This window comes from Manacus vitellinus, unplaced genomic scaffold, assembly GCF_001715985.3.
Source record: "Manacus vitellinus isolate BGI_N305 unplaced genomic scaffold, ASM171598v3 scaffold_5_pilon, whole genome shotgun sequence".
NCBI lineage: Eukaryota > Metazoa > Chordata > Aves > Passeriformes > Pipridae > Manacus > Manacus vitellinus.
This window is the reverse complement of record NW_021940682.1, coordinates 32,533,506-32,591,444: the sequence shown is the minus strand read 5'-3', so window position 1 is coordinate 32,591,444 and position 57,939 is coordinate 32,533,506. Positions and strand designations below refer to the sequence as shown.

The following is a 57,939-nucleotide window of genomic DNA, read 5'->3' as shown; positions in this document are numbered from 1 at the left end:
AAGGGGCCACTCCGGCAGTCACTCTCATACCACCTGAGCTGCGACCAAAGCCCCTTCACGGCTACACACATCGCAATCGCACAGTCAGACCAGGTTTCCTTATTGGCTCAACCCCAGGTTTCCCATAGCAGAGGCTCAGACGTTCAGATTCTTAAAATTATTTAATCATGGTGCAATAACTAAATAACAAAATAACAGCTCGAGCTGGTGCCTCCTCGAACAAAAGAACCCTTGGGCTGTCATACCCTTACAATCTAAGCGCAACAAAGTCTGAGTGTCCTCGGCTCCCACCGTGGTTCTGAGTGTCCGGTCCCCTGCCTGAGCCATAGGTCCTTGTGCCCTTTGTTATGCAAAGAGCTGTCAGTTCACTGCCTCTTGCCTCGGGCTCCCAGCCAGAGCTCAGTCTGCAGCTGGCACTGCAGCTGCACACCAGCTACCTGCACTGAATGTATTCCTCAATAGAGGATTATTTGTAATGGGCAGTGGTAGTGCATCACAGCATGTTACTTTTAGGTTATGTCTTAACCAGAGGTTCCCTTGAGCCAAAGGAATTAGTGCAGGGTCCAGCAGTAGGCCTCCTGCAGCAGACCAGGTGGGCTGCAGCAGTGATTTTGTCACCCTTAAAAACTTGCTATGGGCAAACAGGAAATTATTTTATGTGTAAAGATGAGAATTTATTGTTAATGTAATTGAAATCTTAACAGCTAATTAAGGCATCTGTATTACCACAGATCTGATTATTATGGGAAAAGAGAGAAAAAGTAAATGAAGAATTCTTTTACAGAGGAAAAGTTTCAATAAAGCCTATACACTTAAAATTCCTATACACACACCCCCTGGCTATTACCCCTTTCTTTGGAGTTGTACTCAGCCCTCCACACACATTGGTGGCTTCACTCTAGGAAGAGGGGAGGGATATGGCAAGTTTCCACAGTCCAAGTCTGGAGTAGAGAGAAATATGGTGCTGATGTCAATGGCTTCTTCTTCCCCACTCTAGGATCTGCTTTGAATTGTTTTCGTGTTCTACATGTTGCTCTTTCTTCATGGGTCTGCAAGTCCATACTAAATCTGATTTTGTTACACATGTGTTTTACATGTGTTAGTCACTTTTTCTTGTTCTTCTTCTTGCCTTAGTTATCCCTAAATTCAATTTTGCTCAACTCCAGGTCTGTATTTCTTTATCTGACCATTGGTGAGTTGCTTATGGTTGTGGGGTCTTCAGTGCCAGGTGTATTGGTTATTGCCCAGTCTTGTACTCCTTAGCACCTCATCCTGTGTACCCACTTCCCCGACTTTGAACACCATCAGGGATGAGGTATGCACACCACCACTGGGCAACCTGTTCCAGTGCCTCATCAGCCTTAACGTAAAAAAATGTCTTCCATATGTCCGACCTAAGTTTACCCTCTTTTATTTACCCCTTGTGCTATCACTACAGACCCTAATAAAAAATCTTTCTCTGTCTTTCTTATAAGCTTTATAAATTGAAAGGCCACAACAAGGCCACCCCAGAGCCCTGTCTTCTCCAGGCTGAAAAATGCCAGCTCCCTCAGCCTTTCCTCATAGGAGAGGTACTCCAGCTCCTCAGATCATTTTCGTGGCCCTTCTCTGGACTTGGTCTAATAAGTCTATGCTTTTTTATGCTGGGGGATCCAGAGCTGGACACAGTGCTTCAGGTGGGATTTCATGACAGCAGAGTAGGAGGGAAGAATCACCTCCCTTGTCTCACTAGCCGTACTTCTTATGCAGCCTAGGGTATGATTGGCTTTCTCAGCTTTGAGACCAAATTCCCAGCTCATGCCCAATTTTTTATCCACCGGTATGTCCAAGCCCCTTTTTGCATGGCTAGTCTCATTTAATTCTTCTTCTATTCTGTACTGATACCTCATCAGGTGCAAGACCTTGCAGTTGGGCCAGGTTAAACTTCTTCAGGTTCACATGAGCCCCCTCCTCAAGCCTCTCAATGTGCCTTTGGATGGCATCCCTTCCCTCTAGCCTGTCAACTCTGCCACTCCTCTTGGTGTCATCTGCAGACTTGCTGAGAGTGTGCTCAAAGCCCCTGTCCATGTCATTGATAAAGAAATTGAATAGTAACCGTCCCAGTATACACTCCTGAGGAACACCACTTGTCATTGGTCTCATTTGGACATTGAGCCATTGACTGCAAATCTTTGGATGCAACCATCCAGACAACTCCTTACGCACCAAATAGTTCATCTGTCTAACCAAATGTCTCCAGTTTAGCAGCAAGAATATTATGTGGGACCATGTCAAGGGCTATACAGAAGTCCATGTATGTGACATTAGTAGCTCTTTCCTTGTTTACTGACACAGTCACTCCACCATAGAAGACCTTCAGATTAGCCAAGCATGATTTGCCCCTGGTGAAGCCATCTTGGCTGTGTTTAATCGCCTCCCTGTCACCCATATGCCTTGATATCTCATCCAGGTCTATCTGTTCCATGCTCTTACTTAGCACAGAGGTGAGGCTGACTGATATTTCCCAAGGTTACCATTTTTACCCTTTCAAACAAAATGGGTGTATGTTTCCCTTTTTTCAGTGACCAGGGACTTCACTTGACTGCCACGACTTTTCAAACGCGATGAAAAGCAGCTTAGCTACTACATCTGGCAGTTCACTCAGGATCCTGGGTTGCATCTTTTCCAGTTACTCGGATGGTCTCAAATCTGATCTTCTTTTATAGCGGGTGGGTCTTTATTGTCCCCATTCATGCCTTGAGATTCAGGGTCTCGAGACATGTTGAAGAACAATTGCCATTGAAAACTGAGGCAAAACAAAATTGTAGCATATGTGACCCCTGTGATCAGAAAAAATTGCTGTTTCAGATAAAGCAAGTGAATATGAAACTTCAGGCATGTTAAGACAAGTTCAGGTAAAGCAAGGCCTGAGGTTTTGTAAACTCAGTGCAAATTCTGTGGCCTGTTTCTAGGAGTGGCAATATTGTATATACAAGGCTGCAGGGTCACACTGAAACAGGGGTCTGTGTAACTGAATCAGTCCAAAAGTGTTTCTCCATGTAATCATGAATGTACTGAGAGCCTTTTTGGTGTTGCTACCTTGCCTGAGAAGATTCAGTTCTTACACATCTCACATATCCGCTTGGAAGGCCCACTGAATTCAGTAGGAAAAATAGCCATGAGTTTCGGCCTATTAATTTTTGCACAGTTTTTGATTCTTGGTGTACTAATGCCATCAGAGTCAGAAGAGAATATTCAGGCAATGAATGGGCCTCCTGCACGCAAGATGCCTCCATGTCCCTACAGATAAAAGGTTGTACAAGAAGTTAGAAAGCAGTGCTGTCCACCGGGCACATCATGCCCCTATTAAAAGCAAAACAGGAGAATTCAGGCAGAGTCATTTAAAAATAACAACAATAAAGGTGGTGACAACAACAGGAACTATCAGTATATTTTCGGTTTGCAGTAAACTACTGTCTTTCTGCAAAGATGACTTCTGCATCTGCTAACCTGTGGGCAGCTTTGGTCCAAAGCCTTTGAATTTATGGTGAGTAATTTTATTATGATGATGAGGCAGGAACTAGTTTTCAGTGAAACAGATGATGAGTAAGCTGAAACAAGGTAGTTTTCAAGGAAACACCTCAGTCAAACATGACCCAGTGCAGCCCCAGAGGTATAAATGACTTTGCTGGGCTTCTCAACAAAGAGAAATGTATAACCACAGGAAGCGAGCACCCCATTTCATGTTAAGAGTTTCCTTCTGCTCCTGAGCAACTCTACAAAGAAGGGATGCACAAGGGAAACCAGGGGGTTTTCAGACTTTTCAGTAGGTTTTCTTTTACAGTAAAGAAGAAATAAGAAATCCCAACCCAGAAGAATGGTCATGGAAGGCACAGCCCCTGCCTTTGTGTCCTCAGCTTGGTTCAGCTTCTTGCTTATTCCTCTGCTATTGTTTTAACAGAAGTGAAAGCATTTGACAATACACAGACCAGCAACATGAGAAAGTTGTAGAAGGAAAATATTTTTAACCCCCACATTTTTGCACTGTTATTGTTTTTTTTAAGGAAAATATGGTCGTTGTCCATTTTAAGCTTGCCTGTGCTTGGCTCTCTGCACACCCAAGCTCTGCACCTGCAGAACACTGATCAATGGCATTGAAGCAGTTCCTTCAAAGCTTTTTCACATATTTCTAGATGAATTTCCGTCTGCACTTATCTTTAGCAGTTCAGTTTAAAAGCAGCTTTTAATCTGTTCCTCTTCCCTAAGATACCCTCTATAAAATCATATGAGAAAAATCTCCCCCAAAGCCTTGTGAAATTTTGCAGAAGCAAATAACACCTGGCAGCAGGAAGAGATCTCTTCACTTGTTTTCCTTCTGGAGGAGCCAGAGAGCTTAAAATGAAAGTGATGCAGCAGGTGGGATACTTTTCCAGTTTCCTCTTCCTCTCCTAAAGAGGGAGCTAGAAAACTGGATGGGGGTTTTTAGTTTTTTGTTTGTTTGTTCGTTTCATTGGTTGGTTTTTTATATTGAGGTTTAGGGTTTTTTCAACTAATCTCATAATTAGCTGCAAACCATTAATTCAATTAATTTTCTAATATTTTTTTAACAGGAACCACTTGCATCCAGTGGTTCCTTTAATCAAATTTTAGGTTGTCAGAAAAAAAATGTGAGTGGCAAAGTGCTAACAGAAAAAACCTAATTAATAGATGTTTGCTTTGTCTCTGGTTTTGACTTAAATGTGGCATATGTGGTTTACTGTAGCTATTTTTAATGTATTTTATATCTTAAAAATAGTAAATAGAAACAAGGGAAGTTTTCCTAAATGCCATACCACTATTCCCACAATGACATTGAAGGTCAGATGCTGTATTTCTGCAGTAATGTCACTGCTTCCCCACACCTCAATAACTCTGAGTCTCTGAGGTGTCAGCTTATATATTATTATATACACATATACATACATATATATAAACATTATATACATTATAATTATATCATTATTAACACTATATACAGTTTGGATCATGTAATTCTGAGAAAGGTATATTGAAATTGACCGATCCAATGGCTTTCTATGATGGACTGACTACAGCTGTGGACAAGGGAAGGGCTACAAATGCTGTATATCTGGACTTCTGTAAAGCCTTTGACACGGTCCCCCACAACATCCTTCTCTCTAAATCGGAGAGAAGTGGACTCAATGTGTGGACTGTTAGATGGATATGAAAGTGGTTAGACAGTCACATCCAGTGGTCAACAGCTCAGAGTCCCAATGCACATCAGTGACAAGTGGTGTCCCTCGGGGGACCAGTGTTATTTAGTATCTTCATTAATGACATAGAGGAAGGGATCAAGCGCACCCACAGCAAGTTTGCAAGTGACACCAAGCTGAGTGGTGCTGTTGACACACCTGGAGGATGGAATGCCATCCAGAGGGACCTGGACAAGCTTGAGAAGTGGGCCCATGGGAATCTCAAGAGGTTTTACAAGGTCAAGTGCAAGGTGTTGCACCTGGGTCAGGGTAACTTCTGGTTGCCTACAGGCTGGGGGATGAACAGATCGAGAGCAGCCCTGCTGAGAGAGACTTGGGGGTGTTGGTGGATGAGAGGCTGGATATAAGCCAGCAACATGCACTTGCAGCCCAGAAAGCCAGTCATGTCCTGGGCTGCATCAAAAGCAGTGTGGCCAACAGGTTGAGTGAGGGAATTCTGCCCCTCTGCTCTTGTGAGATCCCACTTGGAGCACTACATCCAGCTCTGGGGTCCCCAACATCGACTTGTTGGAGTGAGTCCAGGTGATGGCCACCAAGCTGATTAGAGGAATGGAGCACCTCTTCTACATGAAAAGGATGAGAGAATTGGGTTTGGTCAACCTGGAAAAGAGAAGGTTTTTGGGTGACATAATTGTGGCCTTCCAGGACCTGAAGGGAGCCTACAAGAAAGATGCAGAAAAACTTTTTATAAGGTCATTCAGTGACAGGACAAGAGGGCTTCAAACTGAAAAAGAGTAGGTTTTGATTAGATTAGGAAAAAATTCTTTACTGTGAGGGTGGTGAGACACTGGAATGGGTTGCCCAGACAAGTTATGGATGCCCCATGCCTGGAAGTATACAAGACCTGCTTGGATGGAGCTCTCACCTGGTCTAGTGAAATGCGTCCCTGTCCACAGCAGGGGAATTGGAACTAGATGATCTCTAAGGTCCCTCTCAACCCAGGCCATTCTATGATTCTATGAAATTGGAATATGATCAGAGAACAACAATCTACATACATTGCTTATTGTATGTGAAAAATATTATTTAAGGTAAGGAAAGTCCTAGATGAATAGATGAATAGGAATTGTCTTTAAATGTACCTACATTAAAAATTACTCCTAAAAATTAGAGCAGCCTCAAGGTGAAGAGGAAAGACAAGAACAACATTACTTCAAAAATCAAATAGCATTTTGTATGAAGAAGATATGTGTGGTTTCTACCACAAAAAAGGCTATAGATAAAATCACATCAGAGATCCCTTCTAATTCCTGTTTCTCAAAAGAAAGTGACAGCACTGGGACAAACAAAAGGATCATTTCCAAGAGATTTGACTCTGATGTGTACAGGTATCTTTTTAATTGTAGGCAGAAGACTGGTGGTAGCAGTACATGCCAGAGTTGAACCCACCTTGGCCTTCTAGGATGAACTTAATAGACTTTCAGTTCTTCCCTTAATTTGAAATTGAGCTTCTTAAAAAATAATATGAAGCCTATTCGTTTACTAGTATTATACATCTGTATCCTGAGCAATTAATTTTCTTCTGCTATTCTGGTGGAGATCTTGGTTTTCATTAATATAGACATCTAACTGAGGGTAAAAGCTGAAGAAGGCTAATAAAAATATTATCAATATTTATTGTGACGGTGGTAACATCAGCAAACCTGCTCACTTGCTCTGTGTTTTCCTCTATGATTTTTGCCAATTATCTAATATTTTTTTCTTTTCATATCTTCTTCTAAAGACAAAAGTAATAGTCCCTACCATCTCCTGTAAAATGCTGTGAAACCTGGCAAATCAAACTGCAGTGTTTGGATGAGAAGTTTCTATATCCTAGAGTATATCTGTTAAAGGAAATCCCATATGTAAGGTGCTGAAGATTTAGCATCTGGTAAAGAATGGTCAAAAGTCTCTGGAATTTTATTGTGGTTCACCTTGAAAGAAATGAATTGGCAGTAGAATCAACCACACTTTTAGGTTTCTTGAATAAGGCAGTCGTACACTTCCTCTTTCAGGGATGAACTATGAACCTACTAGACTCTCTATGAGAATCTTCACACCTTCTTCTGAAAAAAAGATAGGCTTCAGATGCTTACCTTTCCTGTTGAAATCACCTGATTTATGCAAGTGTTGATCAAGCCTATAGTCATTCACGATGACTTTTAGACAATTTCCTATTAGTCTGTTGTGGTTTTGCATGCTGCAAAATCAGCTGGGGAGTTTTAAAAAAGGTTTGAAAGGAGGTTATGGGAGTTGAGTGCCCTGTCACAAGTGGAATTTGTATACTTTACATATATGTCTGGAATTACGGTGTTATGGAGAATTATTGAAAAAGTATTATGAAACACTGGCAATAATCTGAGAAATATACTTGAAGTCTTGATTTGTCTGGCAGGGTTTGCTCTCTGTAAACCTATGGTTTGTGCTGTTAAGATTTTATTTACATTTGATTCACTACAGAGTATATTTCTCTCATGAAAGTGAAATCCTAACAAGAAAACAACACATTGCTCAAAACCATATTGCTTTACCTGACTGGAGAGGAGCAATTTGTAAATCTGGGTATGAAGTTTATTACACCCTATGTCTGTAACACAAGTAACACATCTTTTAAATTTAAAAATAAGAAGTCAATTTCTTTTCCATTTTACTGTCTTAAAGTCACTGTTGCATCTCCATTCTGGCCATGATTCAAACTTCACTAAAGTAAAGGATTGCTATCCACTGAAATCAGGAAATATTGGATCGGTCTCTAGTACATTTAACAGAGATATAAAACTTTTTTATAATGTTTAGCAAACCTAAGTAGCTGCCATATATGCCTTTTTGTGGTTAATGAGCACATACTCTTGCTGCCACAAAGGTTGCTGGAGGCAAAGTCTTGGGGTTTTTACTCTCTTTGACAAATGAGTTCCTGTATTGTATCTTGAAACTCTACCTGAAGATACGGGATGAGGTTTTCCTGCCACAGTTAACTTGCCCATAGCAGCCAAAGAACACAGGAAGTTTCCTCCTGTGGTTGAGAAATTATCCCTCATTTGCAACTGAACTGCTTTGCTCCAATGAAGCATAAATATTATATGTATAGTACATATGTATAGTAAACGGTGAGAAAAAAACTCAGTTGCTGGTTCCACTATTTGACCATTTGAAAAGGCAAAGTAATTGCATTCCAATTCTTTCTGTGTATATGAGCTGTCTCAAATGGCTTTATTTTTTTACATTTGTGGGCTTTTATATATTTACATTTAGATATATTCAGGTATTCAGTAGACAGCAATGCTAAAGTCACTTGCAAAGTAGAAGAAAATCATAAATGATCGAGGAAGATGCCCAAAGACATGGTCATTTTAGAAAATTTCGCTCTTAGCATTTCTTGTCCCCTTTGGCTGTCAAAACCTGTTCTCGTGATCAGGTGGTAGCTGTAGTTTTTGCCAAGGTCAAGCCTGCTGTTGCTCCTCAGCTCATTAAGGCCTTCTTTTCCATGAAGTCAGTGGAAAAATCCTTCAAAAACTTAGTAAGCAAGTGAACTGGATGCCACCCAGACAGATATGGAGATAGGATTGTCAAGAAATCCTGTTTTCCAGAAGGTAGGATGAATTATTGGCACCTTATGGGTAAACAAAGCAGACTAACTTTTATTTGAGAGTTTAGATTCTTGTAGTCTGCAATGGGGCTGCATGAGGCAGCTGCTGGCACCTTGTGGTTGCCTTTGGCTGAAGACTTGATGGTCATTCTTCCGAAAATCCCTCATCTCTATGTTTGCTGGTGGCATCCAGTTGGATCAGGTGTTCTGGCTGACCAAGAATCTGAGATGAAACCTTTCATGCTCCCTCCCTCTACCATTAGTTGGAAAGTCATTTGAGGGGATTTATATCCTGCATGACAGTGCCTGAATTCCCTGGTCTTCTCCTGATGCACTTAGGCACGCTAATTCCTGCCTCTTCAAAAATGGATGTGGAAAGGGGCAGGGACAGGCTGGTTCTCAAATGCAGCTGCTTGGGTCAGTTTTGCAACATCTAGTATCAATTTCATTTGGGAGTAACTTAAGCTAAGTTTTTTTCTATAACATCCTTAACTGGGTTCGGGTGGTTTGTTTGTTTTTTACTTTTCAAACTGAATTAATAATGTTTGCCTTCATAAATATTCTCATCACAAAAATCCCAAAATATTGTTTACTGAGCTCCTGAAGGCAAACACTGCAGAAGTAAGCAAACTAGCAATTTTTAAGGACAAGTAATAGGCGATTTGGTTTTACACCTCATTCCCTCCCAGAGTTTACCGTTAGGAGACTTACATGTTCAGGGTGTTCAGCTTGTACTTTTCACTCCTCTGAAAGCAGCTGGTTACAACCCTGTAGCTCATCTTCACAAACACATGTGACTTTTCTAACTCAGGATCAGGTCTTCAAGGGTCCTGTATAGTTTGTGAGATTTGAAAGCTGGACACACGTGGTCTGCCTATCTCCTCTTTCTGACTCTGTTTATAACAGCAATTTGTATTATTCAAATCACCAAGACCATCATACCAAAACAGTAAGAGAAGTTCTCTACCCCAAAGACTTTCCCTTAGTGTTACTCAGGAAAAACACATGGGGATGGACACAGCCAAATAGGAAAGTGGGCACATATGGACAACATGACCTGGAACACTGACAACTGTGTATCTTTGTATACATATATGTAAGTGGGATGTTGTAATGTTCGTGTCTCCCAAAGGGGCACTTGGAGCTGGGTGAACTCATTTCCCGGTAAAGTAGTCTCACAGGGTTTTTTCATTGTAGCAAGTAGAAGGCCGCTGGAGTAACCTGGCCAATGTACTAATGGGCTTTGTTTCCTGTGGGCTTCCTGCGCCTGTGGGGACACAGCCTGAGCATAGTGTGACACAAGTGAGGGAGGGGTGAGAAGGGAATAATGGATGGGTGAGCCAGAAAAGGGAGAAATGGTCAGGTAGAAGGAGATGGACAGTAGTCACGAAGCAACTACTGAGCAGCCCGTAATAAAATATACACATTACCCTAGGGGTTTGCAACCTTGTGTGACGGGAGAGAGGCCAGAGACCAAAAAACAATAATGAAAGAAATTAATCTGAGGAGCATATGAGAGGACACCAAGCACTTGGCACATATGAAGACAAATAATGTTAGACACAGGAGACGGCGTGAGGGGGAAGAAGTAGCACAAAGAGCATCGGAGTGGTCAAGGGCAGTGTAATTAAGGTTGGAAGAGGGAACCCGTGAAAAAAGAGAGTCATGATGACTCAGCAGTGCTCCTTGTCCTCTTCCACTTGTGGCTGAGGTGGACAGCAGCCAGCCACAGCACTGGCAGAGGAGTGTTTCCACAGCAGAGCAATGGGATTTTCAGCTTCAGTGACCACCTGGAAAGCTTATGCCTGTCCTGAAGAATCAAGAGGACCTCAGTTTAATATCTGCATCCAGTGTTGGCATTATATCCTAAAGTCGGAAAATAGAGTTTTTCTAGCTCTAAGATCTCTGCTTATGGCTTTCGGATGAGGCTCACATGGAAGAGCACTTCTTTGTCCTGCCAGAGGAGAAGGAATGCCCCTGGTTCAGCTTTTTGCTTTGTGTGCTAGTAGTCACACTAGCCCTCAGAGCAGCATGCTATAAGGTAACAAACCGAAAGCTTAATTTTTTTCTGCAGTTTAACTTTTTCCACTATGTCTTTTTCCTTGTGGGAATTTCAGTAGAATGAATGGTGTTCTTTGGAGGTATGGTATACATTTTTTTCTGAGAGTCACAGGCTCAAAAACCTGTGCTAGCATCAGGCAATTTTGTTTCCTGTCATTTATTACCCTGCTAGTACGAACACCTTTTTTTTTTCTGAAGCACATAACTTGTGGTCAGCTGCATCTGGTACTACTAGACAATTACGGTAAATTTACATTTTACCAGTTGAAATTTCCTGTAAGCCTTCTGTGGGCTAGAAATATAAAATGAAACTAAGCAAGCATGTTCTAACAAATGAGAAATATTATTTTATTTTATTTATTTTGTTTGTTTTTTCATAACAGTATCTGGACTGACTGCTGTCATACTACAACTTGTGACAGGCACAGGAAAAGCCTATTGCAAATAATAATTTTAAGACATTGTCCTCTGTCACAATAAACCTTGACACTCTGCAGGGACTTATGGATGGGGATATTTCTAGTGAACAGTCTAGGAGCTTGCAAAAGATCTGTTTTACTCTATGTAACATTCTAAGCTGTGCATAAGAACAAGAACATCGTGGTTTCTTACTTGTTATCTCACATTAACGTGTGCAGCTCCTAGAGGCATGGTCCCCAGGGCCAACATGACTTAAATGAAGTGATGAGTGCCATTAAGTATATGTAGTGTAAGGTACCTATAAGTATTAAGCAGTATATATAGCTGAAACTTATTCTGTAAGGCTTCAACTGTGACTAGAGATTTCTTAGTGAGGCACATACAATGAATAATGCTGGTAATGAAAATTATGGGTTTTCTCCTTTCCAAGGGAAAAAAGGAGGTGATCAGAACTAGCAGCATCCATATTTGTGAAATTCTTTCCTATGTCCCCGTTTTCACCATCCAGAAGAGAGGAGGATTCAGTTTGTTCAACTCTTTGCTCTCCATTGACTACAGACACCAGGAAATGTGCAAAATCTTTTTTTCTCAGATGACACGCTTTCCTCAAGTTGATCTTTCACGATCAGGCACTGTGCTGATCCAGGAGGGAGGCAGAGACTACTGAACCTCGCAGTCACTGGGCTAGCCGAGCACTTTGCCTGCCTGGAAGGCTGAATCCAGATACCGCTGCCTTGACTCTGTGCTCAGGCTGGCTGATGTAAAGGGATTTGAGGATCCACCATTTGTGCCGTGCTTGGACAAACCGTGTGGTGTGTGCTCGTTCAATAATCACGTGTGGGAGCTTTACCTTGGAATTGCATAGGTAGGTGTAGAAACAAGCTGCATGGTGCTGTATAGTTCCACATCTCTGCTGAACAGTTTGCTTTTGCTTGGAGGAAGTTGCTTCTGCAGTGAAAAAGTATTAGGGAACGCTGCACGTTTTCTTGAAAGGGTGGTGTGTTCTGGACTAGGATAGCAGAAATTTGTGTGGTGAAGGCACTGGTGACCTTTCGAACAGGCTTTCAAGAAGCAAGAAAAACTACTTGCATGTATTTGCTCATGTTTTAGATATCTTTCCAACCTGACCTTTTGAAAACAATCTATTTACACATCCCACATACAGCGAGATCAGCAATGTGAGACAGTGAGGGGTGGGAGTAGATATGCAGAGCTGAGTGGCATATAACCATCACACTTGCACCATGCCAGCCATGCTCATACTCTTCCCAGATGTGTGCCAGGGGCTGACCCAGTTCTGGGATGGGGGGGGGGCTTTATGCACCCTCGTTGGAGCTAGTGTAGAGGCTGTGACCATGTGTGCTGGTTTTGGCTGAGGTAGAGTTAATTTTTTTCACAATTACTAGTATGGGCCTATGTTTTGAATTTGTTCAGTGACAAATTACTTCATCATCTCCCAGGAGTTCCCAGCTGCTAGGTATGACATCTCAGTGTCCCATGCCCTGGGTTAGATCAGTCAGCAAAGGGCTCTTTGCCATAAAGGGTAGCATATGGTGTGCAGCTGTGCCAGGATGAGGTGACTGTGAGACATCCCTGCAGCTCTTCTCCCTGGTGCATAGCACTGCAAGCTTTTCCCTTCCATATGACCTGGAGTGCACACCTTTTCATAGCCATTTTCTGCATCCTAGCTGTATGGGAAACCACAGAAGAGCTCGCTATCTTGATTCCTGATGTTATATTTGCATGTTGTGGGGAACAGATTCATAAAGGGGTGTACCCAAAGGCTTGGTGTTAATTGGTGCCATAGTGCTTTCAATTTAGTCACATGGATTTGGCAGTGCAGTTCCCACAGCAACTGCCCTCCTCGTGCACAGGGGAAAAAGCTTCCCAAGAAAGTGGGTTTCTTCACTGCAGTGTCACAGAAACCATATGCAACAAAGAGATTTTTATGGTAGGAGCCTTATATAGCATAGCTGTAGGGCTAAAATCCCAAAGACAAAGTCATCATGCAAATATCCATGCACATATGGGCATATATGGGTAGCCCAGACTCATCCCAGACTCTGCAAGTGGGAGATTTTTGGATGTGATTTCAAAATTCCTGACTGTGCTGTGTTCCAGTAACAGTAATGGAGTAAAGCCAAAGTTGTAACCTGGCTTGGGTGAGGATAGATCTGTCTCCAAGGTCTGCCTCAGCTGCAGACTCTTTGCTTTCCTTATCACAGTGTGTGACTTCTCAGTATATAATTAACTTGAAGACTATTATTTTTACTGGGGAGGAGGGAGGAGGCATTTCTAACAAACTCAGTGATAAACTAGGTTAGAGTACTTTCAGAAGGTCATACTGTACATGACAGTATGTCATGTACATACATGAGGCCAGGGGGTCCTGGCCTCAGCAGGTGAAGTAGAAGCAGAGTGGCAGAGTGGTCTGTAAGCAGGAGTGAGAGCTGATAGCTGTCCATTGGCCCCCAAAAGTCAGTGGAGACCATAGAACACCATATAGGGAAGAGTTCAGTGGTCCCTTTTCCAGCATTCGGTACACAAATGTAAAAAGTACTTAGTGAAGTCTGGAGTGCATATGTGATTTGCATTCCACTTTCTCAAGTCTCAAAGAAATGCACAAATGGTTTCATACCACATCAAAACCTTCCACTAAATACAGTTTAGTACTTGGCATTTAATTGGAAAGTACAGCTCTGTAGTTTGCATGTACAACTACAATTTAGAAGAACTTAGTCCAAGGTCAAGTCCTTGTACCACAGGTTAAATGTGCAATTTCAGACTGACCTTTATGGGGAATTAATACATATGAAATCTGACTTCACCTGTTCTGAATTTCAATTACTTTATTCTTCCTGATTTAGCTTTCATTTTCACTCACCTCAGCTGATGCTTATAATCAATTCTTAGATTCTCTTGATCTGATATTTCTTTAGTCATACTTTTCATGTTGTTTCATGCTATATCAGTTACATTCAGGGGTTAATAAACTTGGCCTCAGTTCATCATGAAAAGAGATAATCCTATCCACATATACAACCACCGGTTTGCTTTTAAAATATCCACCTTTCCAAATTATAGATATATCTTTTTCTTCTTGTATTCCACTGCATTAGTGTTCTCAGTCTTTCCTAACTTCACCCTGGCCAGACTCATAATCAGTATATTGATACATGCAACAGTTAACTGCCATTTTTTGTCTCAGTATCTTGACTTTTGTGATACTTCCCTTGCCCTAACCGAAGCATCATCTGTTTGTTTAGGCTGAGGATCTTCCACTGCACTTCACAACTTGTTGCTGTGCTCTCTCTGAATGACTAACACCAACTTCAGTTCAGTATGGTCAAATGGAGTCATACTTCCTTCTAGATCCAGGCTAGCAACCTTTCCTCAGAACTACAAGTCAGGTATCTCTTTCGAGTCAACTGTCTATGACTCCTCATATCCCAGTTGTCACTGAACCTTGCAAGTTCTACAGAATGCACAAATACACTGCCACTAAACACGACACTATTTCCATTGTAGTGAGTTGACCCTGGCTGGATGCCAGGTACTTGCTAAAGCCACTCTATCACTCCCCTCTGCAACTGAATAGAGGAGAGAAAATATAACAAAGAGTTTATGGGTTGACATAAGGAAGGACCTGGAGAGATCACTCACCAATCACCATCATAGGCAAAACAGACTAGAAGTAGAGATATTAATTAAATTTAACAGAATCAGAGCAGGAGAATGAGAAGTAAAATAAACCTTAAAAACATGTTCCTGTCACCCCTTCCCTCCTTTCCAAGTTCTACCTCCTACCCCAGTGGTGCAGAGAGATGGGAATGGGGGTTACAGTCAGTTCTTTAGAGGTTGTTCCTGCCACTATTCAGGGGGAGGGGTCCTTCCCCTCTGCTCCAGCATGAGGTGCCTCCCACAGGAGACAGTCCTCCGTGAACTTCCCCAGCGTGAGTCCATCCCACAGGCAACACAAAGTTCTTCACAAACTGCTGCAACATGTGTCACTTTTCCACAGGGTGCAGTCCTTTAGGCACAGGCTGCTCCAGCATAAGTCCCTCACAGGAACACAAGTCCTACCAGAAAACCTGGTCCAGTGTGGGGTGGGCTCTCCCTCCACAGGTCAACAGGTCCCTGCTTGGACCCTGCTCCAGCATGGGAATCCCATGGGATCACAGCCTCCTTTGGGCATCCACCTGCTCTGGCGTGGATCTCCTCCATAAGCTGCAGGGGGACCACAGGATTCAGGGGAACCTCAGCTCCAGCCCCTAGAGCACCTCCTCCTCCTTCTCCACTGACCTTGGTGTCTGCAGAGTAGTTCACACATTCTCACTCCACTCTTCTCTAGCTGCAATTTCAGCTTTTCTGGCTGCAATTTCAACTGCCCAATAACTTTTTTTCACCTATTTTTAAATACGTTATCACAGAGACATTACCATCATTCCTGGTTGGCTCAGCCTTGGACAGTGACCGGTCCGTCCTGGAAACTTCCAGCAGCTTCTCACAGAAGCCACCCCTGTTGCCCCTGGCTACCAAAACCTTGCCATGCAAATCCGATACATCCATCAGCTATAAATTAAAAGCCAGATTTTAGCTGTCTCTTCATTTTCATTCTTATTCTGCTCCAGCACCCTTTTTCTGGCCTTCAGCAATGCATCTTACTGTTTATGTTGCTTCGAGATGTTTCAATCTAAGCATTCTCCATGTGCCACATTAACCAGGTTGCCATTCTCATCGCATCCCTCATCAGATTTCCCTTTCTCCTTTGTGCCAAAATCTACCTGTATGCATTGGCGTGGCCTTTTACCCTCCCTCTCATCTTATCATCTTCTGTGTGCAGTAGAGATGTCTTCTATCCTGAGGCCATTTTACTGCTGCTTCACACATTGAACTGTATCATGGTTATACATAATTTTTAAGAAAATATTTTTAAGAAAATATCCAGGTTGTCTTAGAACCCAGCAGTATCCAGTTTCTAGCAGTATGATGGAGAGCAGTTTCCTCACTCAGCTACACATCTGCTGGCTTGGTACAAATTATCTACAAATAGTGTTTTTACTTTTGGGATAAAAGTCTTACAGGACCACATGTCTGCTTCAAATTGGTATCCTAAACTTGGTGCTACCATGTTTCAGTCAAAAGCTAATGAAACAAACGCAGGTACACAAACTGGTGAGACCTACTGGACCTACCAATTTTTATATATTGTCTTGACCTTTTTGATAACAACTCCCTGGATAAAGAGTTCACTTACTTGAGGCAGTTGTGCTGATAATACAAAGTCAGTACTGGCCTGCTTTGAGGCCACAGCTTATTGTATACACAAGACTCAGGAGCAGCCTGTGGTTTCACTAGACACTTTTTGTAGCATAAAACCCTCTCACAGAACTGTAGCCTCTGCTGTGGGGAAATTGGTTAGCCTCATATGGCACACCCTGATCATGTTTCCCAACAGCATAAGGCAGAGGCAAAATACCAAAAGATTTAACAGCTTCTAGCTGAAACGTCCTGTGTCTAAAAGTGGAGAACACAAGGTCAGCCCATTTGCCTCCAGACTCCAAAACCAAATAGACATTTTCTAGCCAACAGAAATAACCGATTTAGTAAATCTGGGGTATTTTCTACAACTTTTGTATTAGCAGGGAAGTGGAGAAATGAAATGCAAATCTCCCAAAGTTCTCATTGTACCTATGAATTTCTCTTGTAAACGATCTTGCAGCCTTGTTCTCTTCACTTTAGGGTAACTACCTTATCTCCCTTGTCTTGAGAGGAATATGAGCGAAATATCAAATATCTAACCTGAATGCATAAGCATCTTGAAACAAAAAGTAAGAAACGAGTTCCCTTTTTATTCTTGTCCTTCCCAAAAATGATCTCAATGAAACATTGTAACACAGGGTTACAGCTGGGAATCTCCAAATTCCATCTTAAACAAAAGTAAATGTTTTACCTTTCTAGGTAAGGTCTGGCACAAAATTTAGCCTTTATAAAATGTAAATTAATAAATTCAAAAATTCTGCAGAAGTAGTGAAATTATTCCTGTAGCCTCTGCAGTTCAGTTTGCCATCTCTTGGGAATCCTGTTTGCTCAGCAAATAGGTTTAATATAGGATGGCATCATTAACACTGCAGGGACAATTGCTGAAGAATATGAACATGAGTCATTTCCACCTGAAGTCATACATACTGTTCCATCTTAATAGCAAATGAGTAAAGCAAAACAGCCTACAAAATACAGAATTAATGAAATTACATACTAAATCCCTTTGTTAGTGTAAGATATCAAACATGGATAAATCAATACATATAGGTCTCCACTTATGGAAAAATGTTATCTCCCCTGGAAAACAGGTGGGGGCAGAAGACGAAGGTTTGAGGAGCTAGATGGAAACATTCAATGAATTCAGCCTGTCCTGAGGTAGCAATGTGGATGCTATATCACTATACACACACACACACACACACACAACCCCCCATCCTTAGTGGCAGCCTCTGAATCTGTGTTGATTTACCCCTTGGCTCTGGAAATGGTTATTCACCTGAGCATTAAAGGCGATCACAGCTGTGAGGTGAACACTCACAAGCACTTTAAATTAAAACCCATTTAACTCCAGCCACATTTGTCTTCTCATTCTTCAGCTAAGAGAACCTGTTTCCATGATGTTTGATTGCCCTGCCTTTCTGTGTTTGCAATACAGATGTGTCTAAGCAATTTTTAATTACCCTTTTAATATATTATTTTATAATCAGATTTTTAAAGAATATGAACATGAATTTTTTCCTGTAAAACATTATCTGTTATTAGGCGACACAGCCTCCATGTCCTTGTAATAATAATCACCCTTGACTTGACATTAGCCACTCCTCTCTACTGTTTTCTTTACTATATTGGAAAAGTAACCATAAAGTGGTTGTTGTTGCCTGTATTTTTAATTACTTTGTTGTCTCTTTGCTTTTATGAGTCAGCCAGACAACTTGTTCAATAGCCCTATGACTAATTCAGTGCCTTTGTTTCTACAAACAGCTGCACCAAAGAGCACCTAAATAAGATTGTTTCAGTGATGCTTTAATGTGTTGCATTTGAAGTCTTTACTCCTTTGCTGCAAACTGTGCTCATTGCTTAGCTTTGACCACAACTGAGTAAGATCACAGTGGGATTCATTCCTCTTCTTATTAGAAGTTTGTTCACCTCAGAATTGTTACAGTCAGCTAGACCATCTCTGCTTGCAAGGGTTCCAGCAAGAGCAGGTATGTAATGCTATATATTAGACACATTCAGGGAATCCATGGTTCCTTTGAGCAATACTAGCTGTGAGCTATGTAGCAGTTACCCTCCATTTCATGAGGTCTATGATTTGGTTTTCTGTTGGTTTAGCCACCCTACAAGCCAAAGGTGGGTGGGGGCTGGAGGTGAAATGCATGCAGTGCTTCTGGCAGGTGCTTTGCCACTCAGCCCAGAGGTGAATTTCTGTCCATACAGCTCAGTAATTCTTAAAATTGTGTGTCTGGTGAAAAGACAATTTGGCTTGCCTCTGGCACTCGGAGACAGGTGTGGTGATACAAAACCAGGCTATCAGATGGTCATACTGCCTGGGACTTTTTCTCCTGAATTTTGTTGCAGACTTTCCTCTCACCACAGCCTTCTCAAGCACAAGAAAGCTAGTATTTCCTGTTCAACAATTGTATTTAATGATTTAACTTGAGTGTGTACTCCAAGTACTAAGTATAAATTAATAAATTAATAAATTCTGCTGCAGAAAATTATCTTTCTTCTTGGGCTAACTCTCAGTCAGACACTTTTAAACTCCAGACCATCTATTCCCTCTCACTCCTTCTTGGAGGTGAAAAACAGTAACAGTGCTCATGCTGGTATGTCAGAATAGCAAAAGCTACTTTGATGCTGAATTTGTTATACATGTGTTTGCATATTCTTGTGGCTGAAGAGGTACAGAAGGTCTCTTCTAGCTCAAACAGAGACAAACTGAGAATAACTACAAGGAAGAAAACAATAACAGTAAAAAGGAACAAAACCCACACACTTTCCTCTGAAGATTAAACAGATTAGCTACAGGTAAGAAAGAACCAGACAAGAACTAGAACTCCCACACTGATATGTTAGACTCAGTATTTCTTATGTGAGTGGATACCACAAAAGATGAAAGAGACAGAGCATTACAATGTCAGTTCAACTGAATAAGCAACCAATATTTGATAGGAGCTCACAGGGTGCTAATAAGTTTCATAAACTCAGGATGCAGGTGAGTGTGACAAAATAGAGTAAAGAACAGAGAAAAGATTAGGAGGGTCACAATAATGTCAAATAATTGTTTTTAGAAACAGCTAAAGCATGTCCTCCTAAGATATGGAGGGGCTGAAGGTGGAGAAAGGGTGGTTTGGACTTTTCTGATAATAGACATGTATGTATTCGTACAAAAAGACATACATTCATCTGATAGAGATTTCCTTTGTACTCAACCATCATTATTTGGATCACATCTCATGGGAAGCAGTAGGCCCTGAAAGAGATCCATAAGAAAGTATGAATTTGGACCCTATTCATTGACTGAGGAGGGCTGGGCTCTGGGAACGGCCAAACAGGGTAAAAAAATCAGAGAACTTTCCTGGGAGTGGGAGAGAGACAGGTGACCAGAAAGAAAAGTGTCTGGTTACAAAGAAAACACAGGAAAGCAATGGAAAATTGAAACAGAAACAAGGCTGAGGAGAAAGGATAAAACCATTCCAAAGCCTTGCTCATTTTCCTATCTGAACCGCTAAGCGAATGTTCGCCTGTAGCTTATTTACTCTGAATATAAAACCAGAGAAGATACAAGGAAACCCAGGTACCAGGAGGAGACCTATCTATATGGGAAAAGGGTCAGGGCAGATGTGTTTCATATTTTTGTCCCACCCAGAGGAAAGTGCTGACTCAGATCGAGATTCTGACTCAGTATTTCCCAAGATCCCTGCCACATCACTGTGTTGCGCTTTCAGAAATGCCCCTCAGAGAAATACATACAAGCACTCTGCAGTGGAAATGATAGATCACACTCACAAATAAGTAAAAAAGAAGTCTATCCAACATTAAAAGCATCTTCTTGAAAATTCTGCTTCTCTGTTGTCAGTCATCTTCTCACAAGTTCAGAAAGTTTATCAGTAAAGCCCCTTTCAAACAGAAAATGGCCAAGCAAAATTGAGAATCTGTGAATTGATGTTGTACATGGTCTAAGAAAATCTAAAAATGTGAAATGAGTGCTATATGGATTTAAAAGTGTACCTAGAACTATTAAAAATTGTGGAAGAAGGACAGACCTTCAGATTAGAGCTATTCCTTAAGTTTAGTCAGAGTCTAGAGACCAGATGTCTCTTCTCATATCCTCCAAAAGTGCCTCCGGTTTGAAATGGAGCTTTTAGTGAGTGGCTTCCATGAGAAGTCAAACACCATTTTTGTAAAAAGTGCAAATGGAATTATATTTGCGGTTGTAACTTCTTTTTTTTAAGGTTTGTTTGTTTGTTTGTTATAATGGCATGTGACATGCTTATTGGGGAGCAACTTCTATCACTGGACAGAAACTACTTAGCTGAAGTGACTTTTACTCTTCATCTAAGACTTTGTTTTTCTCTGTGCAGGTTAAAAGATATCTATTTTGTCCATCTGTGTGTAGCTTATTTTGGAGATAGAGGTACAAATGCATGAGAATTTCTTCTTTTAATTGCTATTCTTTCCCTACAGTGTGTTCATGTAGCATTTGTGCAGTTGGTCTACACGTAATTTTAGAATTCATAAGAACTCTCTGAAAATGAAGAGCTAGCTTACTAAGATCAGTTCAAAGTTTTAAAATGAATAATTTTTTCCATTTATATCCTTGCAACTAGCCACCTGTGATAAACACCATCTGAAAACCACATCATTTTTTGCAGCATTCAATAAGCAAATGATTTTTTCAAAGTCTATGGCAAAAAAACCCCCAGTTTTTAGACAGGCAACATGAAGCTCACCAGCTGGACTTTCATCACTGTGTGTTTGCTTCAGATAAAAAATCTCAACAATTTTTTATTCATTCACAATTTTTATTAAACTGTTCTGTTAATCTACAAAGAGAACAAGCACATGAATGACATAGGGTAGTTGACAGCATTTTATGTATTTTCTACAAATCTCTGAAAAGTACTGTATGTATTTTAAATTAATAGTTTACTGGTATTTGATGTAATTTGAGAATTTTGTCATTTATCCATAAATTATGACCTTTCTATAAATTCACAGCCATTTTATTCCAAATGTTCTGCTGGGCTAAATGTGGGAAAGGACTTCAGTGCATTTATTTGTAATCAAAACCAAAACAGTTTAGCTTTACAGGGAGTAATCAAATCTTTCCGTCATTGAGTGAAAGGTGTTCCCTGAGTATCTGGAGTGACCAAAAGAGAAGCATGGTTCAGGAACCAAAAACCTGTAAGGCTGGACTATCCAAATTAAGTAGAGCCTATGGTGTGTGGAGGGTTTCTGATGATGTGAAGTAACTCACGTTCTTCATATATCCCAAGGTTGCATATCAGGTTCAAATGTGAAGGAATTTTGAGACCATTTAGGGAAGATAAGAATATTCTCAGCAAATAATGTGAACAGTGGTAGTTGTTTTTTATACAAATTCATGAAAGTGCAGGCTTTATTCTAAATTCTCAACCTTTTCTATGCTTTTTCATTTGTTAGAGTCATTTGTCTGGGCACACCACTCAAGATATGAATTATTTTTTTTTAAAGCACTTTATATTGATATCCAGAATCAAGTTTCCCAATTCAATTCACTTTTAAATCAAAAGCAATCTTTCCATTGACTTTTGTAAATTTTTTAATCAATCAACCTTTAACAAAAACCTCAAGCAGCACCAGCTGCACAAGGAATTACATACTGCAATAAAGAACTGCACATGGTTATTGCAACAAATTGGGTAAGACTGAGTTCTTTAGCATTTCTTTAGCCTGGTATCCAAATTTTCAGTGTAGGTATTTCAAACTCAATTTAGCATCATGGTTCATTGAAATAGTGTAGTCATGTAAATACAGTTCAGGTGGCGAGGAAATAAATTTTAGTTGATTGAACAGCATTATTTGCATAATGTTTCTATTCAGTGGTCCTTCTAAAGGTGAAGCTAAAATGGAAAGTCTAAATTTGTTCTTGTAAGAAGATAAATCATTGACATCTACAGTTTTTAAGGATGCAACCAGAAATCTGTGGTGGAGGACACAGGATGATAACGCAGGGAGACACGAAGTGGACTGAGGAGAGTTGTGCATGCCCCAGAGGGAGAGCTGCCAGTGAGCAACATCTGTTGTTTGACCTTCAGGAGCCTATGAGAAAGGTGGGAGGAAGGGGGGGGAGCGGAATTTCCTTACCTCTAGTGACATTAACAGTCTGAGGATAAAATAAAATTGTGAATTGTGGAATGACTTTCCTTCGGTGTTATTGGCTTTGGGTTTACTGTATATGACGATACACTTCTCAAGAATAGAAGTGGTTATGCATATAGATATATTTTATTGAATCTTATTTGATAACATAAATCCAATCTGTGAAGAAGTACTGAGTGTCACTTATTCCTGTTAAACTCACAACCCTGAGTTGACTTAGGGACCAGGTTTATCTGACTGGTGCCTTTCTGTTTTGTAAGGTCAAGGTCATCTCTGACCAGTGATTTAGGGGGAAATCTCGCAAATTACACATTTGCTTGAGAGGTAGCAGTGAGCATGGAGTGATGTAGGAGGTTCCTTTTCGCTGTGTGTGACAGGAAATGGAGCCCTCTTTGGTTTTAGTTTCCATCTGGATAATGTGACCACCATACAGACATAACTGATTTTGCCATGGATCAAGGGATTACTCTGTTTATTTCTGCAGGTAACTTTTTGCCATACATCTTCCTTATTGCTTGTTAGGAAGACTTTGCTTACTGTGGGTGGACACTTTGGTAAGAAAACAGTAAAAGAAGAAGCCGGAAGACAGTTGGCCTTCTTTTGCTATCTTGCATCAGGGCCAACTGCTACATAACACACCCGGAAGTCATATTTGTTGCTGTTGCTGGGCCATCGTGCTGCTCCTCACCTACTTCAGCAGCCTCCTGAATCCCAGGCATTGCAGAAGTTGCTGTTGTCATTCCATGCCCCACACAAGAAAGCAAAGAGGTGAGAGGTTTTGTATTATTTGCTATTTTGGGCTGAAAATCCTACACTTGTCTGCCAGGTTTAGGTTTTCCCACCTCCGGACCTTTGTAGACTTTTTTATTATTCCGGATTCCCATTGACAAAAAATAATCCCATGGTCACTCCTGGACTAGTGGAGGAAGATAATGGCAAGGACAGATTTAAGCTGACAACCTTCACCCTGGAGTCCTGCAGGACTCAAGGGCAAAACAGACAAAACAGAGACTTTGAGGGGTGCACGATACCACCTGCTCTTGAGTTTGCCCCTACACGAGGGATGCACAGAGTGGGCTTATTGGCTCTTAATTTTCTAAAAGGCCTCAGGGGACCCCCAGAAAACTGCAAACCAGTAATGCTGACATCCCTACCACACAATTCCCAGACAGATTGGGCCCATGGATAAATGTGGTGCAAAAGAAAATAATAAATATGGCATTTGTGACAGGATATACCACACTTTTTTGTTACACAAAAGTTTACTGAAGAGTCAATGAATACAGACAAGGGGGACCCAAAACACTACCATGTCTTTGAAGCTTCAAAAGAGTCTCTGATGAGTCTCACTGTAAAGCTACAAAGAAGTTAAGCTATTACATTATCAGGAATTCCTCACATAAATATGCAACTGGTTAAAATATAAGAAAAAAAGAGCAGTTAATAGTTTTTGCAGTTAAGTGGTTTCAGTCATGAAAGGGCTTGCCTGTGGCCTGTGCCATTGGTCAGGCATTGGAATAGGCTACACAGGATGGTGAGATCACCATCCTTAGAACCTTTCCAAAGGCGTGTGGATGTGGCACTTGGGGATATGGTTTAGGGGTGAACACAGTGGTGATGGGTTAACATGTCTTTTCTGTGATTTAAAATGTAGACATCAGCAATTTGAGAAAAAGGGAAAGCTATGAAATAATTAAGGTTGCTGAAGTATTAAGTTAATATTATTCATATTCACAATAAAGTTTGCTGATATTATATATGAGCTATTAATATTCATAACTAAGTTTACTGATGTACTAAGTTATGCAGGATACAGAGAAGAGATCCAGCTGCAAAGAACTATTTAAGGACTTCGAAATATAGAGTGACAAGTTGATAAAATGGCAGATTAAAATCAGTACTGATAATATGGAGGAATAGAGAGTAAGGACAGAATCAATTTGCTGCACAAGTGATGCGTAAAACACAGTGACACGCTCAGACAATTCTCTTTCCTTTTGAATTTTCCCCTTTCTAGTTTTAACTACTAAGTAGGAGATAATATCTTTTCACTCCCTAGTATGTGCATTTATTAACCCTCTCAGATTGCGTAGCTGGAAAATATTGTGCTGACCTTCAGTAAAAAATGTCCAAAGCCTCTGCTGTGTTTTCCCTTGTAAATATTTATGGTAACTGTTAAAATTCTTTTCACACTTAAATTTAGCTTAGCTGCAAGTGCCTTCCTCACTTGGATATAGTGAGGAATGGCACACCAAATGAGATCCAGGACCCTGGTGAAAGTGAGAGAAGAGATGACAAGTTTTCATGTTACAAGTGATTTGCCTAATTTGTATGGTGTACAACTGTATATCATACAGAAAAGGTATGGGATGGGAGGGAAGGGGAGGGCAAGGGACAGGGTAGGGATAGGACGGGGTGGGGTGGGATGGGGAGGGGGGAGGGGATGGGGTTGGGATGGGGATGGGTTTGGAAAGGGACAGGATAGGAGGGGGAGGCAAAGGGAGGATGGGAGGGGAGGGAAGGGGAGGGAAAGCAAGGAGAGGGGAGGGGAGGGGATGGAAAAATGTGGTCTTGTGGAGGTTGATTTTTATGATGTTCTTCTCTAGCACTGTTATCACAGTAATGGGTCAAAGTGAGAAATGTTCAGCAGTTAATCTTAAGCACCCTGTAGAAATAGGTTGCACAGACTTACACTGGGTAGAGAAAAGTCAGGTCAATATAAGAAACTAATTATTTAGATTTCTTTTCATGATTGGTTGACTGGGGCAGCACTGCTGAATCTGCACTGTCTGGTGTCAGGTTTAACACCAAAGGTTTAAAGATACTTAAAAAAAATTTCAGTTGGAAATAAGGATTCTTTGGAGGAAAAGAAGAAAATATCCAACCAATCAACTAAACAAACAAAAAAAACCCCAAACCAAAAAACTACTGAAATGAGAGTGCACAAACACATTTTGTCAGCAGTACCAGCTGCCAGTCCACCTCTGCACTGCTCATTCCTTCCCTACTTCTCTGCTGCCAAGCACTAGCATGAGAGGAAGCTGGGAAACTGTGTGACTGAGTAATAAACTCCCCCCCAAAACAGTTGTTGTTTTGAGCCAGATTTAATGTGATAACATCAGGAATGCATGGGACAGCAGAGCACAGAAAATGGCACAAGCTTGGGTACAAACAGCTGAGGCAGGATGGATTGGGAAATGTTATTTTTATTTCTTCTGGATGTATAGCAATTACCTAACTTGTTTTTCCACGGACCCCTTTGGCAAGGTGTGGAAGAGCTGTAGACTTTTCATTTTATAGCCTAATAAAGTAGTTCCTAACCAGTTCTGGCTTTAAATTTAAAAAATAGAGGATTAATTTACTTAGGAGTAAACCTGTTAGGTTTTTCATTTTTCTCCCTTCCCTTCCCTTCCCTTTTCCTCCCTTCCTTCCTCTTCCTTCCGCTTCCTTCCTTCCCTCCCTCTTCCCTTCCTTCCCTCTCCCTTCCTGCCCTTCCTTCCCTTCCTTCCTTCCTTCCTCCCTTCCCTTGCCCGTCCACCTTCCTTCCCCTTCCTGGCGCCTCCCATTCCCTTGCCCTTCCCTCTTCCTTCCCTTTCCTCCTTCCCTTCCTTCCCTGCCCTGCCCGCCCTGCCCTGCCTGCCCCTGCCCGCCCTGGCCTGCCCAGCCTTCCCAAACCTTCCCTTTCCCTTTCTCTTTCTTGTTTTTCTTTCACTTCTTCTTCATTTTCTGTCTTTTCTTTTTATATTTTTATATTTTTTTTCAACAGAATTTGCTACAGCTGGCTGTGTGTCCCCAGAGGACAGTTAGTCTCTTAATACCTCATGAAAGAGCATGAGCACGGAAGGACACCTTGCTTATGTTAAATGCTTACTGAGGCTTCTCATGGTTAGTCCCGGAACAGGAGAAATCCCACAGAGTTATTTCACTTGCATCTCACATGCATGTCTGTGATGAACATGAACAAGAACAGCTGTTTCCTTCAAAACCAGTTCAAGTCTCCAGGGTTACTGAGTCACTTTGTTACAACTGTCAAATGAGAATATGAATGAAGGTATCTTACAACAAGGGAGACAGCTGGGCCCATGGGAGTAAGAAGGGCTGCAACAATTACAACTAAACTTGTTGGACTTACTCTTACTAAACTTGTGCTTGATAGGGTGCTATTTCTGGAATTTGCTGATTCAAGTTCAGGAGGTAGTTGGAAGTCTCATGTTGGCAGGAATGTCAAGGAAAATCTGCCCCATTCCCAGTCAGCCCAGCCAGTCTGCCCCAGATAATTTGCCTGGTAAATCCCTGACGACCTGAGAATTTGGAAGCCTAAACCCAAGCCTGTGAGAGTGGCCAAAGCCCAAGCAGCCCCAGCTTGTACCACTCTCAAAGAGCCCGGCGTACGGGCTGATCTCAGTCTAGGCTCCACACCTTTGACTTGCAGAGAAATTTGGAAATGTCTTTTATTTTACATCAGAGTAGCAACAAATTTCAAATGATCAATGCCTTCTTATAAGCAAAATGATGTTTCCTTATCCAGATACAAGTAAAACTTGGGAATTTGAGACCCTTCTGCCAGATTTCTTTAAAAACATTATCCATTCCCTAATCTTGGACAGGCAGGAGGAAACAAAATGTGCTTTATATATCTGGGCAGGACCATCTTTTTTGACAATGTAGAGCAAGATTAGCATTTTACTTTTCACAGAGATTATGGTGAACAAACATGCAAGCACACTTTAATTATTTATTTATATATATATGTATTTATTCTTTCATTATTTAAAATCCAAATTTCAAGAAGTTTCTATTGAGAAATCCAAAGTTTTTAATAATACTCCAGTACAAAAACATAGTCCTTAGGATAAAAACTTCCATACTACTGCCTCCAAATAAATAAAATTACATCAGACACATTTAAATTATTCAGTAAAAAAAAAAAACAAACCAGCAATTTTTTTAATCTGAGAGTTGAAGTTAAATCAGTGCAGTACAGTTAGTCACAACCCCTTGTGGTGTTAAGTAGACTGGCGTCCTGGTAACTTCAGTGCATAACAATAGTAAATACCAGCAATTAACCATCAATACTCTCCTTCAGAAACGTGGGTCAGCATTTGCTTATCTTTAAACATGTTTATTTGCTTGATTTATATTTAGACTTGTTTAGCAGTAAGCAGACATGAATATGTTTGTCTGAGTACAGTAACTTCCCCCTCTTGGTGCTTGTATCTGCATGCCAAATAGACGAATGATAAGACTAATCTTGTAACAACCCTCTCTAAAGACAGCACCAGATGGAAAGCTGGGTACCGTATCACGTCATTTCAAGACTTCCATATGGAAACTGGGTAAATATTGTCTCATTCTGTATTTTCAGGTCAACAAACATATAACAAATAGACAGAATTTTAAGACAAAGTTATTTCTTACATAGTAGTAGGGCATATAAATACTTTGATCAGTATTTCTTTATAAATAATTATTTAAAATACTTAAATATTAATAAATAAATGTATAAAAATTCAATAGAAACCTTAAAATAAAAAAGGTGTGTCGCAAAAAGATTTGCACAGTAACTCAGTACAAAAGAACATAAGATGGCATTAGCATTTGCACTGCCTCTGAACCAGCCTTCTTTTTCTTCCTGAAGAACTTGTAGTATCCCCCAGTTTTTGTAAGACACTGAACAGCTCATTCACAGCTTTACGTTGAATTGTCGAGTCATTCACCTGTTAAAAGTGAAAAACAAATGGAACGAAAGTTATATCAAGAGCTATAATCATTTACTGATCACATCCCACAGGCTACCCTGCTACCAGAGTAAAACCGATGGACATCTGCAGTTTTCAGTTACTGTTCTACCTAATTCCTACAGCAAAGAGCCACTTTGTCACAGATTTTTGTTTTTCACTTTCTGTGCTACCTTGCAACGTGCCACAGACCAGCCATATTCTGTGAAACAGAGCTACTCTGTAGTTACAAGCAGCTAACTCCACTGGGGTATTGTCTGCAGACCTCTGCAGAGGTCAGTGGTTTGTGCCATTGGCACTTGCTCAATAAGCTTCCAAAGCCATAGAGCACACCCTAGCTGGGCACAACTTTCCTACCCAATTTCTAAACCACAAAGGCTCTGTCAATGTCAGCTCTGGCGTGCAGACTGAGTGGAGGTGCTGTCAGCACCTTTGTGCCAAACTGCAGCAAGACTCAGAGGTCTACCCCACACCGTAGACGTGCAGCAGCCCCTGCAGCTGGAAACATTAGGTTTCCCAGTGTGAAGTGAGCTAGACAAGCGTTACCATATGGGTTGCTGAAGCGCTATTGGCTTGAATCACACTCAAATCACAACTGGAAAATATAACGTGATGAGCCTTGGAGGCAAAGGAGCCTTCAGGCCTTACCTGAAGCTCTGTCAGGTTCTTGAGATATTCCATCTTCTTTGAGTCATCAGAAAGGCTTGCTTGCAAAGTGTAGAGCTCCTCAGATATGTTCTTGACATGTGCCTTTGACTGGTCAGTGGTTTTAAGGATTTTCAAGTACATGGAAACAATCTGACTCAGGATGATCCTTTTTTCATTTGTCTGTTGAAAAATACAATCAGAAGGAAAGGTCTGTGAGTGCTCATCAGCAGGAAAATGAATGAAAATCAAACACAGCATGCAGGGGTTCTCACTGCCACTTGAAACAAGATGATAAAGAAGACGTAAATCACCCCCTGGGCTTGTCTGTATCTCAGATCATTTCATGGTGCAGTACAAAGCACCTTGACCCTTATGGGAAGCATTTTTATGGGGATTTTTTTCTCATTTCCAAATTACCAAAGGGAACTCTGCTCATGCTCATTCTACCGCAGCTAATTACACTGGTTCTAGGAGCTGCTTTTTACCAAAAGAACCCTGCAAAGTGCCTAAGATGCTTTTTCATATCTGTTTCTGACTCACTTCTGTCCAGTTTGACAATTTCCCCGTAAAGATAGGTCCACCATCACCTACATCTGAACGGCTTGAGTTCTGCAACAAAGAACAAACATATCAGTTATACAAACAGTACTTATCACTAGGCAAATTTCTGTTCTCTAATCAAATAAGCAGTAAAATCCAGATTTTTGTACCACTGGCCTATAGCTAGCACAATGCTTTCACTTCTCTAAGCAGCAAATCCCATTGCATGGCTGTCTAGTATCAGAAACGGCATTAGTCTGCTTTTCAATGTTTCTCCTGCTATAGCTCACCTAAATAGAGATGCTGAACACATCTGTTTTCCCAAATGCTTTTGCTATCAACAGATGAAAATAAAAGCTCGTAAACACAGCAACTGGCTAGAAAATCATCAGGCCTGAACTTGGTATGTCTTCTGGTAAGTCAAAGTCCAGCAGTATGTAGTCATCTGCGGCCTTAAATTCATCCAGTCTTAGTAAAATCTCATATGAAAAAAGAACAAACTAATTTTGCTACAAAACTATAGTTTATAGAACTGGTGAATAGCCCAGTAGCCCACAATCAGGCATGAGTATATGCAAGATTAGTGGGATACTGAGAAGCTCATAGGGACAGCGTTTAACCATCCCATGTTAGCCACACACTGTCAGATTCTAGGAAACAAAGAGCAATACAATTCTTCTACCAAGGAAAGGCAAATTGAATCACTTCCTCTTCTGCATCTATTCTTTTTTTTCTTTTTGTATACAACAGTGACTATTTCCTTCTTTTGTCTGCTTAGTAATTTAAATACAGTGAGTGCAAAGGGAAAACTTGCAGGCTGACAGAAACCTTCTAGCCTGATTGGCTCCCCATGCTGACCACACTGCCAAACTTTGTTTTGTACTTCTGAAAGGTGGCGAGCACCTGCTGTGAACCAGAGTTTTAATGTCAGTGCAAAAACCTCACCACAGCTCAGGATGTCTTCAACAGAGTTATATATATCCTAGTGAGACTCTCTCTGGTCTATGCTAATAACAAATTTAAGATATTATAAATTTTACATCCACTTTCCGACCAATCTGCAAACACTGAAGTATCACGCTAGTCTTCACCACTTCAGAGTGGTTCTTTGACTACTGAATTTCAGCTGTCGTTTGCACAAAATTATGACAAAATCAGAGATGAAAATAGCAGCAGACTGTTGCAGTTGCTTTCGTGCATTTAAGGAAAAAACCCAACAAAAATATATGGAGAATAAAAGCTGTTAATTAGAAATAACTCTGTTATAGATCTGCTATCTCTATGACTAATCCCAGCCGAATTCAACTGTGAACTACTTTAATGCCTCCTAGATGAAGGCTGGTGAATTAACATTACAGTTATCAAGTTACCAAAACTCTACCTGAAAAGAAAGAATATCGTGCCAGATTATATTCCTATGCCAGATTATAGTCACAGATGTGGAATTGGAATGACTGGAAGATGCAAAAGAATAAGAAGTAGGAACCACCTTTGGGCAATACACTACTGCTACTAATAATAAGTAACAAAAGTGCATTTGTTGAAGCAAAAGTTCATCTCCATTTTTTTATATTGCTAACTAAAATAATAAACTCCCCAATAACATTGCTAACATAAAATTTAAAGTCAGTAAATTACGTCTAGTCTGAATTAAAGAAATATTCATACATTCTCCAAACACTGCATTAAGATTTCTTGTTATAAAATATTCCATATAATCAATTATTACCCTCTATTGGGACATACTGAGTATGTCAAGCAGTGCTCAAGTTTAGATGATATGTAAAGCACAAGCAGAAGGAGAAGAGAAATGCAGTGGAAAACTATACTTACAAAATCAGCTTTCAGTTTGTCTATATCATCTTGAAGTTGAAGCAGATTTAATCTATTTTCAACACGTCCAGAATAAATCATGACGATAGACAGAACAAACAAGCTGTAGGTTTGGAAAGTCATTTTCTTGGTGATGGTTCAGTTAAATGGCTCAGATAAGTTCTGGGAGATGTCAGTTCTAAGAGCAGTGTACTTCAACTTCTAATAGGTTAAGCCTTCTATTAGAAGAAAGTAGACGAATGAACTTCATCTGCCTGTCAGTGGTATTTATACCTGGTCTTGAAATTTTTTTATTTCGTCATCACAGGCTGTGTATATTTAGACAAGATAGTGTTAGATAAGAACCCTTCATTTTTGGCTGAACAAGGGAATCCCTCGAAAGCACCTTTGTTAAAGCATGGTCCTGGAAAAAATTTCAGTGGTTCGTCAATGGGTAACATTTACGTGGCAGATTCTGAAGTTTCTTTTACACGTGGTTGGGGAAAGGGGGGAAATTATGGTACTGATAGAGTAGTATGCATTGTGGCTCAAGCATATTCATACATGCTATCTGAAAAAAAAATCGTATGTTGTGGTTAAAGGGTCAGTATAACAGTCAACTCATTTCTGGTGTTCTTTTAAAGTAACCACTGAGATTGCCATGGCATTCTTCAGAGCCACTTAGAGATTTAAACATTCTTCCTACTACTGTCCTTTTGGAAACACTGTTTGCATTCTTTCCATGGTCTAAAATGTATTTCTGCTGCTTTCTCATTCTTCACCTGCAGATTCAAAATAAACTCAGGGGAAATGAAGTTCTAGCATGGATGAAATGATGTGTCATATTAAATTCCTCTATGGTTGTCTACTCTGGGAGAATATTTAGTACTTAAGACATTAATTTCTGCTTGGCAATAGTAAAGTTCCCCACCTTCCCATTCATTTGCACTAATGTGTGTAGGATATGAAAGACACGAAAGAAATAAGCCCAGGTGAAGAAGACAGACAGGATAATGTCCTCGTACATACAGAACCCTGAAACAACTGTATTAATGATAGCTGAGGAAAATGTTTCCATATGTTTAAATGCTGCTTTGATGGATGTAATCAGATAAGAGCTTACTCTGAAGAGTCTTATGAACAAATCAGATAATTTTAGGGTGTAGTATATTAATGCAGGGTAGGCAGGAGCAGAAAAGGGAAAGAAAGAAAGAGTCTACAGGGAAAAAGAAAAAAAAGTAGACCAGGAAGAGGGCACTTGCAGGCTCAGTTCATACAGGTGAAGTGAAAGATATCTGTAGTTTGTAAGAAACAGATGAGAATTAAACTGGCCCCCAACAGATATATTTGAACTCTTCAGCACAGCTCTACATGGCTCTTAGGTATTCCTTGCAAGAAACTCTCCTGTTCCCCAGCAACTCCTCCTATTTCAGCAAATGACCACTAATGCCATTAAATATTTTTCATCTGCAGTTTGAAAGAGGACTTCCATCTGTGGAAGAGATCTAGGCTACTAGAACCATTGCGAACAGGGAATTGCCATTTTGCAGGGACAAGAAGCAAATTTCACCAACAATCGCAGGCCCAAAAGCTGAATGCTACATCTCTCTGGGAACAGCAGCATAGACAGATGGGACATATCTCACAACAGGTACAGTGGTACTGCACAACAATTAGGGCTGTAATATGCTTGGGATAGTAGCACTATGCAACACACATCTTGTTTTAGTTTAAGAAGTTAAAACTGATTAAGCAATAACTTGATTGCTGGAAGTGTTGACATGAAGGTAAGGTGATAATTCAAGGATGCTTCAAAGATCTGTAAATAAATGCAAAGTTAACATGCCCACCCATGGCAGAGGGGTTGAACTAGATGATCTTCAAAAGTCCCTTCCAACCCAAACCATTTTGATTGTATCATTCTATGCTAGAAATCAGAATCATAGAATCATTTAGTTTGGAAAATACCCTTAAATCATTGAGTGCAATTGCTAATCTAGCACTACTAAGTCCATCACTAAACCAAGTTCCCAAGCACCACATCTACATGTCTTTTAAATACCTCCAAGGATGGCTATAAAATGGTGGTCCCACCAAGATTCAAAGTGGACTTACAGGTCAAATTGAACTCACAAACATCAGTCCACTGAACAGACCTACAGGTAATGTTGAAACATCTGGATTGCTATGCAAGGCAAGCAGAGTCAAATGACATATTATGGCACAGCTACATGTAGTTTCATACATACAGGAAAATAAAGCATATTTTACAAGAGGGGGCACATACTGAGGTTCAATGACTGGCCACGAGTCTATAGAGCAATTCTTTGGCAAAGTGTTGGAAGAGATGTTAAGAGGTAGAGGGAAACTGATTCTAGTTACATACGGCACTCTTTATGCTGTCAGAAACACACGGCTAGAAGGGAGACTGGGTCATCAAGCCCAATTTTTGCCTAATTTGGCAAAAAGGGCTTAATTTGAGCAGTGCTTTTCTGTTGAATTACTGGAGAGTGTGTAAAGAAGAGCTGCAAGCAGTGAGTTTGGGAAGAGATTCATTACTCAAACACCTCGATGTTCTTAACATGTTGAGGACAAAAGACAACACAACTGAACACAATGAATTGCTGTAATTACCCAGCCAGGCAGAAGATTCCAGGAACTGATATATTAAGTCAGTAATACTGCCCTCTACAGAGAACTATTCGCCCAGAGCGACTGTGCTGGATTAGACTGCCTGGCTAAATCTGTCAGACATGCATCTCATCCAGAGCAGGCTGTATCTCTCCAGTGACCCCTCTTTCATCTGACACTGCTACTAAACTTCTAAGAATAACAGGGGGGTGAAGTATCAGAAAGAAATTATTTTTCCAACTCAGCTTTTGTAGATGCTGAGTTTTGGGGGGTTATATGGCTAATTTGATCACTAAATCTCCTCACATTTCAGGAGGTCACTGCCACGCATCCAATTTTGCAGGTAAGAAAATAGAAGGACAGAGCAATGGTATCATTCATGATCATTCAGCATCTAGAAAAGGCAAATCTAGGAACAAAATAGGGTGTCCCAGTCCCATTCTGGTCCTTTGCCTACTCTGCAGTGCTACAAGTATTATATCATAAACTGAGGCAAGAAATTAAGCAAAGAACAAAGAAACCCATGACATCAAGCTCTGTCACACTATCTTCTGAGTGCAGGTTTGACTTCTAGGTACACTCCTGCCTGTAGAGGCTACATTCAGGCCTTTTCCTTATCTCCACATTCAAATTATCACATAAAGTATTGAATGTTCTGTGATAAATCATCAGCTGGACAGAAATGTATTTTAATAGATAAATTTAGGATCCCTTTTCCAAATCCCTTACATTTGAATAAATGGTGTCATGTTAATGTTGACATATTTGTCCCATAGGGTTCTCTCCTGTTGACACACAATAGCACATCTCTGCAAATCGTTTTGAAATTAGGCAACAGCCTAGAGCAGACGGTCAGAACATGAGAGTCCTTGAGTCCTACGGATCCTATGTATCTTCCAACCCTGTTTTGCTACCTATTCCACCCAGAAGTGATAAACCAGGTCACCATTGCCCAGTGTATGTTTTGTTGCCCAAGAACTGTGAAGTGTCAGATTGAAGAGAAGGCCCAGGTTTAGATGGGTCCTCTGCTCTACCTTTCCTGAGAATAAGTGGGGTTACAAACAACACAGGGGAGGATCCTGAAAATATCTGCCCTTTATGACACAAAGCCAAGGGCATAAGAGTTTCCGATATTTTATTTGTGCTCCTTAGCAGATATCTACTGAGTGCATGCTGGAGAGGATTGAACACCCAGCACTAACACAAGCTCTTTGTCTGAGCACTACTCCTAATCCAGCTGAAAGAGATGTCTGAATAGTATTGAAAAGTCCCGTGTTGCATAGAATTGACGTGGTCCTCATGTATGACTTCATGGTCACAGCTGGACCATCATCTCTTCCAAACACAGCATGAAATGAAACTAAGGCATTTTTTCATTTTTCTGCCTGGAAGTCATCTGACTCTTCATGCAAAGCAGAGGTTTCACACCCTTCTGTTCATGCAACACCTTAAACCAAATACCCAATGATGGCCTTGCAAAGTCATGTCAAATTTCACCATGACCACTGATTACAGTTTTTTCCCTTTCATTTTTTGTTTTATGCATACTCCTCAGGGTGCTGACAGAGTGGTTAGTAAGCAACTGCCCATGCTAGTTCAGCAGAACCCCACCAGACTTTATTTCTCTAAAATTTAGTGACTTCCTCTATTACCACTGCCCAAAGGAAGCAGCTCATGGTTGGAAAACCCTCTCTGAGTTGTTCTGACTTTATATCACACTTCACCTCTTAGTCTCCCTTTCTCATAAAGCAACAAACTCCTTTGGTTCCTCCTTCACAGTGCTGGGGAGGAGGGGTGAAGGGCAGGTGTTGGCACACTTGAGGGTGTTAAGCGATGAAAACCTTGCCTACACCTTGTACCACTGCTATGTAATTACTAAGCGTTGTCATTCATGTTACTACTTTCTGCAAAGCCTTGATAATCAGGCTTCATGACTAGGGGGGACTAAGAGGACTTACAAGAAAGCCAGCAAGGGACTTTTTGCAAGAGCATGTAGTCATAGGACAAGGGGAAATGCCTTCAAAGTGACAGAGGGAAGGTTTATACTAGGTATTAGGATGAAATTCTTTACTGTGAGGGTGGTGAGATGTTGTAACATGTGGCCCAGAGAAGTTGTGGATTCCCCATCCCTGGAAATCTTCAAGACCAGGTTAGATGGGTCTCTGAACAATGTGGTCTAGTGTAAGGTTCTCTGCCCATGGCAGAAGGGTTGGAACTAGGTGATCTTTAAAATCCCTTCCAACCCAAATAATTTTATTATTCTATGACTTTGCAACTGATCCTTGCAAACACATTGTAATACTGTCATTTTCCCATTTTTCCTACAGCAAAAAGAAAAAAACAAATGAACAAAAAAACTCCCCCCACAAAAACACAACCCCCCCCCAAAACAATAAAAACAAACCCCCCCACACACCACTACCAACAACAAAACTAAAACTAAAACTAAAAAAAAAGCAACCCACCACTCTCCTACAAATAATTATATGCTTCATCAGTACTACACATCATGAAGAATGTAGTTATCTATTCCTTGTGACCACTGAATCTCTGTGATTTAAAGCATGTTTCCAATGATCAGTAGGGATAATGTTGGCAGAAAACATCTACTGTGTCTTGTAAGAATAAGCTTCCAGGGCAAAGGGAAGTTCTGAAATGCTCAAAATTACCTGTTTTGACAATTTTCTAAACAAAACGCTGTATTTTGCCCATTCCAAGGACTTTTTGGAGATTATATTGTTTTAGAGTATTGAAAAAACAGTTTGTACCACCTGAAATGTGACACGAGGAAGACCCTTTGGTCTCCATTACATACTCCCGTCTGCATGCAACTGGCAATGTGAAAGTGCTTATTAATGATCCCTCTTTCCAGTAACAAAATTGCTCACACACATTAGCTGTTGAGTCTTACAATGAAAGGGAAGAGGAAATAACACTCAGTGATGTTAGACAGATGTCAAGATAGGTAATGAGCTGATGGGTGCAAAGTGATTGGAGTGAAAGTTCAAAATTATTAAAATCATGGTACCTTGACTGACACAAGCCATCTGTTTTGTAGTTCCCTTAAGTTTTTTAATTTGGTAAACTCATGCAGGATGGAAAAAAGTATACAGATTGGGAAAACCTTTCCCCATCAAACATTAATTATTGATTTCTGAATTATCAAGAGGAACTAACTACCTCCCTCATGGTCTGGGTACTCATCCATGCTGTAAGTAGGACTTTAAGCTTTGGCTTTGCTCGAGAACAAGAGGATAGCCATGAATAGCTGTTCTGGGCTGGCCTTTCTCCAACACTATTGTGGACTTTTTGGTAATTCTTAGCTGTATGACTATCAGCTCTATATTGTCTAGAGACTCCAGAAATAGCATATTATGATATTCAGGACACATGTTAAAACAATTTTCTGGAGAGTATAGAGATGATAACAAATATTTTTCTCAGAACATCTGTCCTTATTAATAGCTGTTAATGTCCCTGTTTATAAAATCGGCATAATGCTGTCTTCTATTCCTTTCCTTGAAAGACTGTTCAACTGACATATGAATCTGGAAAGAGGGACCTGTAACATACATTTTCTCATTGCTGATTGTGTATGGAATGCAACATGTAATGGAGACCAAATATTCCTTCTTATTTCTTGTGCCATATTTCAGGTTGGTACAAACCAGTTTTCCAAATCTCAAAAAATACACAGTCTGCATGAATGAATGTTATAGGAACTATAAGCTAATAGTGGGAGCTAACCATGAGAAAGGCAGGTGCAATTCTGAAATACTATTTTTCTTGTAGTAAAGTATGGAAAATAATGATGGCATTGTAGAAGACAGTGGTGGACAAACATGGTGTGTGTTTTTACTCTAGGATTCTACTGTTTAGAATCTTTCCACGTATTCAACTCCTGATTAAAATCTATTGCCCATAAAATAGGATAAAATTCCAAATCTTATTCATATTTAGTTTGAGTCCATATCAATGTAAAAGCAGTACAACTGTTGGCACAGCAGCAACCCGAAGTATGGTTGGTATTATAAAACACACCACCTGTGCTATAACCACAGAGTGTCTACAGGTTTTTCTGCACAAAATCTTCCATTTTCACAAGATCTTCATTTTTCCATGAGGAATAAAATACTATTGATAGTTTTCTCCTTTCAGCACCATAATATCCTTTGAAGGTACTGCTGATTCTGAGCATTTTATCATGGATCTTACAGTATTTGTTTCCACTTTAAAACCTCAGCTTCTTGTCTTAAGTGATTTCATGAATTGCAGGGTTTATTTTAGAGTTTTGGTGTTGGGATTTTTTTCTAATCACTTTTTAATCATCATGGTTGCAGGGAAAATATGGAAAACAAGAACTTCTAAAAGCAGAATAAAGCAAATAGAAAAAGATATGATTTAAACATAATAGTTTCAGTGTTCTTTCATAAGATCTTTGAAATACTTTTTCTAATTTTTCAAAATCTGGATATTCTATGATTCCATAATAGCCCTGCTCTTCATAAGAGAAGCATGCTAGTATTTCCATAACCTTTTCCACAAATATTTCCATGAGTTTTAAGGTAGTATTTTAATGCACTTTGAGAGAGTTAATTCATTAAGAAAACAATTCCACTGTAACTTCGTATGTTGTCTGTGGTTCTGACTTTCTGATGTTTCCTGTGAATATATATGCATATGTCTATGTTTGCTGTATATTAATAGATAGAAAAAATATCACATGTATTGTTCACAGTGTCTTTCCCCAATTCCTGCTAAATGAGTGTATATTTTCCTCTATACTTTAGTAACGCTCCATACCGAGACCTCTGGTATTTTCACACAGAGGTCTACTATTCAGTTTCATTTTCAAAGGATCAGATCCACCTTTGAAAGAAGCAAGAAGCCATCTGAACTTCCCTATCCAAGTATGTGTGATAATACCCCATGGCTCTTTTTCAAAAGATTTTTAAAGAGAGAAGACCAAAGGATGCTAATCTTGGATCAGCTGTTGATTTCTGTATGTGCTAGGTCAGTCCATTGACCTCATCAGAGGCCAGCATGCAACTTCATGAAATAGCACAAACTCTGCTGAAAATTCATTGCAAATTGATAACATTGGAAATCATAGCCCTCAATCAACCTAATACTTTGCATACACTGTCAATACTAAATCAAAATGGTATTTTCAGACCATCAACCTGTCAGTGAGCCAGCCCTGCTCATATTACTCTCATTATGTTTGTAGAATTTTCTCCACTTGTTGGGTTTTGTGATTCATTCCTTCTCCTTACACTGATTTTCTGTGCTGTTGGCTTTTATTTGCATTGGAGCTTTTTGGTCTAGTTTTTAGCAAGGAATTGAAGCGCCATTCGAGTTTCCATTTTACAGTTGCATTTGTTTTCACAGTTTAAGTACTTTATCATACAGACATTTATTGTTAGAAATTAATATTTGTATTTAAATTTGGAAGAAAACAGATTTGAAAGCAATGCTGTGATGCTTTAATTTCTTATTGAATATTTCAAGTTGAAATGTGATCATGGGGGGGAATCTGATAATTTCCATGTTATTCCCTACAAAATTTATAATAATTATAACATATGTATGTGCAAACACAAGTGTGTGGGTGTGGGCACCTGTTGGTTGTAAGTCAATGATGTGTTTAAAGCATCAGTAAGAAAATATCCATTAAGTGTTTGAAACCAGCCTACAGAGTGGGCATTTTCTGTCACAACCGTTTGGAAACATGCATAGGACATTTCCTAGAAGAAATCTACTGCGTGGTGCAATCTTCTCTTCTAAAACAGTCCAAGAGACAGTTTGGTGGGGATTCCCCTTACCCACCATTCTCTTTAGTGCCATTCATGATTGTGTGACTCAGCAAGCTAGTCATTTTTACTCACAGAAAAAAAGCAAATCAGATCTCAGGTTTGGTCCTACCTGTTTTCGTCCAGCCTCCAGAACACGTACGAGAACACCAGAAAGTCGGGCATACAAGAAATTCATCGACGGATAACATTTTACTTAGAACAGAACTTCATGAGAGGAGTCTGCTTGAGAAGACTTTCCAGTTAGATTCCAAATTTAAAGTGAAAGGAGAAATACGCAAGACCTTTGCTTTTTAGTAGTTAAAAAATGAAGAAGGTACTTCACACCCTAAGAACATTTCCTCTTCATCTCCACAGGAAATAAGGCTGCCTGTAGAAAAGCTACTGTGAGTCAAGCGTAGATGCACTTTATTTTAAAGTTGTGTATCTTCCTTTTTCAAAGGCCTGGACTAACAACTGTGAAGTGCTCTGAAAGAACACCCTCTAATCCTCTTAAGGCAATGTAAAGATTGAACTAGCTAGTAATAACTATTTTTAAATGAAAAAACAAACAAGCAAACAAAAAACCAAACCAAAAACACAAAAACAAGAAAGGAGAGAACAAGATTTCCGTTGCTTTTTTGAAGAGTCTAATGAGTATCTGACCCCGAACTAAAATAAAGCAAGTTTTTAAAAAGATAGTAAAGCAAACAGATATTTTGTTTCCAAAACTACGAAGACATTATTTTCAAAAATAACAAAATACAGTCTCAAGTAGCATACTTTAAAGTAATCAAAATGTAGGTACTGTGGCAGGTTAGGTTGCTAATCTTTTTTCCTAAGGAAATGAGACTTAGGCAGTTTTTTTAGATGTTAATTCCTTCCTCGTCAGTAACTTCTGAGTGAAGTCAGCTGTTTCTTTCAAATTTGAGAGGCTCAAAAGTCTCAGAGCAAATTAAACTCCTGCCACCTTCATTAAATTTGACAGCTAAGCAACAGCGAGATTGCTCTACTAATGAGGGGCTGTACGAGCATCTGGACAGATAGCACGGGCCACTTGGATGATAAAAGAAGAAAAATAAAATACTGAAGTAAAAATGTTGTGGTCCTGAGCGAGCCAGAGCTAAGAATAGTGCATGTGAAAAGAATGACAAGATCAAGCTGGAAAGCCGCTTGAAGCATGTTCTTTGTGACTGAAGGCAGTCACATGGGCATGTGTGGTATGTGTGGGGATAACAAACACCTGGCCTGGCTTGATAGCTCAGACTCGTATTCTGTATATATATGGGGTAATAAAGTTACAAGTTAGTTCTGCCTGGACAAAGTCTGTCTCAGCATGGATTCATTCACTGCAAAGGGCCATAGTATTTTAAATTCTATATGAGTCAGTTACCATAAAGGGGGGAATAGGTTTCCTAGCACCATTGTTTGGTTGTTGTGAAAGAGTATTAATTTTATCTATTGTTTGAGAGTTATTAATATCTAGGAAAGTCTATATGGCAATTACAAAAAACTTCCAAAACTTATAAAAGAGAGTTGTGAAAGGAATTTTCCCCTCCCACTTAAACTAATCTTACTGTTTCATATTAATGCGTAAAGGGCTCTAGACTCTTACTTCATCCTTCTATATCTCTGGTTTGCCACATCAGCCTATTCTGTGTATATATGTGCAGTAAAATTGAAGGAGAAACTGTATATGTGTCACGACAGCTATTGTTGGTTTATTCTAATCTAGTTAGTGTGGATATCTGTAGCAGAGGAGCCGTGACACACCAGGTTTTAGCTGTGGTGGTCTACCTCTGTCTCCATGTGCACAGGTAAAGTACAACAGCCCTTTCACAGCTTCGCATAAGTAAATATACAAATTGAGTTTCAACTTCAAAGGGCTCGCAATTCAGGCACACCAGCTCTGGTTTCCATCAGTGCACTTGAACTGCTCTCACCTTTCCATGAGATAATTTCCTTTAGGAAAACCAGAAATTCTGGTACAATAGTTGCTAAAAAAAATTACCGAAGACGTTTCCGACTGGCTTATAATTTTTTTCCTGCCCATATAAGTTAAAATGACATATCAGTGAGACACTCTATGTTAGTATGCCAATTGTTCTACACATGGCAACTTAAAACAAGTCTCCTGATCACCACTCACTGAAATTTGAGTTGCATTTGGGAGCACTCTTGGAGTCTCCAAAAATTAGTTCCTTTCAGATAAAATAAATCTGGTAAATGTTTTCAGAAACTCTCTTGGTGTTCTCCAATTGTTAACATGAGCTCAGGCCACAGGACCAGAGTAGAGCTAGTTCAAAATAATCTCAAACACAATCTGGAAGTTGGGTCCTCAATGCCAATTTTTTTAACTTACTAATCTGCTCCTATAGTATTGCACATTTTGCTAATGAAGACATAAGTTATCTTGCAACAATTCCTAATCTTACCTGAAATGTTTAAGAACCCAACATGAATGGTTTAAGAAATGGAAAACATGAAATTAAAATAATGTTTACACTAGATTTTGAATCAGAATAATCAAGTAGACAGACATGTGTACAGAAATAAATATTGATGGAAGAAGCAATTAAATATTTGAAGGAAGTCATAGATCTTCTCATGCACAGGTAAACATGGAAAACTCTTAAAAAACTCTAATTTCTGGCATTGCAGCTTGAAATGCACTCAAAGGAGGCTCTGGTGGGATGCATCAGTTCCTCCTCTGCTTCCAAGGAAGTCTTTGCAGGAACTGTCAAGGAGTCAGCAATAAAGAAGTGTTGATTAGGTGAAGAGGAATGCATTCACATTTTCTAGTCACCTCAAATCAGAAGGTTATACTTTACTGATATTCACAGGCTTAGGAAGTCTGTAGGACTTGTAGCAACTCCAGAACTGTTGCTGAAATAATGAAAATGAAATAGGGAAGTAGCAGACATGCCTGAAGTACAGACAAAAAAGTTTTGGAAGAGTAGAAGTAAAAGCTGGGATGATGAAGAAATTTTTATGTCACAGAAAGAACTAAAAGTCAGAACGTCTGAAGGAATATCTTGGAGTAAAAAAAAAAAATGGGTCTGGATAAAATATCATTCCTCTGCAGTCATATAAAATATCCGCTATCCAGTCCCCTGGTTGGATAAAGATGAATTATAATAAAATACAGTATGACTGAGAAGGTAAGTATTACTGGGGAAGATGTTATTATGGTATGTGCTAATTCTCTTAAGGCTGGATGTTGTCACATGAGTTGTAACTTTTCAGTTAAATAATTATGTTTTAATTTCAAAAAGAAACATTTTGACAAGTTTCTAATTAGAAGGAATTAATCAATGGGCCAGAAGGTAAAGATAAATATGAAGCAAGACCAGGGTTTCTGAAGTCATAAGTACAAAATTCTTTAGAATTTACCCTAAAAGTACAGAAATAAAATACGACAGACAGGACTGAGGTCTGCTGATGAGAACCTGGAAGTACTGGTGGACAGCAGAATGGAAGTGGATTTCATCTTTACAGCAGCAAAGGCAAAATGTATCCTGGGTTGCATCAGCAGAACTGCAGCCAGTGGGTCATGGGATGTTTTTTTCTCCCATTTTGCTTGGCACTTCTCAGTCCACACCCAGTATAGTGCACCCAGCTTAGTCTCCCCAGTAGAGACTCACCCAGTATAGTCTCCCCAGCTCAAGAGAGACACTGAAAAGTGGGAGAAGGTTCTACCAATGGCCTCTAATATGATTAGAGGGTTGAAGATCTCTGCTTATGAAGAAAGACTGAAGGAATTGTGTTTGTCCGGCCACAAGACAAGAAGGTTCAGGGGTATCTAATTACAGTTTTCCACTACCCAAAGGGTAATTACAAAGAAGATGGAGGTATTCTTTTTACACAGATGCGTGATGAATGGATAGGGTGCAACAGGCTCAAGTTGCCTCAGGAGGATCTTCAGCATAAGAAAATGTCAGAGTGGGTTTCCCAAAGAAGTGGCGGAACTCGGCTTCAAGTATTCAACACTGGGTTTGACAGGGTCCTTAGATAACTTAATCCACTCACAGCAGAAGGTTGGACCAGGGCTCCTAGGCTTTTTTTGATACTATTCTGATGAGAGCAGCCAACCCAACCACTTCCTCAGGAACCACAAAAGGATAGAAGGGCCCTGAAGGACAGAGAAGAGGCCTGATCAGCAGTGACAAATGCCTCTCAGGTGTCAAAAAGGGGCGTGAACTAACTTCCCAAATTCACAACAAATCAGCCCATGTAAAAACAGAAGTCATCATAATGAAAACAAGAGGAGCATAAGGAAAGAAGTGAGGTTGATGCAGATTAAGAGTGGGCTGGATGTTGTATACATTCAAACCCCAAATTAAATAGACAATTCATGTCAATTTTTAATAAGAACAGGGACATTAAGAAGCATTGGTGAATGTAATAGGTGAGAAAGATTATTTTGAGATTTATTGAAATAAAACACAGAAGTAAAGTCAAGATGACTGAAGGCAACAGGAATGGAAACAATCTCCTCTAAGGCAGAAACATGAGCAGGAAGATAGAGTTAAAGGTTCTCCCATCAAGGAAACAAACTGAACAAATGGGCACATAAAATTGCAGTTGCATTAGAGAGAAATTTTAATCCATCCATTAAAGATTGGTAGCATTTTCAGATTGGAGAACACGAAGTGTAATAGCTGTCATTAAGAAAGGGAGAAATGACAAGCAAGGCAGAAAAAGATATGTTGTCTGACAAGAGTGGTATGCAAAGCTTTAGAACAAATTATGAAATAATGAACCACTAAAGACAAGGAGGGGAAAGCATGGGTTCAATCAAAGGCAAACTGAAGTGAGAAGAATTTGGTTTACTCAAGGATGGAATTAATAAAATAGGGAGATATGTGATTGTGTGTCAGTCAGGGTGTGTGGCTTATAGTCAGAAGAAGCTGGGAGGACACTCTTTGGAGAAGGATAACAATTCCATGGTGCCATCACTCATCCCAGGCACCATCAAGGCAATGCTGCAATAGAAGTGGATGCTGTGAATGTTAACTGGGTAAGGTGTTTCCAGAAGATTGAGGAAGGGAGCAATGCCAATGTACAGTTTTGTGTTAATCCAGTGCTATAGATTAGTTCAAGCTAGAAATGGTCCAGAAAACAAGTAGAAAGCTCCTGTTTTATAGAAGTCTAGAAGAGTTTGCCTTGTTCAACTTCAGATAAATAAAAGCTGAGAAAAAAATCTAATTGTTATCTGAACTACATTAGAGTGGGTAAACGGCAAATTCAGTAAGTGATGTAAGCTAACAGAATAAACTGATATAGAGAAAATGTCTATAAACTGTCTGTGAGAAAATTTAGACCAGAAATTAAAGACTTCTGGCAATGAGTGTGAAGCTTTGCAACAGCCTTTCCAAGAAAACAAAGAAGGGTTCATAGGTACAAAACTTCACGTTATCTCATTCCAACCCTGTGCTCGGTATCTGGAGGATGTAACTTATAAAGAAACTTAGACATTTCTTTTACAGTACTTAAAAGTACAAACTGGTCATTTGTACCAGTTGGTCTGGTGAATGGCTGTCTTATTTCAGCTGGTTAGCTAGTTTCAGGCTAATTGAATTTCCTGATTTTAATACTGAAGAGTATAACGTTGCTGTGCTTTCTTCTGTCTTACCAAAGAAACATAGTGTATCTTATGAAGTCAATTCTGTAGATGAACTACAATCTGGTTGATTTTTTTATCTTCCCTCTCATGAGTGGGATTGAACTGATCTCTTTAGTGTCTTGTACCAGAGGGCACATTTTCTTATGACTCTTCCTTAAATCCTTTGCAGTATTCCAATGTTTCAAAGAAACGAAAAACTGGAGCAGAATATCAATAGTGAAACCACATGCAGAAATTACTGCATTCTGTTTCTTCTCAGTAGTCGTCACTCATGGGTGAGTTGAGCACCTATGTTCACTTTATTTGCCATACTACAACGCATGCAGTTTATAACAATCCTTCAGGTTTTTTACACTCAGTGAAACACTTATTCTGGAGTTGAGGTCTGGGAAACTCTTTAATAGATTGCAGTTATCCAGTACATTAGTGTGGCCTCCTCCCTTCCTTCTATAAAACCTCCCCCAAAGAGTCACTTGTTTTTTCTCTATGCAGAAGAATAAGCACCAGAATCTTGCTTCCCATGATCTGAAACCAGATTGTGCTGAACTTATCTATCAGTTGAGTATGATTCATGTCAGAAAGATGCTTGCCTCAATTACCTTTTGGTATCAGCAGACCTTTTCAGGAGTACAGGGCATGCAAGCCCATGTTGCTGGTCTCAGAGAGGCAAATTCACTGACTCAGATTGCAGCTCTGCACCTGATGCTACACCCCCTTTTTGTGTCCTTTTGCAACCCTGCAATTTCTCCAAACTTTGAATGCTCTTGGCTATGCTTAAGTTGAGTGGGAAATTTTTGTAAAAAAAGCCCCAACGTTTCATAGAGTGAGAAAACACCCTCCATTCCCACACAGACCTCAAGCTTGCCCCAAGACTTCAGGAACAGCCTGAAACTAAGAAGCATGGTCATCCTGTTTTTGTTCATGTCATGGCCCTCTTGCACGCAGGAAAGGAAGGAGAGAACAGGGGAGCCTCCGTGGAGCAAGGGCAACACATGGTACCTGCCCAAAAAACTCCAAATTGATGGCTGGCATGGGCTGCCCTTCTCCTTCCCCACCTCAGTTGTCCTCTGGCTTGGGATTCACATCTGCAAGCCCTCATGGGTATCATTGTATATGAAGCACTCTTTCCCCTACTATGGGTAGAAAAACAAATTTTCTTTTCCACTGACAGCCTGCGGTTTCTCATTCACAAAGAATTTTTTTCCTCACATCTAGGAGGCTCGCTTGTAAATAGTTTTATCAAATGACTAATTTAAGGTACCTGTGGTTTATCTCTGTGAGCTTTCTTCATCACTTGGAAAGTGCTGCTAGTTATTCCTTAATCGCTATACAGGACCAGAGAAAACATTTACACTGACATGACAAAATTTGTCTAGGAGATGTCAGTGGGTTCTTCGCATGTGGTTAGGGACAATGTGCTGGGCTGGCACAAACCACTTCATCTTTCAAGCTGTGAGGGAGAAAACAGGAAATAATTGATGATGCTTTATTAACGATGGACATGGGCTACAAGCTTCACCTAAGACAATAAAACCATCATGGTATATTCTGCTGTTAACTACTGCTCACTGAATCTTTAGGAGAAACAAGCGAACAAAACCCCTCTCTGCACCATGGCTACTTCAAGGAAGTTGTTTCCTTCTCATCAGCTCGGTTGAAAGTATGGTTGAATAAGCAGCAGTGGGAGAAAGTGGAAGGAAAAGTATCTATCAGTTAACATGAAAAAGTGATGCACGCTAATGACCCCAAACTCTGTTATGTCAAGTGTGAAGGTCTTTTTAAGGTCTTAAATAGAAGAAAAATATGATAATTGATTAAAGGGCAGTTTGAAAAGCAAAACCTGTCCACACCTCAATATATTAGTATCTGTAGCACCTACATACATCTCTAGTATCCTTATACAACCTCATTCATAATCTCTGTTCGAGTTCCATTCTTTTCTCTGCAACTCTAGCTGCTAGAAACTTTACTTTGTGCCGTCTTTAAGCAGATTTTTTTTTATGTGCAAAATACAGCAACATGCTGAAGTTACAGATAAGAGTCAAACACCCCAGGCCCCCTACTGACCCATCATCACTCCTCTTCTACACTCTTCTTCCTCTGATTCCCTCTACCTCAATACATCCTCTTTCACTAGACCATATTAAATTTAGATTTTCTCAGGTTTCTACCTCTGACTATTCAAAAATCAGGAAACCACAATCAGATAGCTGATATTACTTAAACATCTTAACATGACATGTTCTTCTGCTGCTATGCCAGTTTGCTGACACAGAAAACTGGTTTTCCCCCACCAGAAGCCAACATATCTCTGAAAAGGGCATCATAACTTAGGGTGAGAATGGAAGGCACTTTGGGGCCATCCAGAGTCAATGGCCAAGGATAAGGGAGATCTGTGTGACCATTTTATGGGCCACACATGAAAAACCTCTCTGGCAATGCCCATGCTGCAAGGAGAGGAGCAGGATCAAGATCAGTATTGGGCTGGTTTCCACCCCCAGGGCCTTGGACCAAAAGCCTCAGTATCACTTGCAAGGGACCTGCAACCTTCAGAAATGATTTACCAAAAATGAAGCATCTGTGTCTTTTCATCCGTCTTAATTCTATTTTAAAATTCATTCAACCCTTTCCTCTCACAGGATTTGACATTTGCCTGCAGCTTGTCATTCACCTCACACAAACATTTTGTGGCTGGACAGTTGCTCCTAGTTCTCCTTTCTACTATGGACACAAAGCCCCTTGCCCTTCAGCTGTGGCTCCATTCAGCTCTGTAACACTTTACCCTGACCAGAATGATGCAATGGTCCTTCAAAGTCAGCCTTCCGTGGCTCCTATCAGAGATTTTTCAAGATCCAACAATATAAAACCCTGCGCAGCCCGGTCTGATCTCCTGGTGTGCCCTGATTTGAGCAGGAGGTCAGACCAGAAGCCTCCAGAGGCCCTAGTCAGCCTCATTTACCCTGTGGACCCTGTGGCTTTCTAATCATTGCTACCTTTCAAAGATGCATTTCCCTCCAACCAAAGGGCTGAAAAAATGTTATCCATAATATTTTGCAATTCAAACCTACTTCTCATATGTCACCAGCATCTTTATTCCACAATAGTCTCCACCTTCACTCAATGGTATCATAATTCCATTACCTTCCTTTTCCCTCTGGCAATGCTCCTTGTAGACCTACTAACTGCCTTTACATTTCCAAATCTCTCTTCCAGTAGAGCCAACAGAATATTAATGTCAATCTAAATACTTATTTTTAAATGAAAACTGAATTAAGGTAAAACCGTTCTCTACACTTGTTCTTGGAGTGAGTTTTCTACAGCTCAGAAGCTCCTAGTAGTTTTTAGGAAGTGATACCCCAGTGGCAGTCATTATTTGCAATATGAAGAAGCTTGGCTAGAGATGGGATACTCTCTAAGGTGACCACTGCAATGGTAAGTCCTGCAGTAACACTTCCATTCCTGTAACAGCACTGCCTGCCCAGGCATCCCTTCTCTTCAGAGTCCCACAATTGCTGCTGGGAAAGATGACTCAAGCAGTACCTGACTACAGGGGGCTATTTGGGAAGCATCTTAATAATAACTAGATCAAAAGTCTGCATGTTTCCTCTTTGGCCATGCATCTTTGCAGTAAAGAGCCTGCTACTGCAGTCTTTAGAAACCGGCCCATGTTGCACAAAGAAACAGGGATGAAATGGCCACATCCGACATAAGTTATATCATTGTCCAAATCCCATTCTTATTTCCAAGTTTTAGGAAAAAGTCTTCCAATCTAATCTTCTAATTCTTCTAATGCTTTCTGAGGGAAGCAGTCCCAATGTTTGTCAGGAGAGGTTTAGGTTGGATATTAGAAAAATTTCTTCTCCAAATAGGGTTATCAAGCACTGTAACAGGCTGCCCAGGGAAGTGGTTGAGTTGTCATCCCTGGAGGTATTTAAAAGACTTGTAGATGTGGCACTTGGGGACATGGTTTAGTGATGGACTTGGCAGTGATGAGTTAATGGTTGGACTCAGTGATCTGAAAGGTCTTTTCCAACTTAAAGTATTCTATGATATTGTAATTCCATGAATCTATGACTACATTATAACACCACCTCAGGACTCCGGCTAAGATCAGGAATTTGCTGTAGGTGGTTAAGGTTACAGCAGAAATTACTTAATAAGTGATAATCTCTGGTCTGAATATTTTGCACTTCAGAGAAAAAAAAAACAGTTCAGGGAAAGCAGAAAACTGTCTGCTTGTCTATGATGGAAATTGTTGTCTTTGCTGACTGTTCCTGTATTATTTACGTAACACCAAAATTACATGTGCAGCTGCTACTTTCCACTAGATCAGTGTTTTTCAAGAAATCGTGATCTAGTGACAATTTTAACACACGGACAAGTTTCTTATGCTTGCTTTTGCAGTAACAGTCATAAAATACCTTTTTTTTCCGTATACTAAGAATCACTGCTTCAAAAAGACCAAAACACTGTGATAAGACAAGCCACACTAAGCAAAAGTGACAACAAATAACACTACATGGGCATTAATTTCCTTCTAAGGATTTCTGTAAGCTAAGCAAAGATAAATTACCTTGGGCTATAAACTGATAGACAATTTTCCCATTTGCCAAAGGAGAACAGTACTTTAATAAAGGAACTCATCTATGGTCAGAATTCTGTAGTAAAACTATAGACTGAATTCATAGCTGGTTTATAAACCCAGTCTTTGGCTATATGCCCATCTTTCTTCCCCTTCCTTTTTAATTTCAATTCTATGTGTGTGGGAATTGAATTTAAATAATTCAATCTTTCTAATCCAACTCTTTCTAATCTCAGTTTCTGTCCAAGGAAACTACCTATGAAATATGCTCTAACACTTTCTCCGTCAACTGAAGTCAGAAGTAAACTGAGACCAACATGAGTCTTGTTTTCAAAGAGTGACATCTAGAGTCTCATCAGTAGAATTAAAATGTGCTCCTTCGCTTGTCCAGTTTTAAAAAGCAAGAAACTTTCTTCCGTACTTATGACTTTGACTTGTCTGTTAAAGGTCTTTAATAGGAATTATTTTCCTATGTTCTTGCGAAGATGTAACACAGTATTTATTGCTGGTAGCCTGCATATGGCATGTGTCACTTATTGCAAGAATTTTATTTTGCAGATGCTATTTTTGCCTTTCATTCGGGAGTGTTTAATTGGTTTGGAAATGTGATTTTCATTACTGCATGAAGGGATGCATCATGTCCAGAAGTGCTCTCATTTTATAGACAAGGCGACTAAGACTGGAAAGTGTCCTAAGCCATATGGAAAACGAGGGCTAAAATACACAAGTCCTGAGCTTTTATGTCATAAAATAACTTGATTTCTTTGTCAGATGAGTGGAGGCAACTGGTCTGAGCCTTGCTGCAGCCTGACCTCAAACCCTGCTGCAGGAGGTCTGCTGATTGCCCATACTCACTGCAGGGCTGACCTCCATGCATGCAGCACAGTGGCAAAGTTGTTACTTACCCTTTTCAAAGTTCATCTGTCTCTTCGTGTGTCACCCACTGACTGGATGTGGTAGCTCAGCAAAATTTCCACAAGAAAAATCTTTGGCAACCTAAATCACTGGAAACCATTGCCCATGGACCCTCTCAATTAAATGTGGCAGTTTTTCCTGTTTGCAGGAGTCACTGGCTCTCTTCTGTGACAGAGAAGGAGCAGTGCCTTCAGCCATAGGGGCCCCCAGATCCCAGCTACTGCTCACTGACAGTGGCAATGACTGGACAGTGATGTCTGATGAAGGCTGGTGAAACCATACCCTTGGTCAATTTTCCATACACCAGAGTTTGGACAAAAAACATTAAAACCAAGAGCAGACCTAAACTTCACAAATAACTGGGTGAGTTGTGTGAATAAATCCATGAAAAAGGACATTGTGTTGATTGAAAATTAAATTACATGCTCAAAAAAGACCATGACATTAAATGTATAACCTTTATCACTGTCTATCTAATTAACCATTTTGTTTTCAATCGAAAATAATTATTTTGTGTAGCAATCTCCTTCTATTAGTTAGACATTTACCCTGACATTTGCAAGCCGATGTTGAATATTGACTCCACAGGACAGCGGGACTACAATGTAGTTGTTTGTCTGCAGGACAAACATTTGAAATCATGGAGTTATGCTCTTATGGGTGAGCAAGTGAATATACACTCAGGAGCCATACCTTCCTTTCCCGGTGTTCCCCCGCTGCCCAGCTCACCATGGAACAACCGTCACACCACGGGAAACATTCAGGCTCCTGCTCCAGCCATGTGTGGCCAGGATGGGCCCTTCACTTTAGGGCAGTGGTGTCCTGTATGTGCCAAGGCCTGTCTTGGCAGTCTCCTGTTAATTAAAGCACTGGGCCAGCTTTTTCTGTTTCTTCTCCCTGAATGTGCTATTTTGGCAAAAATCGGCTTCATGAATTCTAGAAGAGTGAGTCAGAAATGTGTTTTGGTAAGATGAGACCTCCTAGGTCTCATCTTACTGTGTAAAGGAGAGAATTTCAAATCACCAAAAAAAAGGAAATGCAATAAGATCTAAATAATTTGGAAATGATTCCTCAGAGCCAGGAATGTTATGTTCAGACTTTCGTTTATAGTATAGTTTGTTCAAATAAAATTCAGTTGCCTGGTAAGGTACTGCAACAAAACTTAGTGTGCCATATACTGCAACTCCCTCTAGTAATAAAATACAAATAATGAAACAATATAACATCTTATAAAACAGATGAGTAAATCTGTGTCTCATTGCTAAACATGCAAGGCATTCAGTTGGAGCTGGTATTTTTATCTCCTCACCTGTGCCTTTTATATATTAGTCTGTGTATGTTGTGGATTGGCAGGTCCCTCTAAAATTTAAAAATCACTGGTAGGGCAGGACATTATGTTTGTTGTCTCAGGGAGTAAGAACATATATGCATAAGAACATTTTTGTTAGGCATCTCTATTATCCTTCAAAAGGAAAAGGTTTAAATTTTTAGCGCCAGGGAACAATTTTAGTAGATTATATGTTACTCTTTGGTTGAGTTCCTTTATCTTTTTTCTTTTAATTGTGGGGGTTTTGTGAATTATTTACTGACTAGCTTTTATAGGACAGTTTACAACTGAATTTATTTGACAAAATGTTCTTCTCTTCTACTTCTGCCATGGGCACCTGGCAGTCTATTCCCAAGCTCTGTCCTTTTAAGTCAGTGTCTGAGGAACATGGAGATCAAAGAGGATGTGAAAATCATATAGCTAAAAAAAATATTAACTCTGCATAGAGAAGATTTCAGTCACTATCTGACTCGTTATGTGAGGTGTAACATTGGTTTATTAATGCATCTTATTTCCTTTTGTCTGCATAACTGATTTCCCATCTTCAGAAGAGCAACAACTAATGGAATTTACCTGAGAATTGTCTATATCAGAGATTGTATGATGTTTTCCTCCTTTTAGAGTTCTTTGAGTCAGCCCTTTTTTTTATGAAACCTGTGGGATATACATAATCAGGTGAAAACATGGTAAAAGAAGAAAATGTTCAACAAACAGAAACTAGCACATATGTACATTTCTTTATATAAGTGTTAGACCAAACCATCTCCAGTGTTTATCCCAATGCATTAACAGGTGCGTCTAGTCAGGTTCCCTGAACTGAGATATTTAATATGTGATGACTGTAATCAACACAGAGACATCAAGGGGCCCCTGCAAAAGATGTGTAGAAGTGCCAGGGCACTGACTGCTGAACTCTGGAATACACTGAGCACATGAAGTGCACACTGCTTTTGCTTGTCCCAGTACCACAGTCAGTCAGAAAGCATTTCCAAAGAGCATCCACCATGGTACTTTGTCCTATATTTAAACATGTAACTAATATGATTCTTTGACGTTAAAGTAACCTGAAGCAGTTTATGAGGCACCAGAAAGGACAAGTCACACACAGTTTGCAGACAAGGAGAGGTGAGGTGGGGTTGCAAGGAACTGCTAGAGTACAGGCTGGTGCCAGAAGCAGGTCATAAGCTGGATTTACTCATAGCTTTCCCCTTTCTCTCCTCCAGGACACTAGGCAGTGATTTGCCAGTTTAAATAAGAGATGATGTTCTTCTCTCTCCTAAACCCTCACCAGCCACTAACAACTCACGTGAACGAAAATCAACAGCCCATTGGCAGCAGTGGTGGCCCTTTCAGGAGTTAGGAGTGGGAATAGCCAGGCTGCCTCCTACCGCTCTAGCTACCACAGGTGCGTCAACCGCAGAGAGTTTCTGAATGGTCCCTGAAGGAATGAAAATGAAGATGTTCTGATCATAACCCAGTTAGGGAGCACATTTAATTGGACCTTGGAATCAAAAGACCACCTGTCAGAAATCAGCCAACACCCCTTGGCTGCGGAAGGCCACAGTGGAGAAGAGGAACTGGCTCAGGTTTGTTGATGTCAGCACACTGACATCAACGCTCCTTACATAATAGAACTATGAGATTCGGAATTTTGCAGAACCTCAGCCCCATGGAAGTGCCAAACATACAGATTTGGGAATATGTTCATAAGCCTGGTAAATATTCAAAATGGGAGAAAATTAGAAATCCATCTTCATTCTGTACTATATGAGAGACATTCTGGAAACCACTACCATCAACTTCCATAAATCTCTCTTAAAACTTTTTACAATCCTAGTCAAACCAATCCATTTATTGTGTTTTCTGCATGTCTGATCTCATGTAGATCATGTGACATCTGAAGGCCATGCACGAAACCTCAACCAAAGTTTTTACATTAATTGGTGTATGTTTATTAGGGAACAATTATTATCTTAAATTAATAATAAAGATAAGCAGTATGTAATTATTTTTCTTATTTTTATATAGAATGGCTTGGGTATACTGTTATATATCTACAACAAAAAAACCCAAAAGAAATATAGCTTAGGGGAGGGATTTTCAAAACTGTTCCTCATTTATTTGAACTGTATTCACGCAGGGTGACACAAGGCATGCCTAGATCATGCCCATGGCACGTCTAGATCATGCCCATGGCACATGGGACATTGTGTCTGACCCTTAGGGTAGCAGATTCTAACTTAAGCTGGCGTGATGTGTTCGGGCACTGCCTGTGTGGCAGTTGGTAGGCAGGCAGGCAGGATGAGAAGGACAGCAGCATGCTGTAGCTGCTCCAGAGGCAGAGCAGGCATAGCTGCTATGCCAGGCTAACTGTGAAAATTCCTGAAAATCCCTCTTTATGCTGCTGTGTTACAGAGAATCTCCTTTCATGGGACGCAGTTACTGACAGACACATTACACGTCTGACTCTTGATTCATTTTCAGGCCTTTTGGGTAAGGATTTGTTTTTAGCACAGCAGCAGCATGTTGTCTGTCACCTCCTCATTCTTCATACGATGGTTTGTATGTAGGCCTGAATCCAGGGAAGGAGAATGTCCAGCTCATGTATGGCCTTGTAGATTCCCTTATCTCCAAGCTGTTGAGAAGATAAAGGCATTAGAAAAGAAACTACCTACAGCCCTGGAACAGCACAGAGGGGAGCCAGTGCCTCCTCTTCTTACCTTAAAAAACATTCTCCTTAATTTTTTGACTGCAGAAGTTAACCTTGTGGATGGAGCACATGGAAGCTGAAGGATGAAAAGAAATCCAAAGATGCTGATGTAAAGAAATAGTGATGAAGAAGAATCGAACCCACAGTGTGGCACTATAGGGCTACCAGTAAAATGTGTGAACTCAGCATCATTTCCACTTCTCCCTCTACTTCAAATGTATTCTTTTAACTGCATGCTTCCTGCCAAGTTGAGTTCACAACACAAAAAATTGGTAATATGAGCTCCGTGGGTTTTGAAAGAGGAAGATACATTCTTCCAGGGGGAAAAACAGGAAAAAAAACAGGTGTTTTCCAATCTACAAACAAAGACAACATGTTTGAAAAAGAAAAAGGCAAAGGTCTTCAACTCATATGGAAGGAGATGACTCCACTGAAATGGATGATCAGACCTTTCTATCTCACACACAGTACTTTAAAAAGGAGCACAGACATTTTCAAGGTACCTTTTGTGCTTCCTAAAGGCACGTCACATGATGAAAGTGAAAATAAAAGCAAACATTTTAAAAAATGTAAATAGAAGTAAATTTTTTAAAATCTTCTAACCAGGACAGTTCTTTCTGACTTGGTTGTTTTTTTCCTTGATTATTTTTTTTTAAAGTCTGCTTGTAGGATGCAGATTTCCACACAAAAAAAAAAAAAGATTGGTAGCAAAACTGACCTTAAATGACTATGCTGGCTTTAGTGGCAATACATATTACAAACTATTCTTCCTGCATAAACAGGTAAATAAGTGAACTAGCAAGTTAGCTTAACTACTGCAAACAATACTCAATATCTGCTCAAGGTCTACAACAATGAAAGAGAAATGATTTAAGATACTGCAGGGAACATATTGTCTTTCTACGCTCCACCCAAACATGAGAAAACACTTCCATAATCCACTACTGATGTAGTCACAGAAGTCTGACCTCCAAAGCAACTTCATACTGTTCTCAGCAATGCTGAGTAGGGCACTTGAGCCAAGAGGTTAGTGATGCTACTGGTGGATACTCCCAGTATCCAAGGAAAAATACCTGTTCCCTTTGCCATGTAGTCTTACACTAAATGAAAGAGTCTGATTTCACTGCAGAAAATGGGTTCAGAGATTTTAAAGTCTATGTATTGAACTAGGGCCTCTGTATCACTGGAAAATACTAAAGATTCTTTGTCTAGCAGGGTGAGAATCATAACATTGTAGTATAAAGTATTTGAAAGTGGTTTGGAGACAAATATTGTTAAGATATTTAAATAGCATGCATGTCTCTAGCTGGCTGAATTACAGCCTGAGTTTGTGAGAGTATAGGGTGGATATATATATACAAAGGTATCACTGTTATGCTTAATTACGTAGAGAACTTTATTCTTGAAAGGTAACAAATTCATTACATAAGTATGTTGTCATGGTGGAAATCCCTTCAGATAAAAATCTTATAACTCAACTACATGATAATCATTAAAAAGCTTATGTAGGTGGGTGAATGAGTGCTAATTTATTGAGGAATAATATGATGGAGAAATCTCAAGCTTGGTATTAGCAAAGGATCTAGTACTTTAATTCCATTCACAGTTTCTATTATTCTTTCATATGTTTTTTTTATTGCTGCATTTAAATTAATATAAATTAATACAAAGAATTCAAGTGTTAGTTTCCAGAAATGAGATGTCTCCTAGAAAATCAAGGCAAGCCGTCATTTCTCAAAGACCTACTGCTTTTCTACTACCAGGGGAAGACTTATCTCTCCTACCAGCACTTTCTAAGATTCAGAAACATAAGTTGTTATGTTTAGACTTGTGTTGGGTAAAACACTGGCACTAATTATGAAAAAGAACACAAGAACTCTGAGAAATCTGCATCATTTTGTCTCCATACAGCACAGAAACAAACGTATTACTAAGCTGTCCAGCAAACTACAGTCATTGGTGGTATTTTAGAATAACTGATATTCTGAATTCAGTCACAGTTGACAGTCTAAATTCCTCAGTGTGTACTGGCACTTGCATGGAGTGTAATTGCTTTTCCAGACAAGAATGAAATCTCTTTAAGTATATTATAGCATCTGGAATTATATTATATTATAGTATTCTGAAGTTATAGTACAACATTATCTGGAATTCTGACAGACACAGATAACCCCAGCAGTATGATAAATGCTGTGAATAATGGCTGTAAATCGTAACTGTTTAGTATGGTTTTAAACGTAGAACCTGACAACTGGTAAAGTTTTCTCCCATTGGGATTTGAATCTTTTTACGTTATACAAATATCCCAGTTGGCTTCTGAGCTACAACTCTGCAAAGAGATCTATGAAGCTGTTTGTTCTTGCATAGCAAATACTTGTGTGAGCATAAAATCAATGTCCTTTTCTTTCATGCTACCATACAATCCAGATTAGACAAAGTTTAAATTCTTTTAATTCATAAACTTCACTAATTCATTGACTTATCATCCTGGTCTCACTTTTTAAAATCACTATAGACATTTGCCTGAATATCCATGGCTATATTTCACCCTAAGTCATGCTGCACTTTTTGGGACACTGTGACTTGTGAGGATTACAGGTTTAGCAAATTAAAAAAACATCCATAGGATATGTAAGTTGAAGACACACTCTGTTGTTATTGGTCTACCATTAAAAATAAGATGAGAAATGACAGGTATTGGCATCATCTTAGCATCCTACCTAATATGTGTATTTGTGTAGGCAAAAGTGTCTTTTAACTGCACCTGGTCCACTCTGGGGACATTTTGCCAGTGGGCAGCATCACTTCCTGAAAACCTGCTCCAACTCTGGGCACAGGGGAACTGCTCCAATGTGCTTCCTAATTGTGGCTCCTGCTTACTCATGAGAGTAAGTTCTTTCACCAGTTCTTT

The 57,939-nt window shown here is 39.9% G+C and overlaps 2 protein-coding genes across 3 annotated transcripts in view; both read right to left on the bottom strand.

Moving 5' to 3' along the window:
- Nucleotides 1–28,298: 28,298 nt before the first annotated feature.
- Nucleotides 28,299–31,589, bottom strand: IFNG (interferon gamma). Its single transcript, XM_008926519.1, has 4 exons — nt 31,467–31,589; nt 29,634–29,702; nt 29,094–29,273; nt 28,299–28,424 (listed from the first exon to the last, which is right to left on the bottom strand). Exons 1-4 carry the CDS (start codon nt 31,587–31,589, stop codon nt 28,299–28,301), a joined length of 498 nt encoding a protein of 165 aa, XP_008924767.1.
- A 22,963-nt stretch (nt 31,590–54,552) lies between these two features.
- IL26 (interleukin 26) overlaps nt 54,553–57,939 on the bottom strand; it is a 7,910-nt gene continuing 4,523 nt past the window's right edge. The window contains exons 5-7 of one of the 2 annotated variants that reach the window (XR_001921670.1): nt 57,793–57,939; nt 55,039–55,104; nt 54,917–54,953 (exon numbers count right to left, since the gene is read on the bottom strand). The exon at nt 57,793–57,939 is cut by the window's right edge and continues 65 nt beyond it. Coding sequence is in view for 1 of the 2 variants with exons in the window: in XM_025895993.1 (XP_025751778.1) it covers nt 54,867–54,953; nt 55,039–55,104 (153 nt within the window). In the remaining variant the exon portion in view is untranslated. Of the gene's footprint in view, nt 54,954–55,038; nt 55,105–57,792 lie in introns of both variants that reach the window. The other variant, XM_025895993.1, reaches the window with a different exon arrangement.

Bases quoted from the DNA above. Each gene is read 5' to 3' on its own strand.
- IFNG (XM_008926519.1), bottom strand. From the start codon at position 31,589: ATGACTTTCCAAACCTACAGCTTGTTTGTTCTGTCTATCGTCATGATT. The intron at 29,274-29,633 runs GTGAGTCAGAAA...ATTTTTCAACAG, and splicing joins AATTGTCAAACTGGACAGAA to ACAAATGAAAAAAGGATCAT. The intron at 28,425-29,093 runs GTAAGGCCTGAA...CACTTTTAACAG, and splicing joins AGAACCTGACAGAGCTTCAG to GTGAATGACTCGACAATTCA.